The sequence below is a fragment of the Miscanthus floridulus genome, chromosome 12 (assembly GCF_019320115.1).
Source record: "Miscanthus floridulus cultivar M001 chromosome 12, ASM1932011v1, whole genome shotgun sequence".
Classification (NCBI taxonomy): Eukaryota; Viridiplantae; Streptophyta; class Magnoliopsida; order Poales; family Poaceae; genus Miscanthus; species Miscanthus floridulus.
In genome coordinates this window covers 51,861,932-51,919,400 of record NC_089591.1, presented here as the reverse complement: position 1 = coordinate 51,919,400, position 57,469 = coordinate 51,861,932, and the positions used below count along the sequence as shown (strand labels likewise).

The window sequence follows — 57,469 nt, the reverse complement described above, 5'->3', positions numbered from 1 at the left end:
TTTGAACCTTAACTAAATTTATATATAAAATATAAATATTTATGATACAAAGTAAGTGTCGTTAGATTAGTTATATAATATATTTTATAATAAATTTATTTAAAAATATAAATATTAATAATATTTGTTATAAATTTAGTTAAATTTAAGCTTTTTTATCGGTACTCATCTTACAATTGCATTCTGACTGAAAAATCACACTATTATTTCACTGCGGTACGGCCGATAAATTCAAACGTACAGGGCCTTCTTTTGCGGACGAGGCAGCAGCATGCATGATCTCTGTTTCTCTCTTCTCTAAAAAAGAAACGTTTGTATCGTCTCTGTTTTTACTGTTGCCAAATTACCTACATGACGCAGTACAGCACAGTAACGTAAGAGTAGCTTTTATCAAGGAGCTGGGGGGAGCTATAGCTAGGACTAGGAGGATGGTCCAGCGCAGAGTAGCCTAGCATCTAGGCTACTGAACGTACAGTCAAACACGAAGGTAGAGAGAGACAGAAAATCTACTCCTACCAGTCATACTCGTACGAGTAGCCCTGTTGGCTTAATTTATAAATTATTTTATTACGAGAGAAAAATATTATATTATAACTGATAAGTATTGCTGGGAAAGATACAGTAAAATGTTAAGTGAATGTGGAGATTTGCAAATTGCGACTTAAGACTTGTAATGAAAAAAAGGTGAAATACAAACGGTGAATTCTACTCCTTTGGTGCTATGTAGTTTGCTACCTTGATCGTAGTCAAATTGGACGCATCGACAGAGACGCAGGAGTGTTGTTCCTAAAATGGGTTTTTGTTTAGAAAGACGACGATTTGAGTCTATCAGCCTGTTCGCTTGTTGGTTTCAGCCAACCTAAATCAGTCAGCCAACAGTGTTTTTCTCTCACAATAAACCAGCACCAGTCAGCCCAAACCAGCCCATAAACCAACCAGCGAACAGGTCGTATATTGTGTCATCTACTGTAACAGTAGTAGTAGTACATTGATTGATTGGATTGGTGGGTGCAGCAATGATTTTGTTCCATCCTATAATTGATGTTTTTTCTTCTGATTATTATATTATTCCTTATGTCAATATGATGGTCAATTTTACTCCTTTGTGCAAGTACAATCCCATTATCCTAGGTCAATCTGTGCCTTTCTAGGAATGAAATCAGTAGCTCCGTGGAACTTTGCATACAAGGACACCTACAAGAATCTTAGATGAATATCTTGTTCTATATGTTTTACATGTAATAAGGTGTTTTTTATTCATGTATTCTCTCCTGTTTAAAAAAGAAATTAAGAAGTTACATCACAGAGGATGCCCAAAGCTGTTCTCGTAATGTTGAGGCTAGACCTAAAACCAAATGCTTCCTCTTTCCTAAGCTACTATGACTTTTTCTTTTCTTTTTGTGTAGAGAAGGTTTATGAGAGGCTGTATACTTCTGACATCGGCAAAGAAGCTCAAGCCCAACCTTTCCTACTAAATTGTTCCAAATTATAAATCTTTTTTAGATCTTTTACCTACATAGCTTTTACTATGTACTTGATATATGGTAGTCTAGATATATAGTAAAAAACTATACTTTTTATGGAAAATATAGTAAAAAACTATATATTTATAAATGATAAAAGTAACTTATAATTTAGAATGGAGAAGGAAGAAAAGGCGAATTAAACAAAATATACAGAGAGGGAGAGACAGAGTCTTCAGGTCTTTTGGTAGCATCTGGTACTCCCGACAGCCATTGTTAGAGTAAGTATAATAACAGGCTTTAAATTGACTAAATAATGTGCTACTGATAGATTAATTATTAATCTATATTTAATGTTCTTTATTAATACATAAATATTCGATGTGACATAAATTTTAGAAACTACTCAGTTTGTTCGCTGGTGGGTTTCTAGACTGGTTTGAACTGACTAGTGCTGATTTATTATAAAAGAAAAACACTGTTGGCTAGCTAGTTTAGGCTAACTAAAACCAGCAAGGGAACAAGCTGAACCAAACACCTCTAGTTACTCCGTGTGCATAGTCGAACATAAATTTGGACTACGGCACCTGGGCAACCGGGCACTTTTTCTATCAGAAAAAACAGGCAAAGTCAGAGCAAAGTTGCGGTGATTTTCACCGCACCGGGGGCTGCCCGTAGCCCCGTACACTCGCACGAGCGCACCCAGCCAGATGTACTTGGAGCACTTGGCCCAAAGGACACGACGACACGAGCAACTGTGGAGCAAAAAATATTCCTTTCCTTGATGGGGCGGAACCGCACGAGTGGCAGCGGTTGCAGTACAGAGAGAGAGAGGTCCACCTTAGCCTCATCGATAGGGGTGCCCACCTCCCCTCGCGTTTAATACCGTATTTACCCTTCTGCTTCCCTTCCCTGGGGCTTCGCCGGGAGCCAGTTTAGTTCACTTCAGGGCCGGTTTGGCATGGCTCGCAGCGGCTTCGGTTAAAAAAAAACACTGTAGTAGCACTGTAGTAAAAGCCGGTTTTCTCTCTCCTCCTCTCCCCTCCCCTTTCACTGACATCGGCGCTGTTCGTCGAAGCCGGAGAAGGAAGGTTTACTGGCTTTTTCCCGCGCGCTGCAGTGTTTTTGCTACAGTGAGACAGAAAAGTAGGGGAGAGAAAAACGTCTTTTGCTACAGTGTTTTTGTCAGGTAAGGCAGAGCCGCTGCGCGCCGTGCCAAACGGGCCCTCATTTTGCCAAAAATTTCAAAGATTCTCCGTCACATCGAATCTTTGGACGCATGCATGAAGCATTAAATATAAATAAAAAAATAAAACTAATTACACAATTTAGACGAAATCCACGAGACGAATCTTTTAAACCTAATTAGACTATGATTGGACATTATTTACCAAATAACAACGAAAATGCTACAGTGTCCATTTTGCCTAAAAATTTTAGAACTAAACTGGGCCCGGGTTGTTGTTGTTGGTGGTCAGATGAGATCTGACCTCGCCTTTCCATTCCATGGCCTTTATTTCTTCCCCTCTTGTGCTACTGGCCGGGCCGGTCTGTGAGGTCTCTCTTTTGCCTTTGCTTCCTCCGGTTTCGATCGCGGCCAGCTTTGTTTAGCAAGAGATTTTGCGCTTTTGCCCAAAACAATAGGCGATGCGGTTCCCGTGCGGCCTAAAGTGTTGCCCGATACGATTCAGGCCCCAATTTGCCGTTCCACCGGCTATGCTGACCTGACCACCCATCGAAACACAGCATATAAGGCTCCAATTCTGCCGCTTCCAGCTATGTTGACCATCCATCAAAACAGAGCATATCTTCGATAGCTATTATACGTTCTAGAGACCTCACGTCACTCAGTACCATGCTCTCGCCGAGGAGCCGTTTGTGTTGTGGCGTGCATTTTTACGTGTGTGGTTCGTCCTTCACCTTTCTTAAGAGCAATTCTAAAGCTAGAAAACACAGCTAGTTTCTACACCTATTAAATCATGTACCGATTTAGGTCAACACACCGGTTATATTGTTCTCAAACACCAAAATCACTAAACCCTTGTGGTCCATGTTGAGGCCCACAGCAAAATTACCATATTTTTCTCTTTCTCATTTATTTAGAATCTTTTTCTTTCTGCAAAACATGATACAAAGTAGACACTCACGTTAGTCACGTGCACATGCATGCACACTCTCACCTTTTATGAATGTACAAACTCTACTTTTGTCGTCACCTTGGAGAGATTGAACCCATGGGCACCTCATTGTCAATAAAAGGTATTCCCTGTCATAAAAAATAGCACCATTACTTCCTGGATCAGATCTAAGATAACTGAAGCGCCCATTGTAATAAGTCAATGGTATTGAACCCGAGTGGACAGATTCTACTAAAAAAAACATATAGCAACTGAGCTAAGTTTAGTTGCCATATTCTAATGCAATACCTGTATAGATACTTTCTTATCTTTATCCATTGTGATAGTTTTATAGTTATTATTATATATGTTCCGTTTCAAATTATAGTTTTCTCAGCACCATGTGTGCTTGGCCTATATTTATCTAAAAATCTAGCTGCGGTTATATTTTTGGCATTGAAATTGGTATGCTCATTGCTTCCTACGCTCGCACACGCGTGTGTGTATACTTTGTCAGCATGGTGATATGCATCATGCACGTATATCTAGGTTTAGTTTTTCATATACTAACAATGCCTAAAGTGAATAATTGAGAAGCACTTTGGGTCATTTTCTATGGAAAATATAGGCAATTTAGATGCAGATTTAGGTTTTTATCTTTTTAATATTGCAGGGATGGGTAGTTTATATGTAATTTTAGAGAGTTATTTAGATTACTAAATAATCATATAAGTGTATTATTTTGACATAAATTTAGGGATTTTTCTGTTATTTTTTATAATTATGGAAATAGATATGTTATTTTAAATTTAATTTATATTATTTTTATAATGCCATAGGTGGGTAACCTAAATCAAGATAGGTAATTTACAAATAAATTTAGTGATAGTTTAGGCTATTTTCATAAAGACCAAAAGTAGATAATTTAGGTATGGTACGGGTTAAGGTTAATTTAGGTTAAAAATCGCATTTGGTGGATAATTTAGATATAAATTTAAGGTGTTATTTTAGGGTTTTTCCCCCAAGTGATGGAGGTGGTAATTTATTTTAGAAAATACAATTAATCAAATGGTTATTATTGTCTAAGCATATTCCACTCCCTCTAGGTTCCTCAAAGATGTTGTTTTGGACAGCAACGTGGCATTCGAAGCATAACTTTGACTTCTTATTTTTATAAAAATATTTATTGAAAAAGTGATATATGTACATTTTTATGAAAGTATCTTTCAAGACAAATCTATTTATATGGTTTTCAGCATTTCCAAACTCAACAACGTAAAAAATTATTCATGATTTATATTTCTAATGTTTGACCCAAGCCTTGTCCAAAACGTTTGCTTTTAGGAACTTGGAGGGAGTACCAAATTAATGGCTAGATGTTTCTTACTTTTATGAGAATTTCTTGAATTTGTTCGTTTTCTACGGCATCTCATGAATATTGGTGTCGATTCTAATTAGTAATAGTAAGAGATCGAATGCCAAAGTTAAAGAGGTTTGATCCATAAAAATTCTAAATAACTTACGTAGGGACCAGTGACGTCTAAGATAGGGGGTGAATTAGGCAATTTAAAATTCTAACTCTTAACTATGGTCTCTTTTTCTAACCATAGCAAAATCATATGCAAAAGATAAACTATCTAAATGTGTAACTACGGTTTTGCTAGTGTGTTGCTATCTCTACCGCAAAAGGAGTAAAGTAACCAATGTAAATGCGGGAGCTAAAGAGCAAGGTAGAAATATGCAAACTCCTGTCGACGACTCCGGTATTTTTATCGAGGTATCGAGAAGCGCTCAAGCTTCTCTCTAGTCCTTGTTGGAGCCCCTCGCAAGGAATCCCTCGCAAGGGCCAAGCTTCCAGTCGGGTAACTCCGTGGATAGCCTCGAGCCTTCCCCACGCGCAAGTGGGTCTCCGACGTGCCTTCCGACAAGCCTCTCCCGGGTGCTCCCCGCCATCTTCACTATCAAGCTTTCGTCCGAAACGCTCGGGCCTTGTTCCCTCCGATACACGGTAGCGGCCACACCACAAACGCGGTTGGTGTGATCTCGTAAGACTACAAGCCCCTCCGATGTACAACAATGGTGCGCGCAAACACCGAGTGTAAGAGGTATGCAAACCTCACTAAACACTAAGCCTAAACCTAGAGCAAGCGCATAAGCAGGTGGTCTAATCAACCTAAGCACTTCGTAAAGCACATATGCTAATCACCTAATGAATCACTAAGCTTTATGCAAGTGGAGATCACTAAAATAGTGTATCAACACCCTTGATATGTTTTCTCAGCTCCACTCACCTCATTTGGCCGGTTGGGGTTGTATTTATAAGCCCCTACTGAGAAAGTAGCCGTTGGTGATGAAATAGTGTATCAACACCCTTGGTATGTTTTCTCAGCTCCACTCACCTCATTTGGCCGGTTGGGGTTGTATTTATAAGCCCCACTGAGAAAGTAGCCGTTGGCCGGTTGGGGTTGATCGGACGCTGCCAGCGTCCGGTCGCATTTTCGCCGCTCTGGAACCTCTCTGTACTCGACCAGGACTCTGCTGTCTTGCGTCTGATCGATTTTGCCACAGCGTCCGATCGCTGCTGTTGACGCCTGTTTGCCGAGCCTCTTGATCGAAGCGTCCTGTCACTTTCCTCCAGCATCCGGTCACTTCTGTGAGCTCGTTTCTTCGCGATCTTGCGTACAGCGTGGTTCCTATCTTCATGCTTGGACTTTGCTTGATATCTTGGGTCTTCTCTTGTGCTTCTAAGGTCTTACTTATGGTGTTGATCATTAGATCATCACGTTGCCTTCGTCCAAGTCACGTCTTGCATCCTATTGAACTACAAAACAATCACTTGTAAATTCATTAGTCCAATTTGATTGTATTAATTATCAAACACTAAAATCCAAAGTAAATAGGACAATGGTCTATTTTCCTTACAACCTATATTTATGATCATAGGAAGTATTAATCGCATTTCTAAATGACTTGATTACGAATTTGATTTGATGCCTTTGCTTGCTTGAGAGTTACGTGTGATGTTAAGAATACCAGGATATTTATAGCTAGACGTTGGACCTCCGGATGCCCTCGTGTCTGATCACGTAGCCTGCAGAAGCAGAACATATGGCTTTTGGCTTAGAGATGATTTAGTTTATGATATATTCAGGATTCTTCTTTATTAATACGTACCGGCATGCTCTTGCCGCTGGTTCTTCGAAAAAAGATATATTCAGGATGTCAATGTGTGCTGCTTATTCACCACTTGGCTTCAGAGAATTGCGCCTGACCTAACATATAGCGGATAAATTTTTTATTAGCCTCTGATCATGTCACACTCTTCTACTTTTGTGGTCATTATTAAATAGTACTATATATAATACAATTCTAATTTTCTTTTAGACCAGATTTTAAAAATATTTTTTCAACAATGATGAGATCATAGATAGATATAAAATATATTACATGATGAAATTATTATTTGGTATCATAAATTGATATATTTTTATATGGATCTGGTTAAACTTAGGATGATTTAACTTCAAAGAAAACTGGGTATTCTTTTTTAGATAGTACCTAGTGTTAACTCTAGGACATTTGTTTTGCAATTTTGTGATGTTTGTCATCTGACTAATTAGCGGCATGCACACAAGCTAATTAAATGATTTTGTGTGAAATTGAACGACTCATTGTTGCGCTCAATGGAAACAAAAAAATTTGATTAGATTGTACCAATGTTCACCAAAACAATAAACGGATAACAGTCAGGTATCTATTATTTAGTGTTATTTAGGCTATACTACCACTACAACAGGATGAACGTATGATTAAACAAACACGTATAACTGGTCATTGTGTAGTGTTTAAACGGTGTGTAAATGGACTACATCCAGTGGGCGATGTGTCCATGGACAACAAAATATTTGTGGATGATTGCATCAATTTGATTCATGTCAGCTCAACATTTCAGACGTGCTTATAGGATAAGGTGTGTTTATAAGAAAGTGTGTGTTTATTATGTATATAAGCGGTCTAAGTTTGCCCAATGATTAAAAAATTCAAATAGATGTTCCTTTCCGATGTGCTCATAGGATAATGCGTGTTCACGAGAATGTGTGTGTTTACTATGTATATAAATGATCTAAGTTTGTCCAATGATTACAAAAAATATACGAATAGATGTTACATTATCAAAAACTATATGTAATTTTCAGTGTTCACCTGGAGCGATAGACTGCATGTGGGGCGGCTGGCTTGGCGGTGCATGTGGGGCGGCTGGCTTGGCGGCTAGAGCCAGGGCAGCTTTGACGAACTGTTGCCGCATAAGCCGATCCGTCCTACCCCTGCCCGGCCGCCGCTTGTCCTCTAGCGCCTGCCCGTATCTTCTTATGGATTTGCACGCAGAGCCACCCACACCCCGACCCGTCCAGCGGGGGGCTCGACTGGATTATAAGTTGAAATAGTATTTTTCTCTTATACTAAATCAGTCAACAATAAATGATTCACGATCATTTACGACGAAACGAACAGGCTGCACATTTGGATCACTGGCGCTGCCTAATCGCGCCTTGTCCCGTGCTCCCTTGTTTCATCTCATCATCTGCCATTGCTAGTATTTCTTAATCTCTTGCACTAGTGACGACAATCTGCAGATCATTAGGATGCTTGGACATGCACGGACGTGCTGTTCCTTTGTCAGCCGACTTGTGCTCAGCTCAGCGATCCATCCATCATACGATGGATCGATCTCTCTCTGTTTCCCGGCAGCTTCTGCCGCCTCATGCTCTTGTCCTTTTTCCCTGGCGGCTGGCGCGGGCCGCGGCGGCTTCCGTCCGTGAACGTCAATGTCTAATGGGCGGCGAATATTGAGCGGTACGGGCACACTGTTGGTGATGGTACGCGAAATAGAAATAGCAGTGGATCTGTATTTTGATCGTCGCAGATGCGAGCGTGTCTGTCCTTGAGCAGCGCGGGCTTCTCTGAACCTACGATCAGCTCGGATCGACGTGCACATCAGTGCATGCACGCATGACCCTCGTCTCTGTTGCAAAACCTCATGTGCAGTGCAGCGCAGTGCAGCGCAGGCGGGCCACCAAAACCTGGCAACTCTGAAACCACCGGCCTTTTGCAGGGTGTGGTGTGGATGTGTGATTCACGAGGCACGTACCACACGGCACGTAGCGACGCCCGAGCCAATCACAATCAGAGACAGGCGTCAGCGGGCGGGCACCGCGCCAGACGTGCGTCCTCGTGGCGGTAGGACACACACACGGGCACGGTGTGGATGTCATCATACTTTGTCGTGGGTTTCTCGCCCTCTCATCTCAAAGCATTTGAGGTTTGATTCTTGGTTCTCGAACAGAGTATAATAATAGACTGATTCTTGTAGAGGAGCAAGGCGAAAAGTAGATGGAAATCAATTCTGAAGTGATTCTAGTGATAATTAAACAGGAGCAGTGAGAAGCGGTGGAAAACGGATTTTTTCAGCTCTTAATAGGTAGCCTAAATGGAATAGTGATTCTTATCAGCTTCACACCGGAATCCAATTACATTTTAAGTGTTTGATAGAGATCCAAAGAATCTGTTCCGAAGAAGCTAGGAGCAGAGCTATGCTAAACTAGTCCTAAGTTGTTTCTCTCTGTGTTTCTGGAATGAATTGAAGCCGGTGAAAGCAGAAAAATTGGCTTAAGTAACGTAGCATGGGTCCGAGCTAAGATAAGTTTTTTCAAACTACTCGCAATCATAAACATGTTAGGGAATATTGTCGATGCGGGAACCACAGGATACCCCGCAAGGGAGAGAGAATATCTAGTCCAACTAGGATTCTCCCCATGTAATCTTAGTAGTATAGCTATTAAGTAATCCTACTAGGAAATCTCATTGTAAACGGACTAGGACTCTAGCCTCCTGACTATATAAAGGAGGGCAGGACTCCTGGGATAGGGGACAGACCCATTGTACAAGAGAACACTTGACAATCAATCCAACGCAAAGGCCTAACGCCCGACTGGACGTAAGGTTTATTACTCGATTCTACGATCGAGGGCCTGAACCAGGATAAATCGACTGTGTCTTGCGTTAACCATCGAGTTCGGCATACGCCGAAGCCTGAACATACTGCCCCGGGTACCCCCGTGGCAGGCTATCGATGGTAAAACATCAACAAATATTGAGCAGCATCTAAGGACATGTTTGAGACATCTTTAGTAGCTTTAGAACAAACAAACAACAACTCCGGATCCACTTTTTCCAGTCAAACACTTCTAAATCTACACAGATTTACCCTGGAGTACATCCATGAAATCCATAGATCTATCCCTGGATCCTTGGATTTCCTAGTGCATCTTAAGTGGTGCTCTGGAAACTCTAAGTTTGAAGAAGTCGAGAAAAAATATCCATTACTGTCAGTCGAACCAATTTAAGTTTGGTTAAAATTATAATAAATGTTATTAGCATTTATGTCTCTAATAAAGTTTGATACTTGCATCTTTCTTGTAGACAGAGGTACATACTTTTAGCTGGCTTAATTGGCATTCAGAGAACCCAGATTCAATAACGAGGTCACCACTCCTGCTCGTGGCCCCTGCCTCATCTCTCCTCGTCCTCGGCTCCTCCGGGCGTGCCCTGCCCCTGCCTGCGCGCGCGTCTCGAGATGGCACGGGCACGAGCACGGGGACGTGCGTGCCAGGCGGCAGGGTGCAGGCGCGCGCGACCTCTCTGATCAGCTTTCGCCCTCGCCCTGGGGCCTGGTCCCTGACTCCCTGAGACAGGCAGAGCAGAGGCCCGTACGTGCCTGGCCGGGCGTGACGCGCTGCGACGCGACACCCCCATGCGCTGGCCGCAGAGATCGAGCGAGGAGAGGGGCTGAGGGGCAGCAGCGCAGAGGAGGGCCTTTGACCAGCGGTGGCCACCCGTGCGCGCACCCGCACGAGGGCCGCATTCATTTCGTGTCGTCGCATCGGTCGGGGCAACGCCATTAACCAATTACTCCCGCGCGTCAGCACGGCAGTCCTGCAGTAGTACGTACCCGGCCGTGCCTGCAGTAGTACGTACTCTATGTTTATCCACCATGAGATGATATATATGATGTGTCCTCGGTTCATGCACTCCGTATATGGAGAGGAGCTAATGCTAGTACTGCACTATGGGTAATAAAAGGAATTAGTACTAATTAAGTACCTCAACACAAGGATGGCCTCGATCAACTTTTTCAAGTGAACACATGTCTAGCTTCGCCTTCGCCGTCCACAAGTTCACAGACAGGTAGTGTCATCGATGTTTTCTTCCCATAAATCGCAGCGTTCACGCATGACCAACGCGTGTAAAAGTTGCAACCGTCCTGGCCGTGGCCGGCGACCACCACTCTATCACATCGATCGCATCCCTATCACTATCGATCAGTATCGTTAGCTACACAAGGATCACTGTTACAAGCTATAGGTTCCATGTCTTAGATCACTGTCACAAGCTAGGATCCTGGCCTGTCTGGTTTTTGATCTTTAGGTTAGAATTAACAGAAACGGACCACTTCATTGAGTTTTGGAGACGGGCATTACACCATACCTTCGGTGATGCGGGATTGAAATCCCCTCGCTACCGGATTTTAATAACGGCATCACTGCCAGATTTTAATCCTGAAAGTGAGTAACTGGCAGTGTGGGTGCTGGTTTTGGACTTGATAGTGACGTATATAACAAAAAAAACACAAAATATGTTTGTTTTCAAGATTCAAACTTAAGAACCCGTCAACGTTCTCTCAAACGTTTATACTAGCTAAGCTACGCAACAATTGTGACTATACAGTTGGTGCTATTCTCTTAACTACACATTTATGAATTTTATATTATATATTTAACACTCTAAATGATCTTAAATGAAAACGTTGTTAACTGTATAGCCGTAGATCTCATCGATTACTATAACTTTGACGTTGACTTCATTTCCATTCGACATTATTAATCATCTCAAATCGGATCCAAGAACTTATATTCAATATTTGGATATGTAAGTCATCTCAAATTAAAAAGTTGTCAACTATAAAGTTCTAGACCTCTTTAAACAACTCTATATTTTTTCGTATAAAGTTTTTTTCTTGATTCAAACCTCATATAAAAAAAGTTATGTTTTTTTATCCAAAACAGACTCACTAGCGGTTAAAGTTACCAACCGGCAATGATATAGGTAGACTTTCTGTACTATCCTGCCTGTTGTAGCTACAAACCGATAGAGAAAGTCCACTTATCACTGCCTCTTGTACTGTTACTATCGGTTAAAGTCACAAATTGTCCATGCCGGTGTTCTGTGGTACCTGTCTCTTGCGATGACCATATATCTAAAAATCATTGAGGTATCATGAGTTTGCCTCCTAAAACTTTTATTGTGTGCTATCGTATTATTTTAAAAATATTTTTTAAAAAGTGCTAGAAATAATTAAAAAAAAAGTCAGCTTCGTTCCCTTGACCTCAGTAAAGACATTTGTCGCATTCCCAAGAGCGGAATTTATATGTATGTACTTTGCTAGTTTTCGTCATCCACTCTCGTTCGTGCACGGGACGTCGTCGTCGAAGCAATGGTAGACTTGCACTAGGGGACGTGCGCGCCCGGTGTACATTGCAGAAGCATGCACGCGCGTACACCCCCACACTGCACGTGGGCCCCTACCCATACACATACCGCATGTGTGTGTGGCTGTAACAGCAATGCCCCAGCAGCCGTCGAGCTAGTGTAGCCGTAGCCATCAGTACGCGTACGGTAGATGAGCATTCTAGCATCGTCGGTGCATGCATGCACGGCGGCTGCGCCACGCCACGCCACGGTCCATCCATCGACGATAGATGATGAGCTGGCCGACGAGCTAGGGTGGTGCATGGATTACGTTCTTCGTTCTGTACCTGTTGTTTCGTCTGTTTCTAGCTTTGGTCCGTACGTTGTGACTTGTGACAACTATAATGAGCAGCAAGCAAAAGATGTTTATTTCACACAACCTACGTGTTGTTCCGGTCAATCATCCCTGCTGATGCCAAACTAATAACGTAACGTGCCAGGCAAACCGACAAATAAATACTCAGAGTCGTCCGAGATGAACTTGTTGCTTGTTCCGCTAGCTCTGTTGGTGAACTGCACGGCCGGCCAGCCGGGTTCCCCATTCGGGGGAGCTAGGAAGGCCGTACCGTACGCGATCGAACCGATTCTTGGCCATATTGTCCAATCAGGTCAGGGACCAATCATGCATACACATATATGTCCGTATACGTCGTCGCACTTGCATAATTCGATGAAAGGGACGATGCATGCATGTGCACGTACTCCCATCTACTCATAGCATGCGTACGTGCACACGCACGAGGTTAGTAGGATCGATCACATATCCTCATATCACCGACCGCGCGCTAGGTATCCATCCACACATGGCTATATATTGCTATAGCCACCATGTCTCTATTCGTTGTAAATCAACTCCTACAGGCCACGCATATGTTGGTGTTCGCAAGGAGCACGTCAGTACGAGACTAGCTAGCTAGCTAGCGTGAAGACGGTCTTGGGGTTGTCCAGCAGGGTATTTTAGTCTCTCTCTCTCTCTTTTGCCGCGTCTACCCTCTTAGGCTGTGTTTGGTAGCTAGCTAGCTAGCTAGCGTGAAGACGTTCTTGGGGTTGTCCAGCAGGGTATTTCAGTCTCTCTCTCTCTCTTTTTTGCCGCGTCTACCCTCTTAGGCTGTGTTTGGTTGAGCTTCGTTCCAAAAAATGTTTCTGCTGTCAAAAAGCAGGAAGCCAACCAAACAGGTGAAACCTAAACTTATTTTTTTAGAAGCAGACGCTTTCATGTAGTACAATTATGGAAGCAGGTTGGACCCTGCTATTAGATTTTGGCATTCTGCTTTTCGAAATGGGTGAAAATAGAGAGCCGTCTCACAGTTATTTTATACTTGTGTCAACACAAACAGCTTATAGTTTTTTTATAGCACATATCTCACAGCTCACACCAACTTTTCCACGGCTCACGGCTTGTGTTGTGGAAACACTATAATAGTGGAATCCAAGTTGAAAACCCCATTAAAAAAAGTTGAAAACCATAACAGTCTAACATGCATGCTAGCATGCTAATCAAATAAGCAATGGATTATATGGACCGATTGATTCACAAAATAAGCATTCAGGTGCTAGGAGCAGGAGAGCACGAGAAAAGGCACGGTCCTGTACTGACACCGGGAGGGGAAAAAAAGCACAGTCCACACGATCATGTGATGTTTCGTCTTCACAGTTGCTTGGCAACTTGATAGCCAGATTCGTGGACTTCAACTCTACTACAACAACGGCAACACATATACATATATACTAGTCCTTCGGGCGCGCCCATGCGCGCGGTGCACGGGCCCCACATATATTTTTTTTTTGGAGAAAAGAAAAGAAATAATCAAAGGTGGACTGTTTTTTGATTTGAGAAAAATCAGAGGATGTTTTCGCAAAAAATGATGAGAGTGTCTATGGAGCGCGGGTTGAATTTCGATAAAGTGGAGGTCTTTTTTGCAAACAAACCAGTGCGCATCCGTTCTGGACTGCGCGTCGATTTGGAAATAATATGAGGCGTTTTTTGTAAAACATTCTGAGAGGACGTCTGGAGTGCAGATTGATTTCCGAAAACTGAAAGGGGTTTTTCGTAAAACGACCGCGGCTCGCCCGATCTGGACCGTCCGCGCGGCCGATCGAACGGCCACGAAATAACAGCGACGTGGACGCGCTGGCTGAGCGAGCTGGCCACAACGAATCATATCTTTAGATACAAAAGTACTGTACGGCATATCTAGATATGATGCACACACATGCTAGTCTATGTGTGGCTAGGTTCAAGACAAGCAACCACCGATGCGCCGACACGTAAAAGAGTAGCAGTATAGATCTAGCTGGCGGACATGTCACCAACCGTACGTGGTGTCCATCAGATTTGCAACAACACGGCGACCAGTAAATTATTCAACGCTCGTGTCTCTCGATCTGTTGCATGCCATAATTAACTTTGTTTAGGGTGCCATCGTTGTTCATGAACGATGTCCCTCTCTTTCTCAAAGGGAACTTAATTTTCTCTGATCAATCGATCAGCAGGCTGCAAAAGAAGATCAGGGGACCACCAAAAACAATGTATATGGATCATCGGGCCGGGTATGATGGGCCGATCAATGCAAGATGCCATCATGCATCTTATAATCCTCTAGCTAGCCACACTCGCTAATGAAATAGTGCAGTGTACGTGCAACTGTGTTACGTTGTCCGGTCCGTCCTCTGGAACCTCCCAAAAGACGTGCCGATTTGACATATAGAGAGAGCCAAATCATGCGCATGATGTCCTGTGGTCATCATCCATCGCCTATTAGCAACAACCGCCGGATGGAGCAATATAATGGTAGTACATTTTTTTGTTGCGTAATCCCAATCATATGTGTATGGTGTACGTGGTGGTCACACTTGCTTTTATATAGTTTATTGTTGTTGCATGATGCAAACTACTAATTCAGTCCACACAGCTGATGACAATGTATACTACTTGCTCGCTCGATCCAGTAACCAGTGGTGCACGTGCGAGGTGGTCGGCTGGTGACCCTAGCCTCCTCTGGGCTGTGGCTAGTAAAAGCGAGAGCATGCACCTGTTGCTGCTTGAGGAAGGCCGGCCAGCGCCAGGGCGACGTGGCAGTGCCGCATTCGACGAGATTGTGTTTAACAAATCAGTGGTCGTTAACGATTTGATGACTACACGGGCTTTAGTTTGTTTGCATTGCTATATATATGGGTCTGTCATCGCTGTATCTTGTTTTTGTTGGGTCCACGTGGGAAACATATCCTTTTGGATCTTTGTTACGTTGTACCCATGATTGAGGTATTTTTAATTGCTAGCGAAAGGATACGCTCGTAAGCTGAAGCCCATTTTAGCTGGTATCGATCCTTTTCATTATTACTCCATACGCGTAGAGTACGTATATGGCTAGTAAGCATAATATATATTGTTTTTTTATATACATATATGTTGGGGTTTGTTGTACACTAATTATTACTCCCTCGTTATATATAAACTAAGTTGTTCTAACCTTTTCTAAGTATATAGCTTTTGTTACGCACCAGTTTGTTGTTAGTAACTATTGTACGTAGCTTCTACACTTTATCTAGAAAACACTACTCCACTCATTTACTTTGTTTTTTTTTGCACATACTTATTTGTTGACTGCTGGAATATAGACCCGACGGCTGATGCTGATCTTGTATAAAATCAAGTTATATACGTGCATGTAGGGCACGTTTGGTAGCGCTCCACGAGCAGCTCCGTGTGTGCGGCTACCAAACGCCCCCACGGTGCTCTGCTCCACGGCAGAAGCTTCTGCCCTCGAAATGCCCCACTGAGACAAGTGGGGGAGCGACAGAGAGGGAGCCAAAAATAGTAGCTTCACTCGTCTCCCTCTCGATCTCGTGGTCCCAGCATGGCTCTTTCTCTGATTTGCCCTAGTGCGGAGAGGTTGGCGCGGCATGTGGCAATGAGGCTAGCGTGGTGCAGGGGGACGGCAGCGTCGAGCGCGGAGGGGAGGGAAGGGGCTGAGGGAGGGCGAAGGCGGCGCGGTGCAGCGACGGGTGGCCGGCGGTGGTGCCGTGACGGGTGGGTTGGTCATGCGGTGGGAAGAAGAAGGCGTGCGGGCAGGAGGGGCGTCCACCTGGTGGAGAAGAACATGTGTGGGGTGAAGATAGTAAGTAGAGAAAATGAAAAAAAAATAAGGAAGAAAGGAAAAGGAGAAAAAAACAGAAAGGTATTATCGACATTCTACCTTTTTCGACGATCAAGAGAAATTGTTTTATCAAACATTTTTCTCAACGGCCTTGCAGTGACAGTAAAGCTAGAGCCATAAGTTAAAAGTCGTTTCATCAGAGAAGTTATAACGGGTCTGTAGTCAGTTTCAACGGAGTGGATGAAGCACAGTGTGGAGGCCGGTTTCGGCTGATTTAATAGTGTTCTGTGACAAAAAAAATAAGTTGAAATAGGTTTACTCGGCTGAAAAGTAGTTGAAGCGAACAGAGCCTAGCCTAGGCCTTGCACTGATCCTAGTCCCAGTGAGAAAAGTTAGCATACTCGCTCGGTCACGTCGCAGTTCGTCCTTCAATCACAACACAAGTGCGGCAGCTGTGCTCTCCTCCCTCTACGATGATCGAGCCCATGATTTCGTGCCTCTTTTTCCCTCAGGTACTACTAGTACTAGATCATATCGCCGCTAATCACACGCCCGGGCCGGCAATGATGCCCATGTGAACTTTGCTTGCTACGTTGTGACGCACGTTACTGCTTTGAGCATGCATTTGGGTCGGTGGTTGTTGTTCAACCCAAACTTTTGCTGCGGTCACGTCAAACCCTACTTTTATATAGCCTAGCCGCACAAGGGGATTAGTGGTGGCCATCCGGTCCCGTACGAGTCCAAAAGAAAGCGGGCCGGGGATGCACTGGATCGGGGCCGGGGCAAATCTGTTGGCCGATCGAAGAGCGAGCCCGGATAGGCCCCGGTGAGTGACCACGCACGCACGCAATGGCGCGCGCGGCGCCGCAAAACGCCACGATCTCTCGCCTTCTCGGCACCCCGTGCGGCGCGCACTACTTTCGGTCATGCCTGAGCATTGACTAATCACGACGCACACATGCATGTTCACGGCGTACGGCGGCATCTTCACGGGCGAGCTAGCCGGCCGGCTTTACTTCACCGACCCATCGGCAGATTAGCTTCGTAATGATGGGTACTCAGGTTTGTTAAGATGGCCTAGCTAGCCCTGCCCTGCCATCACTCGGTGGATATCGACATCGCGCTTTATTTCCATGGCGGTTGACGAGTACTACGCGTACTAGCTAGCTAGCTTTTGACCGGAGCTGGAGCCGAGCGGCTGCCCGCGGGCGCTTTGCGTGGTGGTCGAACCCACCGGCCGCCCCGGCCGGCGCGGGGGCCGGGCCGCGCCGCACGCAGCCACGCACACGCACGTCGCCGACGGCCGCGGCTTTACAGCGGCCTAGCTAGCGCGGCAGCACGCATGCAGGCCACTGTGCGTGAAGCAATGCTGCCATGCATATACATGCGCGCACGCACGCGTTGCTTTTGATCGATGATCCCCACACGTATACACTGTTTGCAGCGGCGCGGGGCGTGCGCGCGGCACGTCGTCACTGGTGCGGTGCTGTCTGCGCGGCGTGATTTGATCGATGCATGGTTTTCTTCTTGCGACGAGCTCCTCCGCCTACTAGCTAGAGTAGTAGTAGTACTGAATGTACAGTGACGACGCGGTTCCTGCTTCGCGACATGCATGTTCATGTCTGCCACCCTACCCCCGCCACCGCCAGGCGGTAGCACGGTAGCTGCCCGCGTAGGTAGCTGTTTATTGTGGAATGGGGTTATGGGGGTAAACTTTTCAATGGCCATTTGAGCTTCAAAATGTTTGGACGCTAGCTGTGTCAGGACTCGTGATAATGAAGGTTTCCACGGAATCATGGCCAAAATGGCCGAACCAGCGGTTGGTTGGTTGGGGGTGGGTGGGTGGGGTGTTGTAATAAAATCAATGCAGACTATCCCTATGGAGCAACTATGAGCGTTTACATAGATTCACAACAAATGTACATGCACATGCATCTAATGTATGAGTGCAATTAGTTCTCATGCAAACAACAAAACAGGTCATGAAAGCTTACATAGTAGTTGGCTCGAATAGCAAGTGGATGTAGTCAGAAGTAGGAAAGAGAATGTGAGACATGATTAAGAATATATAAGCGGTGAAGCTATATACGTTGTGACTTTGCGGGCGCAGATGCACCAAAAAGAAAATGAAAAACCAATACCAGGATCAAATTTTCACCCTGTTTGCAGCTCAAATCTTCGTACCTACAAGGCAATCACACACCCTGTAATTTTCTCTAACTCCGTCACTGGTAAAAAGTAATACCATGTAATAATATATATATATATATATATATATATATATATATATATATATATATATATATATATATATATATATATATATATATATATATATATATATATATATATAGAACTACTATCCTATAGCTGGCTGCAGAATAACTTATTCTGTAGCCACTTTGAGTTACGATAATTACTATGTTAATTTACGAGATTTACAGTAACTCCTTACTAAGTGGTTTACTATAACGTTATGGTAAATATTCCCATGTGCTATAGTAACCCAACTATCGTAAATATGTATTGACATTATGGTAAATTAGTATATAAAATTATGGTAAATAGAGGTGGCTACAGAATAACTTATTTTGTAGCCGGCTGCTGAATAGCCTCTCCCTATATATATATATATATATATATATATATATATATATATATATATATATATATATATATATATATATATATATATACAAAACAACTATTGTATACTTTGGTTCTTATAATTTAACTTATAGCCAAGTACTTAGCTCTATTATGGAGCTTACTATGAGAATTGTAGTTTTTTATTTTTCAAATATTACTCTAAATTTATATAACAGTTATAGGTATTTGATGCAAGTTCATGAACACGTGTCCTGAATCTGTGTTCTGTGATAGATGTTTGTGTTGTTCCGTGAAAATATCTCTACTGGACATTTTTCCCGGCTGGAGGAGTTATGCAAAGAAGCCCAATCCTATAATACGTTGTCACAGCCAGCCCAGTACTCTGGCGGCCCAGCCCACTTACAGCCTAGCAGGCGAACGATCACGGCATCACGCACGCCGCCGCGCTCCGCTGGTCAGCAGTCAGCACGCCGCCTCGCCGGGAGTCGGGACTATTCTCTGGTGAGCAGGTGGTCATGTACTCAGGTCATCCATCCTGATCCTCCCTCGTCCTCGTCCTGCTCCCCTCTCCTTGACCGGCCGGCGCGCAGAGTGGAGATCGACGGACTTTGAATTCCCTCTTCCCTTCTTTCCTGGCTTGCTTGGACGCTCCATTCACCATTTCTTCGAGTTCGTCACGGATTTGATTCCTGTGTGGAGGTGGTAATATCGTCTAGCTCAATTGTCCCCTTGCCCCGCCGCGCCAAGCTCCCCACCGGTCCTGCCTGCGCAATCCATTTTGTTCGTACTACCTTGTAGTCATTGGGCTCCTCGGAGGTGGAGATCTGGGCTGCCGTTTCCAGGTAAGCACCCTGATTTGCTTACTGTTTCTCCGCTATAAATCCTGGGTAATCTTCCTGATTTCACTGGGATTTCGCAGGACCCTGGGCCGCGTCCGCTGCGATGGGTCGAAGCGCATGGGCGGTTCGGTTGGCTTCCCTTCTCGCGTTTGGTTTGGTGCTCGTCTCCGTCGAGGCTAGCATCGGTGATGTTGATCCGCGCTACAGGTGAGCTGAATCTCTGTGTGTACTCAATGAGTTATGCACCAATTTTTTTCTGTTGCCTAAGGCATGGAGCAAATTCCTGCTTGATCTAGGTTCTTGTGGGAGGACTAGACTAGGATTTCCGAGTTCATTGTCCCACTGCTGTTGATTGTTAATCACTTAATCCTGGTAGCTAGTAGGTACTGTAAATTTTGGACATGACATAGCATCGATGGTATGTTTATACCATGTAAGATAAAGATGTGCTACCGTTTGAATGTGTTGATGGCGTGCTAGCTAGTTTGCTACCCCCTTCGTCCCGAAAAGACTGCAATTCAAGGACTAGGCACGGAAAACAAAGATGGATGTAAAATTACAAAAATACCCTTTGAATTTGTGGATGATAAGTTTCTGCTTTTTTTTTAAATTGGTCACCGGTGGTTTCTGGATTGCTCCATGCATGGACACGTGGACAAATGGCTTAGGATGAAACTTCTTTTTGTTACAAGTGGGTCCTATATATACCCTTCAATTGCAGTCTTTTTGGGACAAATTTTGAACTCCAGGGTTGCGGTCTTTTCGGGACGGAGGAGTACATAGGAATATATCAAACTGAAATAGGGCTCCTCCAAAATAGATCATATGCACACAGCTGAATCTGCAGTAAATGGTCATTAAGCAACACTTTGCTTTCTATGCCAAGTGGAACGTATATCAGTGACTTACTGTCTTGTGAGAAGAGATGTGAAGCAATAAGTGATGATCTTTACTAGAACAGCTTGATTGCATGGTATTGTAAATTTGTAACAACAATTTGCTCGTAGGATCCTCCTAGCAAACATTACATCATCAACTTGGGAAGAAGAAGCTTGTTCTTAATTATTTCTTATTTGGACTTGATTGCATATTATGAATTAGACTTGCTTATGTACCTAGAAAAGACAAAGCGACTTACAATTTGGGACGGCTATTATGTGAGAATGCAATAAGATTTGAATTTATTGAATCGAACCCTATGAGTTGTATATCGTGTTGGTGACTTCACTAGGCTGTGTATGGGCTTGTTTAGTTAGAGGCCTGAGCATTGTGCTTGAGAAAAAGTGCTGCCTAAAGGAAGCCAGAACCTTCGGTGAGTTTTGCTAGGCCAGGCTGTACCATTTTTGGTTGGTACTTGAGCCTGAGATTGAATTAAGTGTTACTGTACCTATGTGATGGTACAAAACTAAAATATTGCTAGCTCAAATTTTTGTTAGCTTAGATGGATAGGACTGGTACATACGATTTCCAAATATAGATACACCGTAATTTTAGAACATTTCACCCTTCATAGAGCATTATGTCTGTGTATCCACTTTCCTGTGTTGAACTAGGGGGAAGACATATACAAAGTGAAGTGAGATATGTGATAGCATCATTGAAATAGGTGAATCAATAGCAGTTAACAATACCCTGAATGTGAGTAACGGGTGTGAGAACAACCAAACATGGTAAACAACCACCAGGGAATCAGGGATGCTACAGGCCAAACACATTGTCCTCAGAGTTCAATCCAAACAGACCCTGAATGCGTGATGATGCTTGATGCCTCATCGGCATGACTTCAAAATTCTAACTGCATCAGCCTTTTAAGGACACTACTGTCCACTCCATTCTAGTGTTTTTTTTTAAAAATTCCAGCATAGCACTTTCCAGAGCACTGCTGTTTCAGAGTTAGAAGTGAATAATAACATGCTTTGTGGCAGTTTTTTTTTGTTATATAGACTCGCTCAGTCCGTTTTTTAAGGAATATGTGAGTATAGTAGAAAAAGTCTACTATATAAGGCGCATGCGGCATCTCAAGAGTCATTAAGCGCAGGAATTAACGTTGTTGAAGCCAAGAGTTATTTGCATGGCGCCATACACCCAGTCCTGTAGGCAAAGAAGTCTTCAAACTTCTGGAGGCTAACTACTTATTAAGCGCGGCGTGGCTAATTCGGCGCGGCAGCTGTCATGAGTAAATCATCCTATGCACGACCGCAGTGTTCCTCATGAGTGTCTTGATATCTGTATTTTAGGTTTCACGCCTTGGAAATCGGACATGAGGGAGTATCTAGTATTTCATAGCTAAATTGTAATTTTCATACGTGTTCATTTCTCATGCTTTGGGCATATGTTCTGCTCAAGGTCCAAAAGACAACTTATGCATTCTGTTCCTAGTTTTTTTCGGATAAATTTCACTAGATTCGTGTTCGAGAAAATAATTTAACTAGATTTGTTATGTAAATTTGTAAAGAACAGGTCTGTTCTATCTGAAGCTAATCCCAATGCCCAATGGTATCATTATGTTCTCTTTTCTTATCTTAATTTATAATGTCGAAGGCATATATTATTTGATTTCATAAAAAGAAGTAGATCTATTTCTAAAAAGTAGGTAAACAACAGATAAAAGCAACGTACTGCAAAAGCATTGAGTCGGGGTGGTAGAGGCTAGTTGCCTGAAGGGAGTATTTGTGGCACGCTTGGTTTCCTGCTCTGTTGAGCCACAGGGTTTCCTTTTTTTGTAATGCTAGTGTTATGGGTGTTGGGCCCAGGACAGCCCAGCCTGGACTGTCGTGAACAGTACCTGCGGGTACTGTAGCGCGACAGCCGTGGCCTATAGTGCCCTTGCTAAGGAAGGAATAACGATTAAAGAGATTAGATTAGATCAATTAGAGGGATTTGATCAGTTAGAGATAGGATTAGATTTGGGTCAATTAGAGATAGGATTGGATATGATTTGATTGGGCCTTCCTTAGGTGGCCAGGAGTCCTCTCTCTATAGAAAGAGAGGTGATGTACTAAGAAGTGGGGCAATGAAGAAAGAACAAACAATCCAATTCCCCCAAATACTCTAGTCTCCCTCCACGCCGACTTTGCCTGGCCATCTTCCTGTCAATGGTTATCCCCCAACCCCAGATGATCTAAGGATCATAACATATGTTGTTGGGGTAGGCATATTGTAAGATATGCCTAAATGTATTATAATCCCTTTTCCTGTTGTGGTTATATTCCATGTTTGCAGTATTTATTTCCTGTAGGCTCCTTTCATTTTGCATATGCTACTACCAATATCACTCTTGAAATTTGAAAGTGATTTTAGTAACATTTCACATTATTTAATTTCATGAAACACTAGCTGAATACATTTATATTTTCTTGGCTTCCCATTTGCCATAAGTAAGATATGCACTGAAAGCCACATTATTTGTCCATCCTGTTCGATGTCATGCTGAGCCCTTTGCTTTATGAATTACTTCAACTTACTACTATTAAGAGATTATGAAAATCTTTATTCTTCTGATCAACCTTCAGAACTTGCGTGAAGGAGTGTCAAACTACAGGGATTATTGGGGAGAACGTCATCAGCCATTGTCAGTCCAAAGAGAACGATACTTCTGTTGGAGGCTCTTGGTATAACCAGGAGCAAATTTACATCCAGTGGAAACACCTGAACTGTAGGACAGACTGTCGCCACTTTTGCATGATGCAGAGAGAAGGGGAACGACAGTCACTTGGTCTGAGCCCCCTTAAATATCATGGAAAGTGGCCATTCTTACGTGTTTCTGTGTTCCAGGTATGCTTAGTTCTGACGAGATCCTGAGTGTGAAACAACTATTTCTATCATTAGTTCTCGGCGATGTCTCAACTAAATCTGACATGGTCTATCAGGAACCCCTTTCAGCGGCACTATCTGCTGTCAACCTACTGATGCACTTCACTGGCTGGCTTTCATTTTTCCTTCTAGTGAATTACAAATTGCCTCTTAGACCCCAAACCAAGAGAACTTACTATGAATATACTAGCTTGTGGCATATCTATGCAATCTTATCAATGAATGCATGGTTCTGGAGCACTATTTTCCATACTCGGTATGAAATTGTTCAGAGCCTTAAATATATTCTGCAATTTGGAGATATTTCTGTGATCTGTGATATCTAATTCATCAGTCTTATTCTGTAGAGACATTGACTTGACTGAGAAATTGGACTATTCTTCAGCTGTGGCCCTGCTTGGCTACTCGTTAATCCTTTCATTGCTGAGGGCTTTCAATGTCAAGGATGAGGCTACCAGGGTGATGTTTGCAGCCCCTATTTTGGCATTCGTTACGACGCACATCTTGTATCTCAACTTCTATGAGCTTGACTATGGTAAAATATCTTTTCACCTGTTGCTAAACATTTGCCATCACTATACAAAGAGCAATCTGACTTGTATATCAATTACTTAACTTTTAACAGATTTAGCAGTCTGCTGCAATCTCGTTTTACCATGTATTTTTGTATTAGAACAACCATATATGCGTTCTTTGTCTAGCTATATATCTGTTACCAAAAGCCATCACTGTGTTATCATTAGTGATTTAGGTATGCTACTCATATGTTTATCTGACGATTCTTTTATCAGGATGGAACATGAAAGTTTGTGTGGTGATGGCTGTGGTTCAACTTCTGACCTGGGCAGTTTGGGCTGGTGTAAGCCGGCATCCATCACGATTGAAGCTCTGGACAGTTGTTTTTGGAGGAGCACTGGCCATGCTTCTTGAACTCTACGACTTCCCTCCATACATGGGTTATGCCGGCGCCCATTCGCTGTGGCATGCAAGCAACATTCCACTCACCTATCTCTGTTGGAGCTTCATCAAGGACGATGCCATATTCCGCACTTCAACACTCATCAAGAAGGCAAAGTAATTAAGCAAAGGGGCTGCATTGTTAACATAGGGTCTTAGAGGATCAAATTCCATGTGGTTTACACGAGGAACATTTTGGGGGCACACGTGTTATCATCGGACATCATGAAACCTCAGTACATTTGCGCCCCTTGATGCTCCTGTCACGATTTTGGTCCACAGACTCGCCATATTCTTTAGGGCGCATGTTCTGCCATTACGATCTCGATCTGTTCTTTTACTGACCTGAACGTGTATCCTGTGATTAAGTCTGGCATCTTGTCATTTTAGTACTGGTGGGGTTTGCGAGATTTTGTCATCGCCGATTCAGTTTTGTGAAATCAGACAGAACAATGAACATCAACGGTATGTTTCCTCTTGAGTGTGGACCTTCGTAAATTCCTGAAGCCCCCTTTATTCGGGCATTGTGAGTTCCAACGTTACGAACTTACGAAGATTATCTTTATTATATAAAACTTTAAATGTGCCCCATTTCACTGTTCATCCCGACGCCCAGGCTCATATCACTGTAGATCAGCAGTGCCGGTACCGGATCTGCAATAAACAGTACCGGATCCACGCTAAACAGTGCCCGTTAAGAAAAACAGTACAAACCTGATAAGGAACAGCATGCGCCCGTTATGAAACATTGTGCACCCGTTCTGTCTTTTTTTCTCCTTTTTTTTCTGCCCTCCTTCCCACGCGAAGCATGGGCACCCACGCTAGTTATATTTATTATTTACACGTGCTACTGTGCTAGGCCCCTTTTATTTACAAGATAGGGAGCCTGAGTGCTCTGCTGTGCCAATATCTGCCCTGTTCGCTTCGAGGCTGAAAAGTACTCTTTATTAATTTGTTGTGACAGAAAAACATTATACCCAGAAAGCGCCTCCCAGGCTCTTTGTAGCTTGGAAATCTAGAAGGTGGCTAGTGATTTGTTACCCGAAACATCTATGGGATTTGGGCTGTTTCTTGTTTCCTTTTTTTCTACTAGTAAAATCTAGAATTGCTTTTGCCGACTCTTCCAAAAAAAAAAGTTTTGATCTGCTACTGTTCACGCCGGTACCACGAAGAAACGTGGTGTTTTTGACCCGCTACTGTTGCAGCGGTGCGCGTGCGGCACGTCACTGTGCCGTGTCTGCGCGACGAGTTATTGGTGATTGGAGAACAGGTGCGACGTTACAGTGAGAGTGCTCGCTGCGCCTGCGCGACATGTTCACGTGTGCCCAGACAGTAGCACGGTAGCTGCTCGCGTAGCCTGGTGCTTCTAGTTGGCACGCAACACGTGGGCGTGATCGTAACGTCGTGTGTGTCTGAAAAAGTTCAGCGGTCTTCAGCGTCACTGCTTTAACTTTTTTATGCTCTCCATACCACTGCCATCAGTTTAGGCTCTAACGTCGTCAAACTGCAGGTGTAAAAAATCGAAAATTCCTTTAAGTCTAAATATGTCATTAATTTTTTTAGCATCTTAACGACTTCAAATGAAAAAACTCAAGATTAGAAAGTTATAGATCTCGTCGAGATCTATAATTTTTATATAAAAATTATCTTAGAAAAATCAAATCATATTTTTTTGCGGAATTAAATAAAAATAAATTTTATATGAAAATTATAGATCTCGACGAGATCTACAACTTTCTAGTTTTGAGTTTTTTCATTTGAAGTCGTTAAGATGCTCAAAAATAATTAATAACATATTTAAACTTAAGGGTATTTTCGACTTTTCACACCTACAGTTTAATAGGCGTTAGAGTCCAAACTAACGGTAGTGGCATGGAGGGCACAAAAAAAGTTAGAGCAGTGGTGTTGAAGACCGCTAAACTTTTTCAGAGACACACAAGACATTACAATCTTTTTTAATAACACGCAAGGAATTCCAAAAAAAAATGCATGCGATGGGTGTAGTGTGCTTCTCGTGCGACCCCCAGCTGGATGGTTACCGCGTGGACTCGTCTTCCATCCGACGGCAGCTGGAATCTGCTGGGCCCTATCCTTCCCAATCGGATCCAATCGGTAGACGGCTCGGCTCCACCTCGACTGAGCCCTCGTCAAAGTCATGTAGCCCTAGACCAGTTGCACGCCACCGCCGCCGCTTCCATGGATGAACCAGCCGCCTCCATGGAAAACGTTGGAGGCCAACAAGACGGAATCACAACGGCTGACTTGACATCTTCTTCTCTCATGGAGGATTCACGTGCACTAGAAATCGATGCTGTTGGTAATGGTCGTCGAGAAGACGAACAAACACAGATTGGTTATCTGTTTAGATCGTTGTGCCTTTTCTTTTTTTTTTCTTTTGAACAAATGCTTTTTCTTCTATGCTGTTCGGTTTCTGACATATAGTGCGCATATTTCACATAACACCACGGTTACCATGGGAGTAGAGACCATCGGCACCATGTCACAGACGTCTGGATGGATCAGTGGAGAATGAAGTACCTGATCAGGTAAAAAAATATAACAAATTTGACAGAATACATGATTATTTGTTTTATTATAGTACATCTTTAATTGAAAATGGATATGTACAGACGGTGGTTGATAAAGCTAGGGAAAATTTGATCACTCCTGAAGTTGGAATGATTTTTCAATTCGAGGAACATGCTTATGAGATGTACAACACCTATGCCGGCAAGTTTGGGTTCAGTATTAGAAAGAGTAAGACAAAGCGCCGTCAAGATGGTAGTATATGTTAGAAATGTATAGTTTGTAGTAGCTAAGGACATCGAGAAAATGAGTTAACACAAAAGGACATTACAAGGACGGATTGTGATGCTCGTGTTCAGTTTAGTATCAGCAAAGAGGGGATTTGGAGAGTGCAAAAGGTTATACTAGACCACAATCATTATCTTGCTAGTCCAAATAAGGCACACAAGCTGAGGTCCCAACAACAGGTTATAGAGACAGATAGGAAATTAATTGGGCAGGAAGCTAGAATGAAGCCAACCCAAGTTTATGGGTTCATGGATGAGTTTTATGGAGGGGAAGAAAACACACCATTTGCTAAGATGGATTGCGATAATGAGATTGGTCGTGAGCGCAGACAGTACTTAGAAGCCAATGATGCACAAACATTGTCTGAATATCTGAGAAATAAACAGTCACATGATAATATATTTTTTATGCATTTCAGGTAGGCAAGGAAGATGGTCGTATAGCAAATTTCTTCTGGGCAGATGGTCAGTCTATCATGGATTACAAATGCTTTGGTGATGCTGTCTCATTTGACACCAGAAAATGCCTTTTGCTCCGATTCTTGGTTGCAACCATCACAAGCAAACAATAATTTTTGGGTGTACATTTCTATTTAATGAAACTATTGAATCATTTGTTTGGCTTTTTGAAACATTTCTAACGACAATGTCAGGAAAGCATCCAGTACAATTTTTACAGATCAAGATGCAGCTATGGCAGCAGCAATTGCTTATGTATTCCCAAATACAAGCCACTGTCTTTGTTTGTGGCACATTTGCTTAAATGCTGCTAAACATCTTAGTCATGTAATTCATGCGTCGGATAACAAGTTTCTACCAGATTTCAAAAAATGTGTGTATGAAGACATATCAGAAACTTACTTCATAGAGAAATGTCATGAATTGTTGGCTAAATACAACCTTAAGAATAACTCATGGATGACAAACCTATATGCTTTGAGGGCAAAGTAGGCTGCGGTATACCGTAACTTTTTTACAGCAGACATGAACTCGATCCAAAGAAGTGAAGGTATGAATAATGTCTTCAAGAAAAGATTTCGTAGGAAACTCGGATCTTTTGGAACTCCTTGTAGAATGGGAGAAGGTTGCAGTGAGTCTCCGTGCAAATGAGTTGGATGCTGATTTTAAGTCACGCTGAAAGAACCCAGTTACATACATTCCAAATCTACCTATGCTCAATACTGCAGCTGAATCATATACAAGGAGAATGTATTCAGAGTTTGAGGAAGAATTTAAAAGACAGTTTACATTGTCTTGTGAATTGTTGAAACTGCGGGGACAAGCTTGACATTCTTTGTTAAGTATATGCAATCTGATCGTGGAGCAACAGTAGTACTCAACACTGAAGATTCCACCATTACATGCTCTTGCCGGATGTTTAAATCGATAGGTATGTATACTATTACATTTCAATTTATACATTGTAATATGTAATATAGGATGATTAAATTGGCAACTATATCTTACAGGTTTATTGTGCAAGCATGCTCTTAGAGTCTTCAATATGAATGGAGTATACACTTTGCCATCGCAATATATACTGCCTAGATGGACAAAATATGCGAAAACTGGATTTTATATTGAAAAACAAGGAACTGAGAAGGGTGATTTGAAAATACAAGCAGCACTTATATCTCGACAGGCCACATCTCTTGCATTGAAGTGTTCGCCGTCAAAAAAACTTCTTGATAAATTGCAGAAAGCCATACATAACTTGAACTTGGAAGCGGATACTTATCTAAGTGAGATGCATGAAAAATCCAAGGAGGCTCCTCCAGTTCCAAATGAAAATGTCCGAGAACCATTAAATGGTGTAATATCATTTAAAATTCCTCAGGTAATAAAAGGTCCAAAGAATACACGTTTTAAAAATGCTGTTGAAAAGAAGACAGGAAAGAAGAAGAAGGGTGCTCAGAAGAAAGGTAGTGACCTGCCCACTAACTTTTGCTTATGTCTACAATTTTTTGAAATATTGCATTATCATATATATTTGATTGTAGGTGAAGGATCTGAAAAATAATGATGTAGAAACGGAGATGAACATACTGATTCAAACCAAATAACTGTAAGACATTAGCTATTTCATAATTTTTCCCTTACAAGCAAATAATGCTGATCCAAACCAAATAATGATTTGTGAACACTTTCTTGTGCTATGACAGGATTTTAATGCTGGGCCATCTTCAGCCACTGCTCCTTTCATGCAAGATGGATATGCTAATTCCACAATGCCACACTTCAATTTAATTGCAGATCCTTCTACAATGGCTGCTCCATACATACCAGGAGGATACACAAGTCTCTTAATGGGAGTTGATCAAGATGCTTCAATGCAAACTGATGTTAGGAAAAGTTACATTTTGATGGAGTGCAAAATCATGAATCTATGTAAATTTGCTCTTTTGCTGTTAGAAAGTCTCTTTTGCTCTGAATAGGAGCCTTACTGACTTTGCTCTGAGTTGGAGCCTTACAGACTTTGTTCAGAATAATACATTTCAGAGAAACAATGAGATTATTAAGATATCCATTCCACTGCTGATTTCAAAACATCCAAATATATTTCAGATAAAAATCACAGTTTACATTATTCTTATGAACCGCTATTTTCACAAGTATCAATGAACTCTATACTGAAACAATTTGTTGACAATCTCTAGGTCCTTTCAAAACATCTACATTTATGTACACTTTCAGTCCTCCAAGGAATCCATAGTTCTTGAATCATTTGTCAAATGGGTCACGATGCAGCACCTACATCCTGTTCTTGCAAATCCATGTTGCTCCAATGTCCCAGAGTATCGAAACTGCATGCAATTTTACAGTCAGTACAGGAAATCAGGAATCAGCAGAGGGGTGCCGGATGGATACAGATACAAGTCTACAGGAATCAGCAGGGGTGCCGGACCTGGCGTCACAGCGGCGGCCGCAGGAGGGGCTCCGCTGCCGGTGCCCCGGGCGGCTCCCGCGGGAGCGGCGGCGTACCTGGCGGACAACCAGATCGCACCGTTCCTGTGGTTCGCGCACCTGACGACGAACCAGGCGATCCTCGACGCCGCCGAGCTCGCCGCTGACCCCGCCACGGGGATGGAGCTGGACCTCGACGAGACGCTGGCCGTCAACTGCGTGCCCTTCCTGCACAAGCTCGGCGGCGGTGGAGTTAGAGGCCGCGTCGTGCTCTTCCGCGGCGGTGGAGTTAGGCGGCGCGGCGGGCTGCAGGTACAGCGGCGGCGGAGCCAGGGGAGACGAGGGTCACGACGGAAAGGGTTGAGCCGAGCCGTGTGGGCGATTTGGCTTCAGTTTTTGCGTCGATTCCAGCTGCCGTCGGATTGAAGGCAAGTCCACGCGTCATCCATCCAGCTGGGGGTCACACGAGCGGCACGCTGCACCCATCGCCCATGCAATTTTTTTCACAGGCGGCAGCCGGCTGGCGCCTCGTCGAGTCGTCGTCGTGCAGTTTGTGCGAAATCTTCTTCAAAAATTGAGCTTCGACGTGCATGCATTTGCATACGATTCGATCGTGGGTTCGCCATGGGCCATGATGGCCAACGCCGCGTGACGTGATGCTTCGCACTTGCATGGAAAATGGAACCATAGGTTTAGCACGTGTAAATGTGTAAATATAATAATCTTCTCCAAACTATATCAGTGCCGATTGAGGTCCACAATCAAACACAAATCGATCAACAATCAATCTACTACTACTTTCCCCCACTTTTATCTCTTCTAGTCTTATGTTGTCCAGCGCATCCCTCTACTGGATTCGTTGATGTTCTCGGTGTCGTTGCTGATTCTAGATAACATCATGGTGGTCCTCTCTTACGGTTCTTTTCAGGAGGTCTTTCACGAGGTTTTTAGATGAATAATGGTGTTAAATATGTGTGGCCATCATGCTGGCCGGTCTTGATGTGTTTGAGATTTTCTCCGATGTGTGCTAGACCGTGTGCGGCTTCGAACGTACTAGCCCTTGCTACTCGTTTTGTGCCTTCAACACCACTTCAATCCAGGAGTAGGGTGGTAATTTTAATATTTCAGAGAATAAAATATCTCGTTATAAAGTCCGGTGAAATAAAATCAGATTACAACGATTTCAGAAAAATAACATAGAGTCTTTTTTTTTTCTTTCCTCAAAAGACGGATATATAGGAGTTTTTTTTTTTTAAAAAAAAGAGACGGATAGGAAATCCACTCGGAAACAAACTGTGCAAGAAGCCCAAGCGCACAATTCATTCTCACAGACAACACCGTTTCCCCAGCGGCCCAGCCCATACACCCGAGAAGGTGAGCACGCACACGCCTGCGGCCCCGCCGTTCCGCCGAAGCGAAGCACGCCGTCTCGTCTGTGTCTCCGGTGGCCATCCATCCTCCCTTCCCTCGTCGTTCTCTCCTCTCCTAGGCCGGCCGGCGCAGAGTGGACTTTGAATTGGCTCCTTCCTTTGCTGGTAAGGAAAACCATGGCCTGGCTTGCTTGGACCCTCCATTCCTTCCAATTTGTCGTGGATTTGTTGTTGTTTCGAGGGGGATAATAATTCCAGTTGATTTTCCACAAAATCTGGAGGGTCCAACTGAAAGTCTGAAACCCCTTTCCCCACGCGAAGCTTGCCGTCGGTGACGCGCTGTCCGTGTCGTTCGTACTATCGTGTTGCACGACAGCACGAGTTCGCTGATGCTGCGATGGGAATTTGGCTGTTGCTGATTTCTCCAACTCGTTTGGCAGATCACCTTCCTTAATCTCATTGTTTGTTGTTGAATCCGCCGTTCGCAGGGTACTACCATGAAGAGGTTGGTGTCGACCGCCCTCGCCACGAGAGGGCTCCTGAGATCTCGCGGACTGCAGAGCACAACTGCTGTAAGGCTCTCAAATCGAGTCCCTGATGGTCTCCATACACATGCATCTTTCTTAGCTTCGAGTGCTAACGCATCGAGGTTGTTCAGCAGAGCCATGGTGATAGTAGTTTTCCTCTTTATCCTCTTACAAAGCACTAGACTACAAGTGCATCTGGTGTCTACAATTTAGGTCCATGCGAGTATGCAACATTGTGGGTGCATCGTTTAATGGAAACATTGAGTTTCAAATGTGTTGCTGAGTAATTTACATGTGTAGTTTTCAGGCTTCCAATGAATTAGTTTTATTCTGGGATTGTGTAATCAAACACTGTAGTATATGTGTATTTTCCAGACTTCCAGTGCTCCTGTTTCATAGCATTGGAGTTAACAGTCACCTTCATATTTTTGGTGTTTGTAGTTTGGACACTACAATGTACCTCTGTAACTATAGAAATGGGTGTTTTTCTTTATTGTTACCATTTTTGTTGCCTGTATTGATACACAAGAGCATAATACATCTCATACAATGCTATGGATGCTATACTTCCTAATGCTTTCCATAAGTAATGTGTTATACCATTTGCAAATGAACTATTGGGAAATGAGGGTAACTGTCTATTCCCGGCATATATTACATATTATTTTCTCATCACAATTGAGAGTTTGCTCCTTTGTTACTACCATCATTCTCTGTTTGCTACGTTGAGTTCTCTTCGCATGTTATTGTTTAAGAAACTTTTACACATGTTTGAGTTTTTATGTGCTTTATTTATGTGTGCCAATTTGTTTATTTAGAACTTATATGTGATTAAGAATACCCACAAATTATATAGTTTTACTCAATATGTGACATGAGCCATGAGTTCATATGAGGTTGGTCTTGTTGACCATCTAGGAAACAACACATTACTGCACATGATGTATTAACTGTTTGGTTAGTGTTTATATTTTGCCCCTCCGTAGTTTGTGTTTGTGTTTTAATTTTAGTGAATCCTTGTCTGCATGTTAACCGGAAGAGCAGGTTATGTCCCGACCAGCTTTCCAGCAGTTTATGAATTATTCGTCACCACAAGGTGGTGATCCTAATGCAAACACGAACTCAACTGCAGCTCGAATAGCTGCTGATCCTGATACACATCAAGATTTCGAGCCAAAAAGCAGAAGTTCAGACATGTCATTGCATGACATTGTTGCTCAGGTATTTACACGCACAGATGAGATTCAAGAATATTTGTGTTAAACATCGAAGCACCTAACTTGTGATAAAACTAGGCATAAGCTGAGGCTTATTGATGTATCTTTTTAGCTGCCATTTCTTCATTGTAATAGCAATTTTTTTGGGCAGGATATCAAGGAGAACCCAGTCTTGATCTACATGAAGGGTTTTCCTGAGTCTCCAATGTGTGGCTTCAGCGCACTGGCAGTTAAGGTCCTCCAGCAATATGGTAGGTTGGCTCTAATTAGTAGATTACAGACTGATTTGTTTTGAATGCAGGTGATAATCAATAGCACTTTCTAAACTTTAAGCTCTATGTTATTGATTTCAGGCGTCCCTATCTGTGGCAGAGACATTCTTGGAGATCTCAAGCTCAAAGAGAGTGTTAAAGCCCACACGTAAGTGTCTTCGTATACCTCCTGGATGATGTATTTTTAGATAATAAGCAGCAATATGCTTGTCTCTCAGAATGGGCAATGAACCATGTTAAGGTAGATTATTGAAATGTTGCATGATGTTATAAGGCAATGGTAACGATCTTCAAGTTTGCCTTCAAGTGAGATGAACCAGCTTTAACCAAACAAGAAAGAAAGAAAAACAATAGAGAAAAGAATGAAAATGAGTTGTGATTATCTGGTTGACATTTCGTTTTGAGTCTCTTAGATATGATTTGGAACATCTTCATGCCAAGCAGTGTTAATAGTAACAGTTCGTGTCTTGTATTAGTACATCATTATGCCCTGTTACTTGTTATATTCATCGTCCATATGTTCCTTTTCATTTAATTGACTTGCTGTGCACTGATATGCTTGAAACTAAGAAATGGATTGCCAGACACTGTTCAGTTGGTTCACATGCTCGAATCAGAAAATTGTTCCCACGTTTGTAGAAATGCAGGACTGGGCTCGCTGTGTTCCAGCCCCCTGGTTTGGGGCACAGAAATACATGGGAGCATACTTAAAAAAGTGTAAAAATGTTATAGTCAAAAGGATTTTTAGCATGATGTAACTTGTCCATCCCAGGTGCTAGTCTAATCCTGGCTCTGCTCCTGGTTCACCCTATCAATCTCACTGTTAGTTTTATTTTGCTGGTGCAGTAACTGGCCTACATTTCCACAAATATTTATCAAAGGAGAGTTTGTTGGGGGATCTGACATCATATTAAGCATGCACCAGGCAAGTTTCACCTTTTGATTCATTTCATTAGCATATTAACGTATTGTCTTTACTAGTGGCTGATTTTTTCGTCATAATTTTGTTCAGAAGGGTGAACTTAAGGATCTTCTTGGGGATATTGCGCAAAGGGGATGAACAAAAAGCAGATGCTCATGATTTATGAAGCAATCCACAGTAGGCTCTTTTACCTGTGCTATCTACTTAGCCACAAAAATGTTACTTCTATCTCAGAGTCTTAAGGCGACATTGTGAACTGTCCTACGCGTTGGATATGGATGATCGGATGTGTTCCCAGAATCCCAGGCTATAGGTTGTTTGATCTGGCATTCTGGCAGAAGCAAAATCAGGATTGGATGCCCGTAAGCCGGGTTCTCTGTCAAATGAATAAGTGCCACTTTTAGCAATGCCGTTCTTTGGTGCCTTGTATATGCACTATGGAACTTGAGTTCCAGGATTCATAGGTTGCGTTGCATTTAATCGAACTGAATTTGTAATAACAGATAAGGCTGTAAAATGGTTATAAACACTACTGGTATTCAAATGGGTGGTATCCAACCTTTCCCTTCTTGCTAGAACTGAGAGAGATAGGGGAATACAACATAGCAAATCTGTTTGCGAAAACATGTTGATTCTGCCACTGTGGCCTTTGGTTCGGTTGTAGGACATTTATTGCGCACGGGAGGCGAGATCTTCTGTGAGCGTGGAGCGTCTGGGTTGCGTGTGTCCTATGTACCTTCTCAAAGAAAAGAAAAGAACTACAAGCGTAAGACTGTCTTCAACAACCGTGATCCTAAAATCTAAGATGCATTCGTCCTTTGGGTATTGTTATAGGCAAAGTGTTTAATACCTTTGGTCTTCTCCAACAACAAGACCCAAAAGACGATTCTTTCTGTAAATGGATCTTCAGAAGAGAGGATACTCTGTTGGAGGCTATATGTATTATGTTGGAGACTTATTTTGGGTTTGGGTTTCGCAATAGGTCTCCTATTAGAGACAACGTAATATTTTGTATACAAGCTGTGAAAATTGAGTTTTGTTTTGGTCGGGACGCCCCGGAATTTGCAAGCGTAATAATTTGTAGGTCATGGGAGTAGCCGTGCTGGTCTAAGTAGTAGTGCAATATTCCCTCCGTTCCAAACATCCTACATATGGAGTTATATGGAATAATATCAATATTTCATATCTAACTCAATAGATTAAGAAAATGTGAGCCCCCTGCGCCACGACAAGTTAGAGTCATTCTCGCTCTCCGTCTTCTAGCAAAAATCCGGAATAGAGAATGTTGATATTTGTATTTTTTTATCTTTTTTTTAAAAGAACGCTAGGAGCTCTGCCTCTCAATTAAAAAAGGTAAGAAACAAAGGTTTATGTACAGGACATGATCCCGCCTAGGCGGGCAAAGAAACAGGGCACAAAGGCCGACTAGGCATGCACAAAGATCACAGAAAGCAGCTGTATTTTTTTATATCAAAATCTCTATTCCTATTAATTAGAAATGATATAAATAGTATCTTGAGTTGCTCTTAGAAACTTAACTTACTTCGGTGGGCAGATTCTACCACAATATATTCAACCAGCTTTTTTTTTCCGACTAGGTAACATGTCCGTACGTTGCTACAGAATAACTAAATTTTTATACTAAAAACACATGGATCGCACGATAAGATAACAATACTATAAAATTAAATACCGTCGTTAAAGTGACATTTAATTCAAAAAGCAAAGTTCGTGAAATTAACACAGTCACAGAGAGCAGCGGCGTCACAGGCTCACTAACTTCTACTCTGTAGAGCTTTCCTTTTAGCATCTAAGCACAAAGTTATTTATATGACACCATTTGACGATTGCCTTAGGTGAATATTAAATACAATATATTATTATTCAGTAGATTATCAGGAACACAATTCAACAAAATCTATGTATGGTACTGCAAACTTATTCGAGTACATATGTTAAAGTAAACAATTATTACAGTTTGTGTAAAGAATGAACATAACCACTTTCTAGACAAGGACAACATTTTCCTTGCCAAGCTTCTTAGCCTTAGCCAGCTCCTCACTTTTCAAGTTTCTCTGAAGCGGCCTCAACCATTTTCTCACTTTTTGTGTTCCCCTAATGTTTCCCATTGGCATTTTCAGGAAGTGCCAATGCATCTTTTATTGACTTGAAACCAAAGAATGCCAGTAGAGCAACCGCATAAATTCACAAGAGATACAAAATAAATGCTCAAACATCTGTTGAAAAACTACATGCTGTTCCATCAAAAAGAAAATAAGACAAATCATAGTTGATAGCAGAATATTTGGATGTACTCTAGAAGCATGAAAGGGGGCATACATAAATAGTAAATTAGAATATATAGCAATGACCTGAGTAGTGCATCCCTAAGCATAAGCACACCAAAATGAACCTGAACAATCTAGAGTAACCAACACTATTGTGGTACGGATGCAAATGATTAATTTTGTAATTACACTACAGTAAACATACAAACAAAACAGAGTGTTCCTATAGTGAGAGAATCATAATAAAGCAAAATTTAGTCTATTGCCACTTTCTTTGGATAAAACCTATGTTGCCAAATTTTGAATTATGGACTGATCATCTTAAATATGCGATAGTTTGAAAAATATATACATGTAAGAATTATTGTGCGCTTGCATATGACAGCTACAGAGAATAAATATGGATGATTGGACATTACCTGAGTGTTAGCTGCTGGAGAGAGAAGTGGTCCTTTGGTTGCATGTCGCAGGCGGCGTAAGAGGCGAACCTTGCACTAATTGGGGAGCAGCATGGCAGCATCGCCAATCCTCTCTGGCGACGCGTACTCCCTCCCTGGCCTCGACCTTTGCATGCACCAGTATTGTGTCCCAGGGAGCACGCGCCGGTGAGGAAATTCAGGTTGCTGCACTATCGACCCAAAATCGAGCGTTTGAAGGAGAAAACACGAATGGATAGAAGGGAAAAATTGGGAAGTGAAGAGTTCCTGATAACCAAATTAAACATACCTAAGTTACAACATTAACAAGCAATTTGATAATCTGTTGGAAAAGTGTATATCCATCACCAAAGGCCATGAACACTTTTGAAATCCATAGTCATAGTATTTATCATCATATAATTGCCATAATCCCTTTGGTTGTAGTTTTCTCCACCATTGTCATAATCATCATGCATCCTCCTCTTTATAGCTGCAGTCTATAATGTTACCCTATAAACAATAATATAGCTTTAGTTAGAAATATCAAAAAAGTTGCCACTAAAAAAAGAACTAATATGACCTCATTTTTTATTGCTTATTATTAGTTTTGAAAAGAAATAATGTATCCCAAAAATTGAAAAGCAATAGCAGGATACAAAGTTTTCTATGGTATCTGTGTTAGCTCCCCAGTTAAATGATTGGTATCTAGTGAGTAGACTGAGAGATGTGCATCTAGAAGCTGGCTGTGATCTATGTGAGTTAGATTCACCATGTAAATCAGCCATAAGATGATTCCCAAGGTAGTGATAAACTTTGCAAGTAGCACAGCATACATTTTCACACCTGATGGAGATGATGAAATAAAGCTAGATAGCAGCATCAGTAGTATAGAAAAAAACATTCAATAATCATCAATCATGTTCTAAGACATCCTTAAGAGACCATGGAAATAAAAGCCTGCACCTCTACTACTTTCAGACTACTGCACACACATGAAACAAATTGAACTCACATGAATATTCAGACTTTATTATCTAAAAAATGAATATTTAGACTGCAGATCGCATGAATTTTCAGAAATTATAGATACAAAATAAAAACTATCGCAATCTGCAAGTAATAAAAGAATAACAACATAACCTAAGATTAGAATCTTTTACTCATCAGATTAGCTAATTACATATCCATCTTGATACAGAAACTACTGTACACACAGAGAGAGAGAGGGTGGGGACGGAGAGATACACAAATATATGAAGGAGATGGATTACTCGAGTTGATTTATTAAGAACACAAGAAGCCATGGGCTCACCTTGGGGTCGTGGGAGTGGGACTACTGGACAATCAGAGGAGGAAGACGCTGCCGACACCACACACCAGGATCTGAGACGGAGATGAGCCGAGGACAAGACACCGTAGTAGATCTGCGTGTCGGACAGCCAAGCCCCGCCATCGCCACCAAGGAGCCTGGGTCGCTGGGATGCGTCGCCGGGCGCCATGTGATGCGCCGTCAGTCGCCGGCTACAGGCAGATGCACCGGCCGGTGTCGATGCTGCTGTCGGTGCTAGGATGTCAGGTGCTGCCGGGGCTGAGAGGTGATGGTGCCACCACGGGGAGGAGAGGGATCGCAAGATCGTACCACGCGCGCGAGGGAAGGAAGGACTACGCTGTCCGGCGTGCGTCGGCCGTGCCCTAGGAAAAATATTAGCCTGTAAGTTTGCACTGTCCAGCAGATATGGACATGTCACATGTGCTTTGCACCGGCTACTTGTAAATTGGCCCTCATCTAACCCAAAAAGGAAATCGTTAGCACAAAGTAATGAGATAAGCTCTGCTGTATTGTTTTAGGAATCTACATTTGGACCTATGCATATGTACATAATAGAGACCCCTTCCATCGGAAGAAAAAAAATTATTGCGACTGTATCTCTACTATAAACGAACTTTACAAATTATAATCCTCTAAGCTAATTCAATCACTGCTATAAAGGATGTACAACAAAGTAGCGCATCAAAATAATAACCAACCCCTGTTGCATAGTTAATATTTCCAACCATTATTATTTCTAAATTGTATGTCCTCAAAGATCTATCAGGTCATCCACAAGACAATTAGACTTGACACTAGCTCTCAGCAAATCTTATATTAGTGCAAGCCTGATCAGATTAACAAGTTTTTTTCAAATATACTTCACTTCTCAACCAAAATACCAACCCGTCGTAGCAAAAGCCTGTAAAAGTTCCATCATTAAATATTTCAGTACTTGGTTACATTACCTAATGGCCAAGTTCTGATTTTGGAATAAGTTAGGCATGTAGTTCTGAAAAGGTACATTATAATATTTACGATAAGGGCAATAAATAAAGCTAATAAAGCTCACACGCATTTTTGGAGAGGGGTAACAAAGTTAACAACAAACAGATCCTTAGAAAAACCATTTCTAGTTAATGTTCTTTCCCACATTCCAGGCAGTTAAGCAAAGCTTGTGTGTTTTGCAGGCGGGTAGATAGTATGCTCATAAATTTCATTAGATAGAACATGCAAAAATTTAAAAAAAATGACACTTTATGATGTTCAGTGAAATTTATCAGGTTGATTAAAAGTTCAATATAAACCAAAGAAATTACCAGAAGCCTAGGATGCTTCTTGACTACATCAGCTATTTTCTTAAGCAAGTACTTTGGATATACTGACCCTGATGGACCTTGATTTCTCACTGCTCTTCTCGGGGCCTTAACAAGAAATGAAACATACTTCTCTGTCCATAATCGAGCATTTATGTCTAAAACTTGTCTATTGTATTTGTATTCTCGACTCTGTCTCGGAAAAAGAAACATAGTTGGATGATGAGCTCAAGTGCATTATGTATCAGTATACCACTATCATACTGCAACTGTACTGAAATGTTCTTACTATTTGAGCCATCAACCCATCATCCGGGTGTGGATCACTTAGTAGCAAGCTAATACTTGTCAAAACAATATCAATATTGATCACTGCCACAATCCTGAATTACCTTGAGTGATGGTTGCTAGGCTCCCTATGCAATAATATCATCATCAATGACAAAGACTGATGCGATTACAAATAAGAGTTTCTAAAATATCTAGACTGGATATGAATTTATGAGATTTCTAAGCTACCATTGAGCATGTGGGCAATTCCTATCGATTCCCTTTGGGGGTAAATTCAGAATATCAAGGCAAATGCGCCCTCCATTGTCAATATTGGGATGACAAATGGGAGTAACAAAAGTCACATTGGGTGGTTTCAGAAGGATACCTGTGTCTGCGAAAAAGTATGAATATCAGAAAAGATATTATAGGGTGATAAAGATGAGCTTCTCTTCTCATTTTCAGTGAGGCATAGAGGTTTGATTTTGATATCTATAAAAAATGCACCTTTAAGGAATTTGTATCTTCAGAATGAAAACTCCCATAGCATATACTGTTCCCTCGGGCCCTTGAATTCCTTGATTTATTAGCATACAAACCGAACAACATAAAGTACCAGTGAAAAATTTAGAGACGATTAAAAGTAGTAAAAAAAGTAAAATATAAAATACATAATGGCTTCAATACATGATAATGATGACAATACATTTTCGTCTTCAGAATGATTAAGAGAAACCCCATGGGGTGGATCATCCATAGGACCAAAACAGATTTCTTTTCCGTCAGAACAACATAATACATGTATACACTTGTAATTTGATCAATCACAAGCAGGGTTGAACCTAACAGGAGTTAATAGGCATAATACATGTCTACAGTGTAATTAGATGGGATCTGAACGCAAATTGCTTGCATTAGGGTTTGGGTTCTCAGTTTTCGCACAGCAGGAAGGGAATGGATGGGGTGGGCTGGGCATACCTGGTGGGTGCACGTCGGCGGCGAAGTGCCCGACAGAGACCTGGGCAGCGTCGTCCGCCTCTCGCCGGCTGGGTGGAAAACGCGGGGTGGTCAATGTTTAGCACGGGCGGCGGGGGTTCAGACACCGGCAGGACGGCGTTGGAGAGGAAGGAGCGCATGGGGAAGGAAGGATTGCTGGGGAGGAGATGGATCGCACGATCGCAGTGGGGGAAGGAGCGCTGGGTGCGTGATTGACGACGCGGAGAGGAAGCGAGCGCGCAGGGAAAGAAGGATCACGGGGAGGAGAGGGATCGCACGATGGCGCGGGGGATGGAGCGCTGGGTGTGTGATTGACGGCGCGGAGAGGGATCGCACGGGGGAAGTCGTGGTGGCTGGAGGGAAGTCGCGGTCGCACGGGGGAAGTCGTGGTGGCTGGAGGGAAGTCGCGGTCGCAAGAGGTGAAGCGGATCGACGATTATCGCATGAAACGGTGGTCTTACTTTCTTTCTTTTTATAGTTGTAGGAGAGGAGAATATATTCAACCAGCTTTTTTTTGAGAAATATATATTCAACCAGCTGAACTACATCTGGTTGGACTATTGACGGAATTCCACTAATGACTAATCTGCCAGGCCCAGCCCGATTCGCGAACTATTGCGTAATTCCAAGATAGGCCTAGGGTTTCAGCCCATATATGAGATTTTCTTGTTGGGCTGGCACGTCGGGCCATACGAAGAACAGAAACCATACCCAATCCACAGATATCTTCGCTGACGGCCGTTGCCACAGACATGAGCGTCCGTCTCCCCGGGGCCTCCAAGCCCGCCACCGTCATGGCCACCGCCGCGCTGTCCCTCCCACCACTCCCCCACCGAACTCCTCCTGTCGCACCCTCCGTATTGCCTCCCTACTCCGCCTCGGCCTCCCTGAAGCGGCTCTGCAAGGAAGGCGACCTGCGTCAAGCCTTGCGCCTGCTCACGGCCCGGGCGCCGCCTGCTCGGGAGCACTACGGCTGGGTGCTGGACCTCGTCGCCGCCAGGAGGGCGGCCGCGGAGGGCAGGCAGCTCCATGCGCACGCCCTGGCCACAGGTTCCCTGGACGAAGACGATGATGGCTTCCTTGCTACCAAGCTTGTGTTCATGTACGGCCGGTGCGGGCGAGTGGACGACGCGCGCCGCCTGTTCAACGGAATGCCCGCGCGGACCGTCTTCTCCTGGAACGCGCTCGTTGGGGCGTACCTCTCGTCCGGGAGCGCCGGCGAGGCCTTGCGGGTCTACGCTGCCATGCGGGCGTCAGCGGCCCCGGGGATCGGCGCCCGACGGCTGCACGCTCGCGTCCGTCCTCAAGGCGTGCGGGGTGGAAGGGGACGGGCGCTGCGGGGGCGAGGTGCACGGGCTGGCGGTGAAGGTCGGACTTGATAAGAGCACCCTCGTGGCCAATGCGCTTATCGGGATGTACGCCAAGTACGGCTTGCTGGATTCAGCGCTGCGGGTGTTCGAGTGGCTGCAGGACGCAAGGGACGTCGCGTCCTGGAACTCGGTTATATCAGGGTGCGTGCAGAATGGGAGGGCCTTGGAAGCTCTGGTGCTGTTCCGAGGGATGCAGAGTGCCGGGTTCAGTATGAATTCTTACACGGCCGTCGCGGTGCTCCAAGTTTGTGCGGAGCTAGCTCTGCTGAGTTTGGGAAGGGAGTTACATGCAGCACTCCTCAAATGCGGCAGTGAGTTGAACATCCAGTTCAACGCTTTGGTTGTCATGTATGCCAAATGTGGCAGGGTGGATAGTGCTCTCAGAGTATTTGGTCAGATTGCTGAGAAAGACTACATATCATGGAATTCGATGCTGTCCTGCTACGTCCAAAATGGTTTCTGTGCGGAGGCCATTGAATTTTTTGGTGAAATTCTTCAACATGGTTTTCAGCCTGATCATGCCTGTGTTGTGAGCTTGTCCTCTGCATTGGGACATTTGAGTAGGCTAAACAATGGTCGAGAGGTTCATGCGTATGCTATAAAGCAGAGGCTTCATACTGATTTACAGGTTGGGAATACATTGATGGACATGTACATAAAGTGTGACTCCATAGAGTGTTCAGTGAAGGTATTTGAAAGCATAAGTATTAGAGATCACATATCATGGACAACAATCCTTGCTTGTTTTGCTCAGAGTTCACGACATTCTGAAGCACTGGAAATGTTTCTAGAATTGCAGAAAGAAGGGATTATGGTGGATTCTATGATGATTGGAAGTATTTTAGAAACATGCAGCGGTTTGAAAAGCACCTCTCTGCTAAAGCAAGTGCATGCTTATGCTATTAGAAATGGGTTGCTTGATTTGATACTGAAGAATAGACTGACAGATATATACGGGGAGTGTGGAGAGTTTGACCATTCACTAAATTTATTTCAGAGGGTAGAGAAAAAGGATATTGTTAGTTGGACTAGTATGATAAACTGTTGCACAAATAGCGGGCGATTAGATGAAGCTGTTTCCTTGTTTACGGAGATGCAAAAGGCAAATATTCAACCTGATTCTGTAGCACTAGTAAGTATTCTGGTGGCTATTGCTGGTTTGTCGTCGTTGACAAAAGGAAAACAGGTTCATGGCTTTCTTGTCAGAAGGAATTTTCCTATAGAAGGTCCTGTGGTTAGTTCCCTTGTGGACATGTATTCAGGTTGCGGAAGCATGAACTATGCTATCAGAGTATTCGAACGGGCTAAACGTAAAGATGTGGTTCTTTGGACAGCAATGATTAATGCTACTGGGATGCATGGACATGGCAAGCAAGCCATTGATCTTTTCAAGAGAATGCTGCAGACTGGTCTGACTCCTGATCATGTATCTTTTCTTGCTCTGTTGTATGCTTGTAGTCATTCGAAGCTTGTTGAGGAGGGTAAACACTATCTAGATATAATGACGAGCAAGTACAAGTTAAAACCATGGCAGGGAGCACTATGCCTGTGTGGTTGATATTCTTGGACGCTCAGGACAGACAGAGGAGGCTTACGAGTTCATAAAGTCTATGCCTATGGACCCAAAATCAGTTGTGTGGTGTGCACTGCTTGGCGCATGTCGAGTCCACAAGAGCTATGACCTTGCTGTGGTTGTAGCCAATAAGCTTCTTGAGCAGGAACCTGACAACCCAGGCAACTACATTCTTGTATCAAATGTTTTTGCTGAGATGGGCAAGTGGGACAATGTCAAGGAAGTTAGAACCAGGATGGCAGAACAGGGGTTGAGAAAAAATCCAGCTTGCAGTTGGATTGAGATAGGGAACAATATCCACACTTTCACCTCAGGAGATTACTGTCATAGAGACTCAGAAGCAATCCATCTCAAGCTTTCCGAGATAACAGAAAAGCTGAGGAAAGAAGGTGGGTACGTGGAGGACACAAGATTTGTTCTTCATGATGTGAGCAAAGAGGAGAAGATAGATATGCTGCATAAGCACAGTGAGAGACTCGCAATAGCGTTTGGCTTGATCAGCACTCGTCCAGGCATGCCTATAAGAATAGCCAAGAACCTCAGAGTGTGTGGTGACTGCCACGAGTTCACCAAGCTAGTTTCCAAGCTCTTTGAAAGGGAGATTGTGGTCCGAGATGCCAACAGGTTCCATCATTTCAGTGGAGGCTCTTGTTCTTGTGAAGACTTCTGGTGAATGTGATTTAGGCCATAGAGCTAATTACATCAGCATCTTATTGACTTAAAGAGGATGAAGCAGAGGCGAAATTGATGATACTGCTAAGGCACGGCTAAGACTAGAAATCACCTGTCCTGCCAAGAGGCCCCCAGCCCCCCATGGACTGTCATTCTGTGGATGGAGCAACCGAGAAGAAACATTCTGTTATTATTCAGTTTCAGTAGGGCCATTGCCATTTGGATTGGGGTAATGCAATGCAAATGATCTTCTTTTAGTTAGTATACAACCTAACTTTCTTCAGTATACAGCAACCGAGAAGAAACATTCTGTTATTATGTTAACTTTTTTTTTCTCATCCCAACAAGTATTTGGTCATCTCAATAAATTTGAAGAGCTGAATGCTCCCACCAAGCACCTTACTGTGACTGGCTGATTTGTCAAAATTAGAGGGCGCAACACGGTGCCGGAACTGGAGGGCGCAACACGGTGCGACCGTGCGAGGCAGCGACCGACTGGCCACTGACCTGTTCTGTGATGCAGAGCACGGTGCACACTGTGTTGCTCTGAACCATTCAACTGTGACTGACTGACGGAGTTCGTTATAGGCGACGACTGGAGACTGCACTGGGAGTCTAAGGAAAGTCGCAGGTTCGCCTTGTTGACTTGTCTGATGTGTGGTGCTGATGCTGACGACGGACGAGCGTGCTTACGTCACTGAAAGGAACATATGGTAGCGAGGTACATGAGGCTAGATCGCAGCAAGATAGGCAACCAATCATTCGAGCTCCTTAAAGCACCTGCTGAATTATTGATTATTCCGATTGGCAAAAAAAAAAAAAAAACTCCGTACGAAACTAACGAATTATGTGTCTTTGTGTCTTTTTCTAACAGTTGCTTATAATTTTTCCTCGGCCGAACGCCGCCGCCGCTGCCAACCAGTGCTCCAGAAAACGAGTTTAGGGACTTGTTTTAGCTTACTCTTGGAGATGTATGTGCATGCATTAGTGTAACTACTAAGTATGATGCTACATCTGGGCCTCAGTTGAGCAGCACTTTGAGGTGTACCGATGCCAACCACAGTTGACTCATGCACGTTCACACTAACCATCATCCCACTTTCGAACTTGAATCGCCATTCAGAAATGGCTAGCAAAGATCAAACACTGCAAGCTCAGCATGATTGTGGTTTACACATAGTATTGTTAGCATCCACAAACTAACGCGGGATGGACAGGGCCTGCAGGCTTTCAGGATTCAGGACCACCACTAGCTGCACTGCACTGATCGTTGATTTGTTACACTAGGAAGTTGGAACGCGGTTTGCGCCCGCCCGCCCGGCCGCAGCCGCGGCTTCGGAGAAGCGCGCAGCTGAGGCCTGACGACCGAGGCTAGTTGGCACTGGAGCTCGGCCCGGCCCGGAGCAAGTCAAGTCGTCGTTTATGTTTAACCAAAGTCTTTCGATTAGAAATCGATTAGAACGCGTCAACCGGTCACGGTTAGCTAGCTAGTAGAACTTGTCTACTTGGATCGGTTGGAAGCTCACCTGACCTGCCATGAACGTTCTTCACTCTGCTCTGCTCCATCGGTCATCACGTCTTATATAAGAGGCTCTAGCCATGGCTGGCTCCTTCACAAGTCCATCGGTTCTTCCGCTCTCGGCCAGCTGCTCACGTTCACCTGCAAGCAACAGCGATCAGGGTAGCTACCCAGTCGTCAACAGCTAGTCCTGCCGCTCGCGAACTCGCAGCTGTTCGTTTGCCCTGTCCCTCTTCTTCGCCTCTGCTCTGCAGCAGCGCGTATACCCTGTCTGTCGGCATTCAGCAGCACAACATGAAGGTAACCAACTAACTGACTAATCAACTGGCAGCAACACTACCGTTTCGGTCTCTGCTCCTTCTTGCCCTGCTTTCCGTCTCTCTGTGTCCTCGTGTTCATCGTCGTCGTTGTTGTTCGCAGCAAAAGATCGTGATCAAGGTGAGCATGTCGTCTGAGAAGAGCCGGTCCAAGGCCATGGCACTGGTCGCCAGAACCGACGGTACGCAAGCACTCTGCATGCCTGAACTTCCATGTTCATGTGCTTCTGCTCACGCGCATTATGGATTGTTCTAACGATCCCCGTACGTACATGTGTATGTTTGCAGGGGTCAGCTCGATGGGGATCATCGGCGACGGCAAGGACCGGCTGGAGGTGGTCGGCGTAGACGTCGACACCGTGTGCCTGGTCACGTGCCTGCGCAAGAAGCTCGGCCACGCTGACATCGTGAAGGTGGAAGGAAGTGAAGGACAAGAAGCCGGAGGAGAAACCCAAGGTCGTGGAACTGCCGCCGTATTACTGCCCTTGTTATTACGGTTACTACTGCCACTACCACCACCACTAACCGCCGGCCCCCGTGGTGCTGAGTGCTGACAAGCGAAGTGCGTGTACGGAGTATGTGTAAAACAGCTAGTTTATTTTTTATTTGAAAAAAGATTCCCAGTTTTTTTTTTCATTAGATTCATATCGGTTTTCTGTTTATATAAGAGGAAAATTATGAACAAACAATTTTGGTACTGTCCATTATTCGTTTGGAAAATGTGTTTCTTGTACTCCCTCCGTCCATAAAAAAAATGATGTCCTGATATTTAAATTTTGCCCATAATTTTTTTTTTGTTTTGAGCTTTAGACACTCTACTAGGTAGCATGTCTGTGCGTTGCTACTGGGACAACTTAAATCTTTTGTACTAAAAACACACGGGTCGCACGATAAGATAACAATACTGTTAAATTAAATACCGACGTTAAAGTGACATTTAATTCAAAAAGCAAAGTTCGTGAAATTAACATAGTCACTGGAGAGCGCGGCGTCGCAGGCTCACAAACTCTACTGTATAGACTTTTTCGTGATATGGCTAAGATAATATTTTATATCGGCAGAAAGAATTCTTCAATATCCATTTCTTTCATGCGCCAATAAATCCATGAATAAGTTCTGCTGTATCTCCATATAATCATGTACACACAGGTTCGAGTATATATGTAAATATTAGTGCCTGTCACATGGATAATACTGCGTGTCTTAAAAAATCCTCTCATAAAATTTTAAAACAAAGTATGTTATACTCACCGTATAAATATGTGTGGCTTTAGGACTATTCCACACAGACATATATTGTAGAATAAGGTGTCCACTTGAGTGTCTGTTCCAAGATGTTGAATTATGTGTTGTAATTCTTAATTTCGACACATTTTCAGGTCAAGGCAACCAAGGGTGACACTTTTCTTAGTGGTGAATAATTTTATGGTGCACCTCTTGACTATCTGAGTAAGGACAAGTTAGCACTGCAAAGGCTCAGAAAAGCCTACTGAGAAGGTCAAGGTTGAGTTTTTCTTCCACTATGCATACTAAAACCTATATCCCCGTTTATCATTGCCGATGCTTTTGATGCAAAGCAATTCAACATTACCATGATCAGATATAAGTTTGAGTCTCTTGTGAGCAATCTCATAGAGGGACTCTTATACTTTATGTGATCTGCCTCAAGGATATTGATAGAACAATGGACCCATGTTGGAATGTCGCACCAAAAAGTGTCCACGTTTTATCCACTGATTTATTTTACATGAATACATGCGGGTACTATGATAACACTAACTACACCAAATGAAAGATTAGAGAGAATTTGCATTGCCTCCAGAAGGAATTTATTTATTAAGTTCTTTGGACTCTATAGGGAGCTATATCCCCGTTTATCATTGCCGATGCTTTTGATGCAAAGCAATTCAACATTACCATGATCAGATATAAGTTTGAGTCTCTTGTGAGCAATCTCATATAGGGACTCTCATCCTTTATGTGATCTGCCTCAAGGATATTGATAGAACGATGGACCTATATTAGAATGTCGTACCAAAAAGTGTCCACATTTTATCCACATCGTATCCTAATTCAAAATTTTGTAGTTTAATTAGAATATAGGGAAATGATTCAAAATGAACCTGACCCAAGGGCAATTTCAGCAAGAAACAGCAAGCGAGGGCGATGGAACACGTGAGCGTGAAACCAAATGAAAGGAGGAAAAAGCTATCCCTTTTGCAAATGCAAAGAGGGGAAGTAATTAAATGTAGGTAGATTTGGCAAGGTTCTCAGAAATGCAAAGATGTTCATTTTGTCTTAATTCTCTTTCCTTCTGTGTTAATTCTCTTTTCTTTTGCTCGTTGTCATAGCATGCTGGTGCATGCAAATATGCAATGTGTATATGGATATCACAATAATTTTCTACTTCATATTTACCGTGATTCCTCTATCACATGACAGACAATATTCAATAAAGGAGAATCGCACCAAAGGACGCAGTATGCGGGAGATGTCATGGGATCGCAGGCGTAGGCAGACAGACGAACCAAAACAAATGTCGCACCAAAAAATAGTCCACACTTTGTTCTTTTTAGTTGTACATATCTTACCCCTGTATCCGAATTCAAAATTTTATAGTTTAATTAGAATATGGGGAAATAATTCAAAATGAACAGACCCAAGGGTAATTTCAGCAAGAAACAACAAGCGAGAACGATAGGAACACGTGAGCGTGAAACCAAATGAAAGGAAGAAAAAAACTGTCCCTTTTGCAAATGCAAAGAGGGAAAGTAATTAAATGTAGGCATATTTGGTAAGGTTCTTAGAAATGCAAAGAGATTCCTTTTGTCTTAATTTTGTTTCCTTCTATGTTAATTCTCTTCCTTTTGCTCGTTGCCATGTATGCGGTGCATGCAAACATGCAATGTATATATGGATAGCACAATAATTTTCTACTTCCTATTTTGCCGTGATTCCTCTATCATATGACAGATAATATTCAATCAAGGAGAATTGCACCAAAGGACGCAACATGCGGGAGATGTCGTGGAATCAGTAGGCGTGGGTAGACAGATGAACCAAAACAAATATCGCACCAAAAATATCCACACTTTGTTCTTTTTAGTTGTAGAAGATTGGCCTAAGAATTTGTTGACTCCTGCATGTCCAGCCCTTTTCTTGGTTGTTCAGGTGCCAAATTACCAATTGATATGTGGTTCATTGCTCCCATAGATCTTTGCATGCTTGCATGCAACGTGTCTTAATTAGGCAACTAAACCAAGCCACATTCCTTCTTTTAAGGGAACCATGTGTAACAAAATAAGGGTATTAGAGACATTTCTCTTCTCCGCTAATCTGTTTGAAAAATTCCAAAACATCATTTTTTTGGGACTGAAGGGAGTATATAGGAGATCTTGGCGCTTGGCGAGCCTCGAGGTGTATGTATAAACCGAGTGGATGCAAGTACTACAATATATACTTGATCTGTTCGGATAGATAATCAATTTGTGGTACTACTTCTAAAAATGTAAATATTAAAAGTTCGTGGATAAATTTTATGCCACAGTTACTGAACATTTGTAAAATTTGCAATTGTTTTTTATTGAAAATAAAAAAATAAATGCCATCCAAAGAAAAAGCTGAAATATATGCTTAGGACATGTTCATCGTAGAAACAAGGGGTCGTTTGTAAATTCTTGAATCTGCAACACAGACAGTTAAATAAATAACCTGTACAATGAGGTGTCTATTTGACTATCTGCAAGTCATTTAGTGCTTGTATATGGTAATGATCAGTCGATGTTGCTATTTAATATAAAATATATGAAACATAAATCAAATATAACATATTGCAAGCTGGACAACATGTCTATAGAGCCCGTCTGTGTAATGTGTATTTTTGCAAATAGAAAACCCCTGCCAAACCCTATTTAATGAGAAGAGAGTGCAAACTAGGCATCTCTCGACGCGTGCTCCCAAGTCCTATCACCGGCCGAGAGTAGTGTTGTATGGCACGCTCGTCTCAACGCGAGGGCGCGGTATCAAGATGCGGGCGCGCGATTTTGCCTCTTCTGCGCCATAATTCTCTCTATCCACACCATATATGCCACGCCCTTTTCTTCGCCCGCCGGAACCTTGTTCCTAGTCTGCGACAACGAGGATGGCAAGCGTGGCTCCGGCATCTTCGGCGGATGAGCTTCGCCCTTGCGCACGTGCGAGCTCCGCGACAACCGCCATGAGGCGTGCAGGCGAGCTCCGCTCTAGCCTTTGTGAGCTGCACAGGCAAGCTCCTCCGCGGGCTGCGCTTGGACAAGCTTCGATCCTAGCCCCCAGTTCACCGCAAACCGTCATCTTGTCATCCCTACTTTGCAAAGGGGCCCTTCACCATCTTCCTAGGACTCAAACTCATGACATACAACTCAACAACTACATCTCCTTACTACTGCACCAACAAATATTCTGTAATCTTGTAGTATTGAATAATTTGACTACTAAATGAACTCAAATGAAAAGTTTCAACTACAAAGTTTTAAATCTTGCCATCACTACAACTTTGGTATAGGATGTGTCTTCATGCCAGATTTGTTTTAAAAAGTTAAAAGTTTGAATCTAAAAATATGTGAACTTAAAATAAATATTTGAGACATTAAATAACTTTAAATCAAAAACTTATCAACAGAAAAAATGTAGATTTGGTCAGCCACTGTATCTTTGATACTAACTATGTAAACGTTTAAGCTCGTTTAGAAATTATAAATTTTAGATTTTTAAAATCTATAAATTTATGACATATATTTGGAACTCTAAACAACTTCAAATAGAAAACTCTTCAACTACAAAGCTGTACATTGTGGTTAAAACTACAACTTTGGTACAAACCATGTCAATATCCAAGGTTGTTTGAACAATCTAAATTTCAAATTTCAAAATATATGAACTTAAGATAATATTCTGGGACTCTAAACAGTTTCAAATAAAAAACTTTTCAACTACAAAGTTATAGGTCATGTCGTGGGATACAATTCTGATGTAAAGTTTGTTTTCATCAAGCTCATATGAAAAAGTTATGAATTATTTTTAGATGCAACTATTTATAGAGACAAGCATCTTAATATATCCACCTCTTAAAATCAATTTTTAAAGATGGACGCTTAGAATGTCCGCTCCTGTTAATAGCAATTTTTAGAGACAAGCATCTTAAGGTGACCGTCTCTGAAAATCAATTTACGGAGGTGGACGCCCTAAGGCTGCTGCCTCTGTTAATCATTGATTTTTTAGTGTAATGATTTACGGAGGTCCCCTGACCATTTACGGAGGTAGTCTCTAGGTGTGTCCGCCTTCGTTAATCAAAGAGGTTGTCTCCTAAAATCATTTTTCTAGTAGTGACGGGTGGCCTCGAACCAGCGTGTGTCCGCCGTCACGGCCAGGATAGGCAACAAGGCCCGGGGATAAGGGCAACGACAGACTGGGGGCCATGACCGGTGTAGGGGATGGTGGCGATGGGTTGCGACAGATGTTGGCAGGAGGAAGGAAGAATAAGGTGTGTGTGAGATAGAGAGGATGACATGTGTATCCCATCCAACGGATGTCTAATGGATCACAAACGATGATTTTATCCTGTTCATTCATGTCCCTCCAACTAAACAAAGAATATGGTTGTCCCCGTCCCACAACAAAACATTGAGATGGAACCATTTTATTCCAAAAACCTAGAATGGATCCATTGCGTCCCTCAAAATCCCAAACCCAAACACATCTTTATTTCTTCATTTGAAAGCCCTATGTTTGGTTTCGATAATTGAGACAACTAGTGGACTAACCTTTTTGCTAAGTGTTGACTAAGCTAAGTTAGGACCACACCAAGGTGGTGAGGAAGGCTTGGAGATGGATGGAGGTTGATCAATCCAAATGGAGCAAGCTCACACGGGCAGATCCAGCACCGGGGTGGGGTGGGCTTGAGACATTGCTACCACTGCTCCGACCATGGAGCCCCTCCTATGAATTTATACCTATTCAAGTTTGGAAGGAGAGGCTAAGGACGGAAGATTAGAAGATTAGCCCCTCTTGGCTTATTTTTCTAGATCCGCCACTGCAAGCTCACACTTAGCTTGGAGGAGATGGAAAGGTGGAAACAAACTCGTAGACACAGGTATATGTTAAAGGTTTTTGTTTTCACTGTATGAGACATAATAGAGTGTGTGGTCAAATTTATGATAGATATCTCAAAAGCAAACACGGTTATCAGAGGTGTTTGAGCCGACATATGGTGCCGCTAGGTGTAAATCTAATGCAAATGCATGTAAATCAACACCTAGTGACATATGGTACTAGTTGTTCTGAGCCACGAGAATTTCAAAAGGGCTCATAGGAGATGTCTAGTGTGGTCACCGGAGGTCACACCGGGCAATGACTCTAGTGAGCATGTTTTTTCGAGTGTTTGGGGGCGATGCACCCATTGGATCGCTCCAGTGCCTCCACCAAAGGTGTATTGGAGTGCCCGTATAGTGCAACGACTATTTTTTTGCCATTGGAAACTAGCCGTTGGGAGCTTTGGTGTGAGCACTCTGGTGCTCAGAACACCAGGCTCTAGAGGGTAGCGGTTGGATTCTCAAGTGGTTCTATAATTGATGGTGTGGACAGCCTTGGCCACTCTCTTGGCACCCCTAGCACTTGTGTACACCCTTTGAGAGCTAAGAAACACACCCCACACTCTTACATAATTTTGATTCACATCTGAGTGAGAGCGGAGAGTCTCTAGTGCATTTGCTTCACCGGTTTGCATCTCCTGGCACTAGTTTAGCATGGTGGTTGTTGGTGTTCTTGTTACTCTTGGCGATTGCCGTCACCCCTAGCTAGCTTAGAGCTCATGGGATCATTGTGGGGCTTGTGGTGATTGTTGCTGCCTCTAATTAATTGATGTAAGGGGCTCTTGTACTAATCCATGTAGGAGATCGTGAAGAGCAACTCTAATGGAATGCTCGTGGCTAGTTGGAGTGCTCTTTGTGTTGGATCCTTGTGACACCCACATTGAGGGTCAAGCTCGTAACACTTGTTAGTGCGCGGATCATCACATCGAGACTGCCACAACAAGGACGTAGATTATAGGCAAATAACCGAACCTCGGGGATAAATTGGTTGTCTCTATCTCTTGCCTAGTTCGGTATAGACCACTACACTTGCTCATTTCATTCATATTTAGTTTGTGTGGCAGTTGCTTGTTAGTGCTAGCTCTAGTTGTAGTTAGTTGGTTAGTTTGTAGAAGTAGCTAGCTAGTTGCTTCAATAGTTTAGCTAGAACTATAGTAGCCTTGTGTAGCTAGTAGCTCTTGTGTGGTGAATTGAATTAGAATAGATTCAATTGCTACTAAAATTATGTAGCGGCTTGCTTGGATGAATTACATATAAACAAGTAGATGCTATTAGGATCATATTTTATACTAATCAATTTGCTCTAGTCTTGTGATATTTGTATAAATTTTTATAGTTTATTCACTCAGCCTCTAGCCATCTAGATCCTTTCATCATTGCCATCAAGCATTTAAATAATAAACAAAGGCCACCTTTGTCTTTTAGGCTCTAAACAATGAATTAAATGGTTGGAGCGTTTAAACCATCTAAATGTTCTAAATAAAATTGAATTAAACATGATTAAATGAGATAAATGATCATTTAGTTCATCATTTAGGCAATAGAAGGATTAGAACTACCACATTTGGCAGCAGGGTTCAAAATTTTAGCCAAATTTCGCAGAAATTTTACGAGTTTCAGTAATTTCGGTGGTGGCCGAAAGAAAAATATAAAATTTTGTAATACACTAAACAAACTTTATGATTTATATACGTGCGCTATATAACTCTAGATTCATATTTTCTATTGTTTCTGTTACATATTCTTCTATTCAATAGATGTGTAGTCATAAATCATGCTAATATTTGTTTAGATCTATTTAAAAAAAACATACTCCATGTGCAAGTCTCTAAAAAAAATGGTGAAATTTCGATCGAATTTCGATAATTTCGAAGTGGCCAAAATTTTTTAATACCTAAATTGAAAACCCTGTTTGGCAGCCAACTAATTAACATCATAAAGTATATGAGGTGGAGTGGAATTTATTTATTTGTTTCCAATTTTTTCGGTAGAATACTTTATTTTCTACATGTGTAAATATGTACAGTTTCTAGTATTACTTTTATGTACATAGGTATGTATATTTTAGTATTACTATACAAATCTGTTTAGGCTGCTTAACCTCATTTAATTATATACATCGTCTAAACGATCTAAATGTTAAATAAAGGGAGCATTTACTGTTTAGTTTTTAGGATGACCCTGCCACTATAAAGCCCTTTCCAAATCTTTATATCAACTTTGGCGTATTGTTCTTAGAATTTGAATAAAGTCTTTTGTTACCCGAAAAAAGACCCCTAAGCAAACTTGTTTGTACCAAAACTGTATATACATCTTTACAAAAACTGTAAACTATAGGAGTCTAAGCCATGCTGTAACCCGTGGTCGGTTGTCCAGTGACGTCGCTTGATCGCTAGCCATAGGAAGATATACAAACCTGCATAGGGGCGCCCAGTTGGCCACCGAGAAGCGGTACTGCTCCAATGTGTAGTGCTCGACAGGTGGACTTCGCAGAGATTCGGTGTCCACTGCCACACCCATCGCTCGGCCAGGGGTGACGGGGAAAGAAAGCGCCGTACTGATAAATTATCACTGATTTAGTGTGACAAAAAAATATAGCTTATAAACTAAGGCCTTGTTTAGATTGCAAGTTTTTTCACTTTCTCTCCATCACATCAAATCTTTGGACACATGCATGGAGTATTAAATGTAGATAAAAAAAATTAACTAATTACACAGTTTGATTGTAAATTACGAGACGAATCTTTTGAGCCTAGTTAGGCCATGATTGGACAATAATTGTCAAATACAAACGAAAATGCTACAGTGCCAAATACTGATTCCTAACCTCAATATAAACGAGGCCTAAATAAGTCCAAACCAACAGAGTGACATTCCATCCACGCAGGAAATCTGCAATTGCCTGGACGGACAAGCCACCAGTGATCTGACAGCCACGTCGATTGGCCGTAGCCATTATTGCCGTACATTTGCGTCTGGCTGTCGGTCATTTTTAAATATAGATTTAAGATGTTATCCTAAAATAATAACACCTTAAATCTATATTTAAATCATCCGCCGTGCCATTTTTAAAATAGCCTAAATTAACCTAAACTTATACCTAAATTATTTCCTTTTGGTCTTTATGAAAATAGCCTAAATTAAATTAAACATATACTTAAATTATATTTAATCACTACCAACGTGTGATTGGAATTTGTGTCAACAGGTTTCTGTGTAGCATCTATATGATTTGATAAATATAGAAATTATATTAGTCGTGGTTCTAACATGGAAATTGCCCTTAAAATTGGTGAAAGACGAACCACACGTTTAAGGGCGAGCACATTAGTATTGTCTCGAATATAGTCTCATGCAGTATCACGTAATTATGAGACGACTTAAGAGGTAGCATATATAATAGTTTGTCTTTTAAGTTGTTCATAATAATTTTAGGGTACTTAATTTATCCATATAACAAAATATTTTTCGTGAGTTGCATGACAACCCCCACATGTACGATGGTGTATTGTCTTGTAGTCCTAAATTTTAGCTTATGAGCACCTCTTTCTCTTACCTCTCTCTCTTCCACACCAAAAAATCAATATGGCATTGAATAAGACAACTTATGAGACCGATTACTGTGTACCAATGCACTTGTCCTGAGCGCGCGCCGTGACACAAATGGCTCATGCAGTCAGAGCATGATATAAGTGATGTCACGCCTATGAAAGTTCTATAAAGCATAAAAGCCATGCCAAAGATGCTCTGTTTTGATGGAAGGTCAACAGAGCCGCTGGAACTGCAAAATTGGAGCCTGAATCATATCGGGCAATACTTTAGATTGCACGCGAACCGCATCGCCCATTGTTTTGGGCAAAAGCGCAAAATCTCATCTTAAACTGGGCCCAACGGCCTAGTTGGATCTTTGATCTGCGCACTGATCGGGGGCGCTCAACCCACTATGGCTGGAGGGCCCCTGTCAAACTACGCAATATATAGAGGTGGGGTCCGGCGGCTCTGAGTACGAGGTTGACCGAGCTACAGTTCCCCACCGAAATCCCTAATCCGATCTAGAGGGTGCGCAGCCAGTGACGAAAAGCTCCACTGCCTCGCCACCACCGGACTGCGTCACCGGACTCCACTGCCTTCGCCGACCCGCCGTCACCGGACCGTGTCACCTATGACCACTACACGGCACCACTGCCTTCACCGACTCTATGGCAAACGCGAGCGGATCCTCCTCCAAGGGCACAGACGGTCAGCCCTTTCCATCCCTTCCTCTCTCTCTAGATCTAGTAGTTCAAAGTTCTAGGGTGTGTTCATTATGTTTATACTAAGATGTACCCGCTAGATCTACGGCTAAGGTCATGTTCTTTTCAACAATGGTACCAGAGCCAGGTCTTCTAGGGTTTTTAGATCTAGATCGGGTGAACGAAAAACACAGTGAAATCGAAACCCTAACCCTAACCAGGTAAAAGAAAATGAAAAGAGACCGGGGGGTGGTGGGCGTCACTCAACTGCCGGTCACCACCGCCACCGCATGGGGAAAGGTGCCGCACCGCCGTCTTCGCTGGCGCGTGGCAAGAAAAGAACAAAAAACCCTAACCCTAACCAAACCCTAATCCCGAAATCGGACAAATCCAAGAAGAAAAGTAAGGAAAATCAAATCGAAGAAGAAGAAGGGGAAAGGGGGAAGAGCCCTACCTCGCCGTGCACCGCGCTGCCGCCTCGTCGGCACGTGAGAAGAAGACGCCGCTGCCGCTAGGGCACGACACCCACCGGCGCGTCTGCTGCGAGGCCTCT

The 57,469-nt window shown here is 42.7% G+C and overlaps 3 protein-coding genes and 2 pseudogenes across 3 annotated transcripts; all 5 read left to right on the top strand.

Moving 5' to 3' along the window:
* Positions 1 to 19,298: 19,298 nt before the first annotated feature.
* Positions 19,299 to 25,016, top strand: LOC136496700 (uncharacterized). Its single transcript, XM_066492439.1, has 6 exons — positions 19,299 to 19,715; positions 19,793 to 19,919; positions 23,225 to 23,486; positions 23,582 to 23,781; positions 23,873 to 24,060; positions 24,317 to 25,016. The coding sequence occupies exons 2-6, from the start codon at positions 19,816 to 19,818 to the stop codon at positions 24,601 to 24,603; spliced, it is 1,041 nt and encodes a 346-aa protein (XP_066348536.1). The 5' UTR covers positions 19,299 to 19,715; positions 19,793 to 19,815; the 3' UTR covers positions 24,604 to 25,016.
* Positions 25,017 to 26,996: 1,980 nt separating this feature from the next.
* LOC136495873 (protein FAR1-RELATED SEQUENCE 5-like) lies at positions 26,997 to 29,687 on the top strand (annotated as a pseudogene).
* Positions 29,688 to 31,550: 1,863 nt separating this feature from the next.
* LOC136497212 (monothiol glutaredoxin-S1, mitochondrial-like) lies at positions 31,551 to 35,075 on the top strand. The gene is made up of 7 exons (XM_066492999.1): positions 31,551 to 31,734; positions 32,058 to 32,141; positions 33,141 to 33,317; positions 33,465 to 33,564; positions 33,667 to 33,733; positions 34,432 to 34,510; positions 34,598 to 35,075. The coding sequence occupies exons 2-7, from the start codon at positions 32,067 to 32,069 to the stop codon at positions 34,643 to 34,645; spliced, it is 546 nt and encodes a 181-aa protein (XP_066349096.1). The 5' UTR covers positions 31,551 to 31,734; positions 32,058 to 32,066; the 3' UTR covers positions 34,646 to 35,075.
* Positions 35,076 to 41,857: 6,782 nt separating this feature from the next.
* LOC136498014 (pentatricopeptide repeat-containing protein At3g63370, chloroplastic-like) lies at positions 41,858 to 45,454 on the top strand. Its single transcript, XM_066493936.1, is given in 3 exon segments — positions 41,858 to 42,376; positions 42,378 to 44,009; positions 44,011 to 45,454. Coding segments are annotated over 3 exon segments (2,862 nt in total). The 3' UTR covers positions 44,722 to 45,454.
* A 799-nt stretch (positions 45,455 to 46,253) lies between these two features.
* Positions 46,254 to 47,258, top strand: LOC136497100 (heavy metal-associated isoprenylated plant protein 16-like; annotated as a pseudogene).
* The last annotated feature ends 10,211 nt before the right edge of the window (positions 47,259 to 57,469 follow it).

Excerpts from the sequence above, each read along its gene's own strand:
- LOC136496700 (XM_066492439.1), top strand. The coding sequence starts at position 19,816 with ATGGGTCGAAGCGCATGGGCGGTTCGGTTGGCTTCCCTTCTCGCGTTT. Across the intron at positions 23,487-23,581 it reads TACGTGTTTCTGTGTTCCAG|GAACCCCTTTCAGCGGCACT; the intron begins GTATGCTTAGTT and ends ATGGTCTATCAG. Across the intron at positions 23,782-23,872 it reads AGCACTATTTTCCATACTCG|AGACATTGACTTGACTGAGA; the intron begins GTATGAAATTGT and ends CTTATTCTGTAG.
- LOC136497212 (XM_066492999.1), top strand. The coding sequence starts at position 32,067 with ATGAAGAGGTTGGTGTCGACCGCCCTCGCCACGAGAGGGCTCCTGAGA. Across the intron at positions 33,318-33,464 it reads TGCATGACATTGTTGCTCAG|GATATCAAGGAGAACCCAGT; the intron begins GTATTTACACGC and ends TTTTTTGGGCAG. Across the intron at positions 33,734-34,431 it reads GAGAGTGTTAAAGCCCACAC|TAACTGGCCTACATTTCCAC; the intron begins GTAAGTGTCTTC and ends TTGCTGGTGCAG.